This window comes from Cantharellus anzutake (genome assembly GCF_015039405.1).
Source record: "Cantharellus anzutake strain C23 chromosome Unknown EI90scaffold_255, whole genome shotgun sequence".
Classification (NCBI taxonomy): domain Eukaryota; kingdom Fungi; phylum Basidiomycota; class Agaricomycetes; order Cantharellales; family Hydnaceae; genus Cantharellus; species Cantharellus anzutake.
In genome coordinates this window covers 14,089-86,177 of record NW_024067205.1, presented here as the reverse complement: position 1 = coordinate 86,177, position 72,089 = coordinate 14,089, and the positions used below count along the sequence as shown (strand labels likewise).

General features: G+C 49.8%; 2 protein-coding genes across 2 annotated transcripts; both read left to right on the top strand.

The window, feature by feature from the left end:
* Positions 1-41,031: 41,031 nt before the first annotated feature.
* EI90DRAFT_3139167 (uncharacterized protein) lies at positions 41,032-41,588 on the top strand (the record flags this gene model as incomplete). Its single annotated transcript, XM_039064923.1, has 2 exons — positions 41,032-41,104; positions 41,149-41,588. The coding sequence occupies 2 exons, from the start codon at positions 41,032-41,034 to the stop codon at positions 41,586-41,588; spliced, it is 513 nt and encodes a 170-aa protein (XP_038907680.1).
* Positions 41,589-46,096: 4,508 nt separating this feature from the next.
* On the top strand, positions 46,097-46,336 carry EI90DRAFT_3099070 (uncharacterized protein; the record flags this gene model as incomplete). The annotated part of the gene is made up of 1 exon (XM_039062557.1): positions 46,097-46,336. A coding segment is annotated over one exon (240 nt), but the record flags the coding sequence as incomplete, so codon positions are not given.
* Positions 46,337-72,089: the final 25,753 nt, after the last annotated feature.

The window sequence follows — 72,089 nt, the reverse complement described above, 5'->3', positions numbered from 1 at the left end:
GGTCTTGACCTTGTCACGCCCGAAATAGGCGGCGTTGACTGATCGGAGCTCCATCCCGAAGACTGCACTGCTGGGAACGCCCTGGTTGGATGCTTCCCCTGGGGAGTGGAAGACGATTCCGCGGCACTGGACTCGCCCTGGTCGCGAGATGGCCGCTCATGGATAGCGAGAGGCGAAGTCTGTGCTTCCGAACCAGCATTGACATTACCTCTGTCATCAGGATTTTTCCGTTCCTTGTCCGAACTACGTGACGGTCGCGTTTTAGTGGGCGACTGAGCCACTGCCCGTTCACGAGCACGTTGCCTCTGTTCACGTTCCTTCTCCCTCTCCTCTCTACGTCGACGGCGAGCTTCCTTTTTATCATCTTCGGCTCTATCATGGGATGATGGCAATGGGACTGGGTCGTCGGACTGTCCATTATTTCCCCCGCGGGAATGACTCTGGCCCGCCGAACTACTTGCGTCTCCACGTTTTCGCTCCCGTTTGGAAGGTGATGGGGCCGTGCTCCCAGAGATTTCATCGTCGGTAGCAAGGGATTGGTGCTTCGTGGTTGTCTTCTCACTGTCCCCTTTGAGTTTGCCCTCGCCATCGTGTTTGAACAATGATGCAGAAATGCCTTTTGACGATTCGAGCTCCAGGCCCCGAGAGCGACGTTCCGTGTAGCTCCGTCCGTCTGAATCTTTGTCACGACGATTGTCCTGTTCGTGGTCAATGGAACGTTTGTGGTGTGAGCCCTCGGACTCATAACGACTATCACGACTCCTGGAATGCCTTCTTCTGTCGTTTCGTCTGTAATCGCCCTCAGCACGCTCCCTGTCAGGTTCCCCATCAGATTTTAATGGGACCGTGGTTCTAGATACAAATTGGCGATAATGGTGAGGTGTCGGCTCGTGGTGTGGGGCGCTATCTGATGAGCCCCTTGAGGCACGCCAAGTATCTGTCTCCTCATCGCGGATGCGCTCTAAGCGGCCCTTACTGTCGCGGGTGTAGCGAGGGCGTGACACTGCAGGCACGACACCCGAATCTTGTTCGTGGCCGAAGATAGACAAATGGGAGAGCGATGGCTCCGCTTGCGTTGAGTTCAAGTCCTTGGCCTTAGGCACGTCAGGGTTATCGAGGAGCTCGGCAGGTCTTGGCGGAGTTGGCGTCCTTGGAACTAGGATATCTGGATTTGCAACAGTCAGTGCCATCAATGGTAGTGGGGAGCTTGGAGGGGATGGAGGGTCTTCAAGTAAGGTCGAAACGACATTTGGTGTAGGGAGATGATATGGAAGTTCAGATGATGGCGAAGGAGGTGGAGAAGGGAGCATCGATCCAACGTTTTGGTTCATATTTGAAGAGTCCTCTGGTATTGGGGCCACGGGTTGCTTAACCAGAGATGACTGAGATGGTCGGGGGAATTCGAACGATGCACCGCGAGAATCAGTCGATATTCGCTGCATGCCAGGTATCTCTCTACTCTCGGTCAGTGGAGTTGGGGAAGATCTACCCATCATGCTAAATTTCTTCACAAGCCGCCCAAGAAAACTTCCACGTTTTTCCGACTTTTCGCTTGATTGAGGATTTAGCGAATTTTTTGCTACGGGCGGTTTCAGAGGGGTGGGGCCAGATATTGCCGCGGGTGCCTTCGTAGGCGATGTCTCTCGAGGGGGGCCCGATGTTGACGCTCTTCGTGATCGGTGTGAGTTGGGTCTTGCTCGGCTGCTTTGGGACCCGTAAGCGGTCGCCGATACGGATCTCCGCCTGTTAGGTTTCCCAGGCTGTAGTTCCGACCCACCTTGGGCTTTGGAAGACCACTGAGGCGATGTACCAAACATTGCAAACAGCCTGTTTTCGGGACGTTTGACTGAGCCCTTCTTCGACAACTTGGCCGAGTTGGTATTAGGCTCATTCCGCAGCGTCGAAGGTGAAGATCGAGCAGGAGATAAGGTGGGCTCGATCGAATGCTTTAGAGGAGATGATGAACGAGACTTAAAGCCCTGATCAGGAGGTTCTAGCGGCAAGTCAGGATCATCATCATGAAGGCTCGTTGTCGAGGTGCCGATGAGTACAGGGGGATGGTGGGCAGAACTGCTGGGCGGTAGAGTCGAAGGAAGAGAGGATGACGTCCCTCGCTCCATAGATGACCTGCCGAAATTGTCTACCGAAGTGGATTGTGACAACGGGGAAGGTGCAAAGCGAGTGTGTGAAGAGCTCCGGGATCTTGGGTGGACACGGTTGGGAGACAAGGAACTCGAAGAGGATGAAGAGGGTGCATAGAGTGGGTTCTTGGAAATGTAAGGTTAACACCAATCAATCATGGCATGTATCTCGAAGAGCGGCAACGCACAAATTCAACAATCTCACTCCCCTCAATCGCGCCGGCATAAGTGCCAACGCCTGGTCCAATTGCCATGCTTTTTGGCCGCGGAGCAGCCCTACGACCGATGTCATAGGGACTGGTATGGTGCCATCGGGTACCATTGGGATCCGAAACGTCCAGAGAATCCACGTCATCCATATAACCTCTCAGCAGGCTCTGCTGGGACTCAAACCTATGAGATGAAACTTGGCTAGTGGTTTGTGCGGAAGAGGTTCCTAAGGTGGGAGGAAAGGATGTTCGCGGCGCTGCATTAGGAGGAGGTTTGAGGTGGTAATTGATATAATAAGGTGGACCAGTGGGCTCATGTATGTGATATCGTGGATGGGAAATGGCAGCGGAGGCATTCCATTCTCCAACTGCAGGCCTCGGAGACGCCCAAGATGGAACGCGTTGCATGGTGCGGGCTGATTGTGAATCTGAAGATGGCTCCTCAATCCACATCTGAGGGGTCGCTGAAACAGGCGATGATGGCGTCGATGTCGAAAGTTGTGGCGCATGAGGTTCTGTGCGAGGCTCCCTAGGCTCAGCAAGAGCGTCTGCCGAGACAGAAGTTGGGATTCCCATCTTGCGAGGCCCGTTAACGGGCATCGGTCTGGGCCCGCCCTTAGCGAGCTTCCCAGCCGTCGGATGTGATTTGTCCTTCCCTCTGAACCAGCCTAACGGACCTTTGGACACTCGCCGTTGAACATCAGCGCTCATTATATGCCGTAAATTCACAACGTGATGTTGTGTTGATACAGCCTTTGGCAGATTAAATAGAGGGTCAGGTCTTGTTCCTCTCTCTGAGATAGAGCGTGTTACCTATGTGATGATCAAGAAACGAACGTGTTTGTTGGTCGGAAATGCAGAGCAGTGGGGGCGCGAAAAGTGAACGACCACTGTGGTTAATTCAAAGGGGTTTGCCGTGCACTGCCACCCACCAAATCCACAAGCGCCAAAGAAACATCCACCGAAAGGGTAGCTTTATATGAGGTCCCCAATACGTATAGGCGTTAGATGTGAGCACAAGCCCGAGAGCAAGCGTAAACGCAAATGCAACCTTGATGTTGATGATCCTAATGCACCCTGGAGCCGAAGTTTTGGTGGCAGCCCGATGCCCCCAATGCTAGTGGTCAGCGAGCCACTTGGTGCCCCATTGTCGACGTGGTGGGATCAAGGCACACAGGTTTTGGGCTTTGCCAAATATTCTGCGTGGCGCATGTCGCGGATTACCTGTTTGCTAAGATGTGTATGGACGCGGCGCCCTCACTTGCCAAGGGACACGATATCCAATGAACTATTGTGTCCAGTCCTTGTTGTACCGCTGATAGCAAGAGCTTGATGCAATGAATGCGATTCATTCTCTTCGCCACAATTGGTGTTACATAAACAGTGGGATCGCGAGGACACTACTCTGGCGAATCAACATTCAACGAATCATGGAGGCGTCCGTGATTACGAGATCTGAATCGAGGTGTGAATTGGATCATCTTGATATGAGCCGGGTAGACTTCGAAGAAAAACGCGCCACAGTGTGACATTGGAGGAACACTCAGCACTGCTGAGTGCTTCTACGAACAAGGAGAGGGCTAATTGTAGGAACAGGCAATCTCGGGGGTACGATACGAGTGGAAACCTAATACTAACAAGAGCAACGTGGGGAGAAAGCCAAATTCTTGCCAGACTGGCGCAAATATCTCATGCCATGGTTATTTTCCATAGTGGCGCATTTGTATAATAATTTTAGTAAGAACAGCCCTATCATTGTGTTGTACTAAAGAGGGTTTGGTTGGGATTATGGTTGTTTGTCAGGTATAGTGTAAGGCTGGACGCAAACATGAATGACAGCTACAGAATAGCGCAATTGTGGGCGTACTTATAGGGTGGCTGGTCGTCGAACTGTGCTGAATTATGGATATTCTCCCGATGGTGACGGAAGGGGGAACTTCGGCACAGGGTAATCTTCGTTTCCAGTTTCATTGAGGAACTGGACGCAACTAGATTAGTAAGAAGGAAGCGAACCTAGGCTGGACTCACCTCGCGTAGTCGAGAAATCTGACCCGACTTATAAATGTTCAGTGCTGTATTGTCGGATGAGCAAGAAGTCGACTTACTAGATATATGATTATAAGCTGCATTTTTACATCCAAGTTCATCTTGAGAATTTCTCGGCAAGTTTCCAGGGCACAGTCTCGTGTAGCTGAAGCCATCCCTCCAGTGCGGCCAAGAGCTTTAACTTCATCAACGAGCTCGCTGAACTCCGCGCACCAACCCAAAACCCCAAGCTGCAAAGATTGAGTATCCATTCTTGAAGTGTGCTTAGAACAGCTATATTTACCTGCCCAAACTGACAGAACCTCTCATAAAGGACATCGGGAGCTGCTGTCAACGCCTTGATGAGTTCGTCGTTCCTCGCAATGGCGGCAGGACCACCACTGAACGGAATCTTTGGAGATGGTGGCGTCGGCGGAGCAACCTGCACAGGACCAAGTCACTAATATGGAATGTTTTGTTGTGCAACATCAGGTACCTCTCGTGGTGGGGGACGATTCTGGAGCCTGGAGGGGATCATCAGATTGGGTGACCCTAGATGCAGATGATGGCCGTGTTAACGCACCACTGGAATCCCGAGTATTCTAACGCCATTCCTCTCCCACCATCAAGGGTGCTATACTGGGCAACCTCGTTAAGCTCTTCCGACATAATGGCTTCTTCGTCAACTTCAATTATTGTTTCAACCTGCCGACGGTATCTTCGTTTTCTGACAGTCCGATGCGCCGCAGGCCGAGATGGAGTGCTCGCGACGGAATAAACTGGAGGTCGATCTACGCGACGTAGAGCCGCAGAAGTGTACGAGGGCTTGTAATGAGATGATTTCTTCCTGGCTGAAAGATAGATTGGTGGCGCTTGTGGTAAGGGTTCGGGCTCCTTCGCGTGGCTACAAAACAATATCTTGATCCACTTGGTCAAGGCCGTGATCACGTTTTCCCTCTATCCGTCGGTGCAAGAAGAGTAAGCGATGATGGGCGACAACGACGTGACGACATCACTCGGCTAGCATCTCAGCATGTGCAAAGGAAACGTAATTTACCTTCTCAAACGGACTCGCACCAGTTCACGATCCCAAAAGTGAAGAGATATCAGCTTGTCAATCGTTAAATCAGTTGGCGCCCGCCAGCGTTGATTTATGATGGACTAGCTGCGCTTGAGTCAAGGGCCAAATTCCAGGGAAAAGGATGCAAATTAGACTCTGAGTCCTGAATCTCGTTCTGGAAGAACACGTTCCTTCGGCGCCGTATGCATGTGCGGATTGACGACCGTTCGCGAATTTCCGATCCCACATGAATCTGAATGGACATTAATTATTTAGGTACTTTATACAGAACGAAATCTTTCGGCTTGCTCTTACCATGTGCGTGAAGCACTCAGGGTAATGAGAAAGACCGTTAAGCATTCGAATTGCCCTAGGCAACCCGTCAGTTTCGACCCCTTCAACTGCACGTCCCCGAATCGGGACTTGTTGTGTTTTGTTTGTGCTTTCACGTTGTAAACAGAAGACCTCTCGATGCTTGGGGGGCTGGACGAGGAATCGCGCTCCTCCAATGGCTCGGGCTCCAAACCCCCAATTTCTCCTCAGACTTTTTGTGAGGACGATACAATGTATGGTGTTTTTATCGGCCCTTTTACAGAAAACGAGGAGGCTCCACGAAGGTCACTCCATCATGCCCTATCGAGAGACGATGATACCCATGACAGTCAAGAAATGCCACCAAACGCATTAGGACTATTTCCAAACCCAGTCGAAGCAACTGGTGCTAATGATACTCCTACGGATGAGGATGGCGCGGCTTCCGACGCATCCTCACGCGACTTCGATGGACCCGAACCGGGGGAGGACAGCGACAGCGCGATGTACATTATACCTGTCAGATCTCTTAGGCCCCGTAAGCGGGTGACGCTTTCACCCATGAAGAGTCGTAGGATTAGAGTCAAGCTCCCAGCCAGGAGTTCCTTGCCGCACTTCACTGCATGCTCATCGATTCATTCCACGCCTTCGACTCCAGCACGAAGCAATTATACCCACCCCCCAGAAGTCCTCCCTAATTCTGATACCACTTATCCTCAACCCTTGGGGATTGTTTCGAGTGGTCCCATCGTTTCTACTGATGATCCCTTTGGAGAACACGACAGGCGTAGTATCCCACCCTTGATAGAGAAATGCACAATCGAGATTCCCTTAAGTTCCACCCTATTGGATAGTGGCACCGGTGCCGGACTATCGTCAACTTCTGGAGTATCAGGTTCACTGAACCATCAAGGGCAGGGCGGCAGGGTCGTCAGCGAGTCAGCCTCCGCAATGCATCCAATGATGTGCAACAACGGATTGCTAGTGCAGGAGCAATGCGGTGAGGGGATCTTTATTTCGTGGCGACCCAGGGCTAACTGTTGACGCAAGTCACATCCTCATTCCCGGATTGTGAGAATAAGCATACTATTGATTTAGAAGCCACATTAGAGGGCGTTCCTCCGAACAGTGCTCTTTGTGAGGGACTACCCCCAAACGAGGAGGTTGATGGACATGATTTGTCCAATGTAGATGAGGGGACCCTGGATGCCAGTACGTTATCCTACACCCCTTCAGTGGCCGCCATTTCATTTGTTTCCCCCTTCGCTAGGACCCTGCCCATGTAGCTGTTCAGCAATGCGACTAGAAGGACAGCCATTGCAGGGGAAGCCAGACGAAGCGCTGGAACTACCCGCCAGTAAGAAGGCTTGCAAGCCCCAACAAACGTCACCTGCGACAGGATGGTTGTCAACTCCGATGCCCCTTGAAGATGTCTCGATGCCACCTCGCAAGCCTCTTTTCAACCCATTTCTTGTCTCAGTGTCGCCCGTCCGATCGCCTCGTAAACCAAACGTCCCCACCCCCTCTCACCCTCGCCTCAAACTACCGGTCCAGATCTCCAATCCATTCCTTCCAGCTACCCCCGTTTCCCATGGGCCGACGTTGACACGTGGGTCTTCGCTTACGCTGTCTATGGTTCCGCAGCCATCGCCACACATACCTGGAAATTCCATCCCATCGAGGTCGAAAAGGAGGCTAGAAAGCGAGCCCGAGTCGTGCAGTTACAATGGATCTCATGTGTGCAAAAAGTTGAAACCGAATCAAAGTTACGCGTCGTCACAGGCTCCAGACCCATCCCTGGAGCCAACAGTCCATGGTTCCCCTCCCGACACCCTTACACTAGCCCTCATGCAGTTTGATGCCAAGCGGCGTGCGGAAGGAAGCAAAACGCACCGTGCCTCATTATCAGACTCTCCGGTGCGAAGTATGCCGGCTACATCCAATGTACGGGTAGTTTTGAGCAGTCCACGACGTAACTCGGACAAAGCTTCAAGCATCCCAACGCTGGAATCTACCAAGGCCGGACGTAGATTCAAGGGGATTTCCCCTTCTAGATTGGTACGAACTGGAGTGCGGCCCAACCCACTCTACTTTGCTTCACCTGAGATATCAAGGGCCACTGCACCGCCAACCGCGACATCCTCCACACAATCCACTCTTCAATGCGTCAAATCGTCATCGAAAAACCCAACCGCTTGCTTTCCTCCATCTTCTCCCGATCGTGGTTTATCAATTCCGAGTAGCCCGTCACCGAACCGTCGTGCGAAACCCCAGCTCCCGATCATATCCCCTTCCAAACCACTCCGATTCAGTGGGTTGCAAAGCTCATTAACTCGATCAAAGGACACGATGCTACTTTCGAGTGACCCTCGCACGAATGAGAATCATCATGAAGATAGAATGCTCATTAGCATGCCGGAAAATCCACGAAAACCTGTGATATCAAGGCTGGCCAGCCCCCGACGTCAAATTCGTTCTACTGCGCGTCCTTCTGGCATCCCAATGCCGAGATATACCTTCGAGTCTAGGTTGCCCCGGGTCAGGAGCACTTCAAAACTGCATTCTTCTAAGGGCTTCCCCCGCAACACTTCCGAAAGTCGTTCCACCCCAACACCGACCACGAATGTTTTCACGGCACATGCAGTGTCTGCCGCTGAGCATCCCAAGGTTCCCGCTACAGATCTTGATTGCGAGGAATATATTTAATGACTTTTCTTAGGATAATAATGCTGATTCTGAGAAATGGGTATCCGATGAGCCTCGCAGTCCTTTGCGTAGAAAATCCCAGCAAGATCCTTCAATTGGGGAAGCCTCACACTCTATTTATGCAGGGATGGAACAAATGGATGTTGATCCATCCCCAGAACCTATCACCGACCGGTCAAGCTCCGTGGACCCACTCAATATGTCACCAGTTTCAAACAGTCCGCGAAGATTCTCAAGGAGACTATCTGGACAGTCTGCGATGTCCGCTAGTGACGCTGAGGCTGTCAAGCCTTTGCGCAAGTGCAAACCTGGACCCAGCTCTCAAGGAAGAGATCGTCGAAACATCCATACAATCTCACCAGCTGCACTGAGGGATTTGACGACGAGGAACACGCGAAAAAACGATGGTTATAACTTTAGTGTTCTCAACACTAGAGTTTTATTCAAGGAAGGGCCTCGCCCACCCAGCCCTGCCTCTAAAATTAGGACGGTGCAAACAGAGGCAGCAGAACAAGCACGTAATGCTCGAGCGAGAAAACGTGAACTCATTCGTGGCGGAACTATAAACGGAAGCGATTGTTTATTGTCCAACTCGGCTATCACGCCAGAAACTCCTCGACCGGCGAAACATCCCCGAGCACCTGGTGATGATGATGATTATCACACACCGAAGAAATTTAAACTTGCGGTTGGGAATGACGCCATCATGTCCGAGCCTGATGATGGGGATGGACGGAGAGGGACCCCCTGTGAACGGGATGAATCATCTGAGGGTACTGTTCCTGATCATCAAAAGAGGAAGTTCGTTCGCTGGGACACATTGCTTGCGAATGACGCAGAAACCCCACGACCACTCTCGATGGAAAGTAGACGGCCCGAAGGTCAATACCGAGGCGCGTTGAAAACTTCTAGGGTGGGTAGCTGCGACTCTATATTCTGTGGTTTTGCGCTGACTGTCCCGTAGATTCCCGAACTGGACGGTTTCGGGAACAAACTGGATACTGCACAACCTTTGCAGAGTGTGCTCAAGAAAGAGCGGATAACAGTTCTCAAAGTTGTATACGAAAATGATGATGAGCTCCTTGCTCAACCAATCGTTAAGAAGGCCCTGAAGGCGGTTAAGGGCGGTTCCTCCCCTTAACACTCTTCTATCTATATATTGTTTAATCATTGGTTTTGTGTGATCTGAGAATACATGTTCGGCCGGGACGGTTTCGCTCTCGGAAACAATTCGTAGGGCTTATGAGATTAAAACATGATTTATTTATGACGCCGCCTGAAGCAGCAGATCCCGCTACCCTCTCGCCTTGCATGCTTGTTCACCATCAGCGTTACCATTGGCCGAGACCCCGCCTGAGTTTCTCATTCCACAAGCAGTTGTTGTGATTTTTTTTCACATTCCTTGCTCTACGAAGTCATAGAGGCTGGAGTCCTGTCTATCCTTGCTCCACAATCGCACCGCGAACTGTGGACGGGAGGTTTGGAAACTGGTGTATGGTGCGATAATGCCCATGTAATTTTGGAATAGCAAACAGCATTACCTGCACCATCCACACGCTCCGTTATAACTCAATCTGCAGCTGAGGGGATTCGGCTGTGCATTAACGGTTCGTGAACGGTGTGCAATGGATCACGCTGGTGCCTGAGGCGTCGTTCTGATGGGCTGTAAAGGATGAGACACTCAAGTATAAGGGGCAGGTGGGAAGATGACTTTGCATACCACAAAGAGGCACCGTATGCACTCGCCGGCGAGCGAAATAGACTCAACTGTTTCGTGGGCTAGTGACCATAAGGACGTGAAGGGTTTCTCGTTGCAAACATCACACTAAACTTGTGCATGTGCAGAACACTGTTCATATTTGGCTTCCACCCGGTTGAGAATTGGAGCATGCTCGCGCCCTAACCCACTCTGCCCCTCTCGGAACTGTAAGTGGGAGGGGTATTGGTGAAGACAATAATATGAAAAGAGTAAAAGAGTAAAAGAAAACTACGGTACACGGAGTCCCCATGTAGTCCCCTACCATGGTACTAACCAAGCGGCACTCCACTTAACCTTGCAGATCGAACGGGACACAGTACTTTCAGAGCCCTATGACCGTAGATGCGCCAATCTGCGGCGCAAGCACTCAAAAGCAAATAGACTAAGTGCGTCACAGTTGCACACTCTATCTCGCCCACACCAACCCTGTCGAAAGCGTGTTAAACACTAGCGAAATATTGCTGACGCTCTAAGCAACTCGCTGCAACCAATCAGCGTTCATGGTGGATGGAGCGTGCCCGGGCTCTCTATATATAGTCTTGTTTGTCTTCCTTCGGCCCCGAACATCTCCTTCGATGCAGCACGAGAGTGACAATGCCAAGTATGGCATGAGCTATCGTGGTGAGCTCGGAGAAAGGCTCGAAGACACCCGTGCATAACTGAACCCATCCTAATATCAGAAACCGCCAAGGCGATAACTACATTCGGTGTGGTTCTGCCCAACCACACCACATCACTTGGGACTTACGTTGCGTGCCAATGGTTCGGGTACAGTTGAAGTAGCTATACACACGATACTACGTGTGCGCCAAGTATACCCTCCAGATCTGTTTGTTCGAAGACGCAAATATGATGCACCTGTGTACCAGTCACGTCATCCGGCTCTGAACGAGTACATCGCTGGAGCAGTTAAGGCCATTGGTGAAGAAATACTCCTAGTAAGCCAATCGTCCGGGCATTAGTTCTTATTTCGTCCACACCCATTTCAATCAAAGGGCGTGGTGGACAGAATTGTAATCGTGATCAAGGATAAGCAGGAAAGGCCTCTCGAGCGTCTCATCTTTTCGGTGCACAATGTTATCTATGTGGACAACACGGACGTTGATAGGCCGTGCGTCTCTCTTATTCGTTTATTTCCTACGCTGTTGACACTCAAGGACCTCGGGACAGTGTGGTGAACGCTCTCAACTCGGACTCTCTGAACCTTTACTTCCGCTCGTTCCTCATCAAATTGGGCATGCTCGAGTCCCAACTTGGCCCTCTAGATCACCATGGTGAGTCACGCGAATATATCGGTCGCTCTGTCAGATAGATCGGATCATGTTCTCAACTTGATGCAGGAGAAATTACCTTTGCTATCGTGATCGAGTGCAAACCAGGAACAATACCAACCAGTAGCACGGATAATGTATGTGAGGCTCTTTTACGCGATGATATTGAGATCTTATGAGTCGGTAGGAGCCGGTCCCTTGGATGCCAGCACTCAAGCAACAAGTATCAAAAGGCATGTCACCCGAATCAGAACTGATCCCCATACGAGCTGTCGAAACTGGCGTCATCAATGTGCGTTACCATTGACCCAATTTCACTACCAGGATTAATCTATCCCTCAGCTCTCCCTGGCAGTTCAGGAATCAGGCGAAAAGCTTAGGCACAATCTGCTGCAGCAACGTAGTCAAGGGAGCGAACACAGCACAGAAGCGGATGATGACTCGTTCTACTTCAAAGAGAAGAAGGATGGTCGAGACATTTGACCATTCCTCGACCTTACCCTCAGACGTCATGCCTGACCCATCCTCAAATTAAATAGGACGTTCATTACTTTGGGGATGTTCACCATGCTAAACCTGTATAGAACGCTTGTGACTAGCATGTATATGATGACTTATGACACTCGCTAATGGGAATCGTCTTTGCGCCAATCAAGCCTTGTAGAAGTAGCAGCAATGGTTGATGATGTGTGGGAGTAACTCGACCCGTTCGCTAAGTTAATAACACGCGGCGGAGTTTCCGTCCCAATGGGGTTTAGTTCTGGCGCCGCGAATCTTGAGGGATTCATCTCCTCGCATGATCCGCCACGGACTAGCGCCATCATTACGGGTTCGAAATCTATATATTGTGGAGTTGACAGGATCGTCAGTTCACAAGACTCACGCTCATTCCATCCCAAATGGAAGCTCATTAGTCCTGCTTACCTTATGTGTTAGCACGGAGAAATGGACTTGTCAGCGAAACCATATTGCCGGTGAGGCCGATCGGACAGACATGACAGCACATTCATCTCGAAATCCCGCAATGCAAGGGGTTTTCGTTGGTGACAGCTGCGCACCCTCCCAATAACGCCAGGGTCGCTCTGGAGAGGCCAGGGTTTTGTTATCTGTCAGCCAGGCATCACAAGAGCCTGCGCCTGCTGAACCCGTTCATTCATCCTTTGAGGATTCAGAGTCACCAGTATCACACTCTTCCTCGCCAGAGAATGTCGGTATTGCTCCTACAGTTTCCAGAGACAGATCACCTATGATCTGAGTGAAAGCCACTAAAACATGAAGGGATGGACATCGACATGCATCCATTGTCACCGTCTTCGGTTGGCCTAGGCACTTCTCACAAGTCTATGCCTGTGACCTGCTCGTCCATCCCCCGAAGCCTCAGAGCAATCACTATCCCGTCCCTCGGTAGGGGGTGCTGGTATTGCTTCTAGAATGCCCACCACCATGATGGAAGCGGAGGCCTCCGCTCACAACTGAAACATGCAGGCATCGACATGGGCATGCGTCTTTCGTCATTGTCTTCAGTTGGCCCAGTGGAAATGGGAAGCAGGCAATCCTCAGCAACACAAGTCTTCTCCTTCAATATGCATCCTCTGCTCTCCAGTTTTCCCCTGTCTCATATCTCTCCATCATTCCACATCTTAAATTTACGAGGCTAGCGTAGCGTTTTAGTTCGCGGCTGTCGCTCATGTACTTTCATCGTGCAGACTGTTGACAAATGAAAGTGTAAGGGCATAGATAGTGAGGTCCAGAATGCATGCACCATCATCTTGCGGCCACTTCAACGTTTACAGGCCAGATCTCTCCCGAAATGATTTCTTTATTTGAGGGATTCCACTCGTACGTTACGTACTCCCTTAGTAACTCGTCCAATTTCAAGGTCCCTTGACAGCTAGTACCCCGGAAAAGTAGATCAAGGTTATCGAGCTTGCCAACCAAGCGCATATTCAGAGATGTTCTACTGGGGAATGGGTGATGTGGAAACACGTATCAGAAATAAAGCCACAGTTTCATTCTCGGTTTGTTATTTGCCCCCAAATCGTTTGATCGAACAACGCGACAGACGGAAGCGACGATTTTCTACCCCCCTCATTCCGACCGTAACCCCGAGTCTGTACTCGAACCCGTAGCGTCTTTGGTGCTGAACAGGAAAAATGCGCAAGGTTCTGGGCCAGATTCAGGCCACAACTCGGATGAATCCTGGCTGAACGATCCTTTCCAGGGTCTTTCCCCCAGTATCGGCGAGCGGGTTCCTGGGAATGTCTATTCCTCCACAGCAAGGAGAGTCAAAATCATCTCTTTCGGCGGACGCGAAGTGGATGAAAACTGTATGCATAGCTCGTGGTATGTCTATGTCAATGGAGATTCAGGATTTGTCATCCCTCCTCGGTACCGCCCTTCCCACCGTCTCCCCGCCAGAGTCTGGCACTTATGGTGATCGGGTGGTTAAAGGACGCAATGACATCGAGTGTTTTCCTCACACCAGCAAGGATGGAACTCGACTGATCATCCAAGGACGGATGACAGCCCTTATCGTTGTTGATATTAGCCGGGCTGTTTAGTGCTTGAGGGGATTTCTATCTTGTTTTCTGCTTGATAATGATTTTGGTCTTGGGGATCCGGTTGGGAGTATGAACCCTCCAACAATAAACGAGCTACCTGTATTTTATGTACTGATAAAGAGGATGAAAGTAAAGGGCGCTGGAAAAAATACTTACCCCTTGTCAAGTCCGGCGTTGTAGTAGAGGCACCGTAATCTTGGAATCGCCCAAATGGCAATGCGGCGACCCCCCGCATCAAAGTCCACAATAACCATCGATATCCTGACCAATGAGTATACCACCCATTTCTTCATTTTGTCCACATCGGAAGACTGCCCAGTATTGTAACAAGTTCCCATGACAGCCTTGAGATTTTCACAAGACCACAGGAGAGCCTGTAGGGAAGCGACGGAACGGGAAGCGATACACTCCTGAATTTTGCAAGATCAGGTGCAGGAGAGGAATGGACTTTCGTCAGACACGCTCTCGCAAGTGGCATGAGGTGCCCGTCAAAGAATAATAAGTAGTCAGTCAACGGGGAGGTGGTCAGAACGAAGCAGGATTTCGAAAGTTTCAAGACTCAAGCCAAGGAAATCAACCATACAAGTAAACTGTGAAAGCGCTTAGCGAGAGCTCAAGCCCCGAACTTGGGAGAAGAAGGGAAATGGCCATTTCTTTCTATGCTATTGTCTCGTAAAAAATCGAAGGCCACTAGAACTCCAAGGCGGCTGTGAAGAAGTTGAAGTAGAATCATCTTCGAAGGGATATCGTGGATTGCCATCTTAAATGCATTGATGTGAACGATTTGAAGCAATTTTACGGAGCCGGTGTCTAGCACTGCCCAATGCCTCGGCGGAGATTGAAGTGTGGAGGTGGAGCCCGGAGATGAGGCTGAAGGCTTGCCATAGGATCTTACGGCAATGCAACAATGGATCGAGAATTTCCGGAGTAAGCACAGTGGCGGTAGCTCTGCGGATCATCCAAATATGACCACTATTTTGTTGAGCAGGCTCGGGAAAGGACTGCGCCGAATGTATCAGGGGGATTCAGATCCATTAGTTCAAAAATATCAATATCAGTGCGCAGCACTGTGAGCGCTTGTCTGAGAACGGGCGCTCAAGGCACGAAAGACCGATGCGAACTGTGGACGCGAAGCGAGGAAAAAGCACAGGGGCCAGTGCGTGCAGCTGACGCAAGAAAAGGGAGGCACGGAGGCCGAAGCGTCTAGCGGAATGCGAGAGAGAGAAAAATAAGACAGCGTACCGAAACAAGCAGAAGACGATTAGCTAGAAAAGAACATAAGTAAGAGCTGCAAACTGACATACGCAGATGATCAGCATACGCAGCAGGTATGGCGTACGCGAGGTCAGACAGATTTGCAGGCGTGCGTGGGGGAAAGGATATGATTGATATGGGACGATTTCGTGCTCGGCAACGGGCGATTGTTTCGGGACCGAATTTCGTGTGACTTCCTGCAGCACCGTCATGAAGTTCTTCATCGACGACTTGCCAGTACGCTGAACACGCTCCTAGAAGATAACTGATTGTATCAACCGTAACAACAGGTCATTTTCCCCTACGAGTATCTTTATCCTGGTATCGTGCGAATTCATAAACTTGACTGGCGCTTCGGCTCATCGTCGTATCATGTATGTCAGAGCAATATGCTTATATGTGTGATCTCAAGCGCACCCTGGATGCTCAAGGTCACGGAGTGCTGGAGATGCCTTCCGGAACTGGGAAGACCGTCTCTGTACTCTCCTTGATTGTGTCGTATATCAGGGTTTGTGGCTGGTTCTTGTTTGTTGTCGCGGGATAGGTATCTTACTGTGAACGGTTCTGTAGTTTTACCCAACCAAAAGAAAACTCATATATTGTTCCCGTACTGTTCCAGAGATTGAGAAGGCTCTCTCGGAGTTGAAACGGCTGATGGCATACAGGGCTGAACATGCAGAGACGTTAGAAGAGAAAGCTAAGGAACTGGCCTTCATGGGCTTAGGACTCACCTCGAGAAAAAATCTTTGTTTGAACCCGGAAGTAAGCCCCTGTTCTCTAGCCAGGAGTGCTGAGTTGAATGCACGTCTCGGTTAGGTCGCGAGGGAAAAAAAGGGGACGGTTGTTGACGCACGTTGTAGAGATCTTACGTCCGCTACAGCGTGTGAGAAAGGCAGAGCCAATCCTGGATCCGTTCCTCTATGCTCATTTCACGAGGTTGGTCATACGTGAAGTTGATTCCAGGGACCCGTCTACACTGACAAATACCTGTAAAAGGGTCTCAACAACCTTGAGCCTGGGAATCTCATCCCTCCTGGAATATGGACTCTTGCAGACGTACAACAACATGGTGTCAAAAATGGGACTTGTCCATATTTTACTATCCGAAGGATGGAAAGTAGTTCAGGGTTCTTCGGATGGTAGGCGATTATTGAACTTTTCCATACATAGATGCCCTTTGTAGACGTCATTATCTACTCGTTTCATTACCTCCTTGACCCCAAAGTGGCGGAACAAGTATCCAAGGAACTATCGAAGGATGCGATCGTCGTTTTCGATGAGGCTCACAACATTGGTAACACAGTCCATTTACGTCTTCCGAGCCACTCACATTACTGAATTCTTGCAGATAACGTATGTATTGAATCGTTGAGTATTGACCTAACCAGGCCAATGCTGGACTCAGCCGCTCGAAGCGTTGGCAAACTTGGCGACAAAATAGAAGAGTTGGGTTCAATTTTTTGTTTTTGCTCATGTTCATGTAATTTCGAACCAGTTTCTTCGCCTCAGGATTAAGCAAACCGATGCGTCCAAATTGCAGGAAGAATATGCAAAACTTGTTGAGGGATTACAGGACAGTGAGGGGTTGTCCCCAGAGGATGATATTACGGGAAATCCAGGTACGCAGATTTTCTACCGATACGACTAGTGCAGCTCACGATATGTAGTATTGCCCGAGGATCTGTTGAAGGAGGCCATTCCAGGGAATATTAGGAAAGCTGAACACTTTGTGGCGTTCCTCAAGCGTCTCGTAGAATACTTGAAGGTACGACATGTACCCTAAGTCGGCTGTTTTATATCGTCAAGTTTTTCTGCCCAAGACGCGGATGCGAGTGCTGCACGTTGTTGCAGAGACACCGCTTTCATTCCTCCAGCACCTCAAAGATATCACCTTTATCGAGAGGAGGCCCTTACGGTAGACTTTTTTTTTTTGTCCACCGTTGTTGCAATTATGACCGAAAGCACAACAGGTTTTGTGCCGAGCGATTACAATCACTCGTGCGCACATTGGAGCTGACGCACCTCGATGAATATTCAGCATTGCAGAAGATCGCAAACTTTGCGACGTTAGTTGCCACGTACGAAAAAGGTAACCCAATGAGATTCCGCGGCCGAGTCTTGAAGCATGCTCACGATAGTATTTTATAGGCTTTATCCTCATTCTGGAACCCTTCGAAACAGATAATGCAACAATACCAAACCCGGTATTCCATCTCACGTAATGTATCTCCTACTTAGCAAGCAAATCTCGTAATCAAACTATATCTCCAACCTCGTAGGTGCCTTGACCCAGCGCTAGCCATTCAACCGGTGTTCGAGAGGTTCAGCAGCGTGGTTATCACCTCTGGGACCATCTCGCCATTGGACATGTATCCAAAGATGCTGCGGTTTACGCCGGTGGTTCAGGAAAGCTATTCCATGTCGCTAGATCGGAACTCGTTCGTACCACTTGTGTGTATGTTTTTCTTCCTCGTCCGCACGTACTGAATCAAGTTAACAGGTGATCACTCGTGGAAGCGATCAAGTTGCAATCAGCAGCCGATTCGAGGTTCGAAACGATCCAGCGGTCGTTCGAAACTTTGGCAATATTCTCGTCGAATACAGCAAGATTGTGCCTGATGGGATAGTTTGCTTCTTTCCGAGTTATCTTTATATGGAATCCATCGTTGCAGCATGGAACGAGATGGTAAGTCAAGAGTGTTTTACAATCTCACGAGTTATCTTGTTCAAGTGCGCCCATAGGATATCCTCACTGAAGTGTGGAAACACAAATTAATTTTTGTTGAAACACCGGACGCAAACGAGACTAGTATCGCACTGGAAAATTATCGACGAGCTTGCGATAATGGGCGAGGCGCTGTTCTACTTTCTGTCGCACGGGGAAAAGTTTCGGAAGGTATCGATTTTGATCATAATTACGGACGGGCTGTCATCATGTTTGGGTGAGGTGGTTTCCATTGTAACCCAAACACTGAGGGCAGTATTGTGCTAACGAAAAATGCACGGGCGCGTTTTGCATTCAAGGATCCCGTACCAGTATACTGAAAGTCGAATACTTCGGGTGAGTCACTATTGAATGTATCAGATCGGGGAAAGAGACCCTTCATCCCTGACAATGCTCATTCACTAGGCACGACTCGAATATCTTCGGGATACATACCGGATACGGGAGTCAGAGTTCTTAGGGTTCGACGCGATGCGAACTGCAGCGCAGTGTGTCGGACGCGTGCTGAGAGGTAAAACGGACTGGGGAATGATGATATTTGCCGACAAAGTAAGTGATGCCAAAGATAAACTTCCCAAACCCAAGTTAATTTTTGTGGCATGATTCACTTTCCCCCCCAGCGATTTGCTCGAATGGACAAGCGTTCTAAGCTTCCACGGTGGATCAACCAGTATATTACTGAGCAGGCTTCGAATCTCTCAACGGACATGGGTCTCGTTCTTTCAAAGCACTTCTTACGTACAATCTCACAAGCGCAGAACGAGGGGGCGACCAACCTGTCGTTGTGGTCATTGGAAGATGTCGAAAAGGCGCAGGCGAAGGCGAGAGAGCAGGCAGCAGCTGAGGCCGAGGCCGAGAGGGAGGCTGCTGCTGCACTGGAGTTACAAAAGAACGGGGCTCCTCCGGCTGGTATGGAGGTGGTGGATGAGTCGGATGATGAATTTGGGGATTTTGGCGTCAGCGACGAGATGCTCGTGGGGATGGATTTGGATTTATAGTACATATATGTGTATGTACAAGCTCTTCTTTTTTCCACCGATTATTGGTGTTTAAGGAGCCGGCACGCTCGCGGTGTTGTCGCTGATCCGTAACTTGAGCTACGTGCATGACAAGTATCTATCTGCTCACCCCTTGGCTACTTTGATCGACTACTACCAATGCGCTAAGCGCATTCCCATGTGGCCAAGAATCATCATGAGGCAGGTCACTAGCTGTATAGTTGAGCATTTACTAGATTTTTCGAGTCTCGTATTGAAACTAATTATCGTTCATGATGTGGGGGGATTATATATATATTTCGCAGGGTTGCAACTTGATCGACCTCTGGATGCTATTGCATAGTGAGCGAGATGAGCCAAACATCACTTGCATCGAATTTGCTTTAGGCGATGAAAAGAAGGTGGGACGGATCGAGCAATGTAGCTCCCAGTCAACGTCTTCACCTTCCCCTCTCTCCCATCAATGCTCCTCGGAGTTATCGCAAAAACAACCCTATAAGGGCAGTACACAACGCTTTCTCATCTGGAGCAACAACAAAGTTAAAGGTGGGTTTGACATACGTAATATACATCGGGATGCCATGAGAGACGGTCATATAGGAGCTGTCAAAAATGCCGGGAAAATGCGGTAGGGAAACCATTGCATTGGGGGAGTTGAAGGGTGGAATAGCGGTAATTGGAGTTAAAGCACGATTATACGCGAGGGGGCGACTGAGAAGGTGAATGAATGCCGAGTTCTAGGCGTACGCACAAGTCGGTATTGGGAACAATGGGATTCTTCACTGTTTTGAATGACACACGAATGATGTTGGCAACGCTGTTGAACAAGTAGTCCTAAAACTGATCGAACATCGCTGCATACTTTGCAAGCTCGTCGAGAATGCTACGCGGCCTGGCTCTTGGCACCGCAATCACACTATAACCGAGTGAGCTGAAGCATCAGGGGGGGGAAGCAAAATTTTTAACACTCAACCTTGCTTCTAGCATTCGCATACCACTCTCCGCTTTCGAACTGCATGATTCCCATTCGCTCGCTGCGCGATGTTGATCTGCTCTTCGACACATGTCAAGAGCCACCTTTGCATTATTGATAGCTGCTTCCCAACCGCCCAAGTTGGCCCGATTCGGTCCCGATTTTGAGCGCTCCTTTGAAATATTGTAGTGCTGTGTCAAACATCCGATATATGACTTGAGGAAGAGATCAAAGATGACTTCGCAAATGGGGCGGAGGACCCTCATGAAGCCCATGGAGCTAAACATTCCATCAAATCTCGGCAATGACATTCGGAATTCCCGCCCAGTCGGGGTGTTGATTGAGCCATAGAAGAATGAAGGTCGATCGGAAGATTCGGTGTTGGGAGAGAGCATGAAGAATTCGAATGTTTCCCCATCACACAAGATGCCATAGATAGGGACCTGTAAGTCGTTACGCTGATTAGCAAAATCGCCAGCTGCAAGCAAGGAAGGAAGACGATCAGATGGGGCTTTTCCGTCGAAGTTCGGAGAATGATTCACCGTCACATTCGGCAATCAACTGCGCGATCGCGTTGAAGCGCTCAACGGCACTTCCCGTGTCTGGCTTGAACTGGACGAAAACGATGGAAACGATGCCAAGGACAACAAATTGGTATTCGGCTCTCCCTTTGGTCGTCCATCTTCCTCCTAGCAGCGTTCCCGGTGTGTTACGTATGTGTGATCCGAAACATGGCACAAGGCAATTGAAGATCTATAGTATCGTGAGCACCCGTTCAGGTACGGGGACTACTGTTCATCGCACCGGTGAAAGAAACCGTGATCTCGCCTCCAGGGTGTCATGAAAATCCATAGGGCCATATTCAAGCAACATTTTGTAAATGTCGGGAATAATGTCCCGAAAGAGAGTTGTAGGGATCCGCGATCGGTAAAGTTCGAAGTGCGGTGCGTCGAGCAGCCCCTGGGAAGGGTCCAGATTGACGAGAGGTGCCATCTGACGGTAATTCATATTCGAGAAGCTAAGATTGACCGTTCGTTCTGAGAGTTTATTGTGAGCACTTGAGTCTATATCTTACAACAAAGCAGCCAGGTCGAGATCGAATTTTTTCGCCAAACCAAGGATGACTGCTTCGGCGGACTGTTTGTTGGAAATGGCATGGAGGGCTTGTTCCATCAAAGCATCCTCTGATGCGCCATCATCGAGTCCAGGTCGTTTTGGCATCGGGGAACGATAGAACGATAGATTCGGTGGTGGTGGTGGTAGTAGTTCTGTCTTGTTTAAGTGCGTTCGGAGTCAGATTTCAAGTTTCCATTGGGAATGCTGAGCCTGTTCTTAACCTTAGCGACCGGCATGACGAAAGCAGCTGGAGGGAGAGAGGAGACAGGGAATTAAGTACGGGAAGGCGGTAAAAGCTCGTGAACGCGCGCGCGCGCGCAACTTACAACTTGGAATTTAAGGAATTGAAGTCTGGATGTAAGTAAATTGCCACACTCATTCTATTCCGGGTACTCCTTTCACCCATCTCTTCGAATCGAATTGATTTATGTATTGTGTTACATAAGGAGTTTGTCGTCGTTCCGTAATTCATAACTTCAAATTGACGCCACTTGTCCCTGGCCTGGAGGCTTACCGGAAGATCAAGGGGCTCCGCGCCGTCGGCAACCACGCGCTCAGTGAGGTCTGGGAAGACAACTTTGGCTTTCCAAGCTCCACGGCCTTCTGGACACAATGAAGGTGAAGTACTGGACCAGTATCAATGTTGTTCGCATTGGCAATGCCGAAGAGTTCTTCCATCCCCGTCGTCCCGTGGATTGGCATAATACCTGCATCTCTCTCTAGTGACGATGGCGTCCTCGTGGCTTCTCAGTGCCAAAACGATATTATGTCGAGATCCGAGAGTCGGTCGTTACCCGCTCAACTGGTTCCTCACGCGCACCTTCTTTTCCGCCCCCACCATCGAGCCTCTTACCGCTACGCTTGGTCTCTCCATAAGAGCAATAACAAGCTGTTCGAACATAAGAACGATAAATTGCCAGCCTCATCATAATGTGACCCTGTTCGGCGATGCAGCGTTCAAAAGCTACCTTGAATCCATCCAGGGATGAGATCGGAGATGACCGCCAGCGCTGCATTATCGAACTTTCTGGGGGAAGGACGGTTGAGTCCCGCAGCAAACATGGGGGCGCAAAGACCGCGCAAGCCAAGTGACATGCATAAGGCAAACAACGACAATAGAAACGCTCAACACGCTCTTAAGTTAACCCAGGACGTTTCGACTCACTGGGCCCGCGCTCCGGAGAGGCTGCATTCTTAGGCCACCGTCATTCCTCCTCTCCAAGATCAACAGCGCAAGTCCGATGGCAATGCTATCGACCTCGGTGCTCGAGTGGAATCCGAACAGTTCACTCGTTGGACGTTCCCCAATCTCCAGTACTACGTTCTTTTTCTTTTCAAAGTATCCGAGCAACTGTCTTCTCAAGTTGCAGGGGCACCGAAGAGATGCATGTGCATTTGAACCACAACAGTTGAAACCGCGTCTTCTGGTTACCAAGCGCGGTAACACCAACTGGCCTGATGCCAACAACATCCGCTCCTTTATGTCCGCATCTGTAACTACTAAATTGGACGGTGGCAATGGCAAGGCCTCAAAAGAGTGGGCCATCCTCGTCCCGCGAGACCTCAAACCTCGAAATGTCTCGGCCGACGGTGACTCAGGTTCTGTCATCGTCGATCGACGACCTCGAACGCCTTGGACGCCTCGCGGTGTTGGCACCACTCTCCTTGGACATTGTGCCCATCACCTTCCTCCTCAAGTGCATAGCAGAAAAAGAACTCCACAAGTCGCGCGTCAACCCGGTCCTTACCGCCTGGACGCATCCTTTATCATGGGCTGGTGGTCATCAGCTGGACTGTCGAACACTTCCTTCATGCAGCCTTCGGTCGACTTTGCTCATCCGATCTCGACTTGTTGTTCCGTGACTTCGTTCCAAGGACATATCGTTCTTAAATCTTCCCCCTTGTGACTTGACCAATACTTATGAGCCCCGCCCCTACCGCTTCGCTCATACAGCTTCGGCACTCTAAGCAAGAGTCGCAAAACAAAGAATACTACCTGGTAGATTACGAGCCCAGGTCTACTTCCACTTGCGGAGGATTTCTTGCATCACCCGGAATAACAGAAGGTGCCAGCACCAAACGCCAAAACCGATCGCTATGAATGGTGGCCTGTCGTCCGAAAATGATCATGCGGCAGCCAAGCTACTTTTCTCCCAAGGTGATTAATTTGCGTACGCAAATAGGGCGGGCGAGGTCCCTTGGCTACCGGACAACCATTCTGAGCGCTTACCTGCGCTTCGGGATCCGTGAGCTTCCGCTTCTGCCCAGTACGTTTCAAGTCACCTACATCCATATGGCTTCGGCATGGACATAAAGTTTAGTATGAACCGCAAAGGTGACAGGGTAAGATGAAGATGGAGCCAAGATCAGGGGGCCAGCAATCAAACCTGGGATAGCTGAAGAAGGGAAAAGGACTGGAGTAAATCGTCTCGAGAGTGCATATACTCACGCAGCGTTGGACAAGTTCAGATCTCACTTGCCCTGACCAGTGAAATCCGTAATCTTGACCTTGGACCTGTCTTGCCTTTATTTTGCGTGTGGAACCAAATGATCGATCGGTGGATGGTTCCCTCCTTCGTAAGCAGAGCAGTGCTTCACTCGGAAGTAATATTCGCACAAGGGGCTGTGGCAGGGGCAGTTCCATCTGTTCCACTGTTCACGAACGAATGTGCATGTGGTTGAGCAGAGAATCAGTGTACTACTTACATCCATTTCCCCCCCACCCTCGTATTCCCTAAGGCGCGGTCAGCGCCGGAGCGACGAGGTACTCAGCGGTAAAGGTCTGCGTCTTTCGTGACATTTCCGCAGGCACCTAGGCTTCTTTGGTAAGCCCAGCAGTGAAATCGTGCTTCTCGACACCAACACCGCACGCCTCCGGATTGAGGGGGGGCTGGCGATGGCGACAGAGGCTATAGTAAGGGCGAAGGGAGCAAGAATCGAAATCAAGTGGATCATCATCAAAGTCGATACGAAGAGTACTGAGACGCAGTGGTACTGAGTGAAGGGGGTTAGCATTTATATACTCGAATCCGAATTGAAAGGGGTGCAGGGTTCAAAACTGACCCGTTCATAATTACGTTTACGACGTTCGAACATTCGAGCTTGAATTCGTAATTCATTATTTTAGCTACTCAGACATAAACGAACACCGTGATGCGAATGCTTAGCCCCCTTCCTGTCCCATTATTGTATTGTTACCAGTCTTACAGATAACGTTGCATGGATCTTGGCAGAATGTAATATGAGTCTAGACATCCTCCATCGGACTGAAGGTGAGCATGGACGCAACCCAAACACGTGGATATTTGGATTCTAGTGGGGCTGTTGCGCTTGAAACCCTTCCAGCCGTAAATATTCTCGATCTGTTCACCTGGGGGGCTTCAAATCGCTTCCTTGGATGAATCTCATTTCTCGTCCTGAATTCTTCGGTTGCAGGAACATCACAAGTGGCGTCAATTTAAAGCTGTCGGCCTTCGATGAAACCCCTCAATACAGTAAACAAATTCGTAATCGATGAGGTGACAAAGCAAATTAATTGCGTAATTTATGTTCCCTCTTGGCACCTTTATCCAATGAACGCATTTCGGATTATATGGCCATCTCTCAGATCATTAAGCGCAGTCCCCTACGAGCTGCTTGACTCCTCTCAAGGCGAGATGCACATACAGCCCGAAAACGATCATGGACGCAAACCTGAGTGAATGGTGTTGGCGAAAGTCAAGTTTGCCAGCCCCCGTTGACGTTCTTGACGGCATTGTGACATGTGTGGCTCTCTTTCTAAAGAGAGGGGACATTCTGTCATGTTCTCGGCTTTAAGCAACAATATTAATTGTCCGGTGCAACCTTCCGTGGGACCATGACCGGCCTGGCATCTTGGACGAAAGCACGTAAATGTGTAAAACACACACACCATACCGAGGGTTTTGCGTGAGACCTTAATTACAGGAGACGATCAGTTTTGATGGTGTTTATTTGGATCTTAGGGAAATAGTAGTAGGCATAGTGGGCGGCCAGACTCGCAAAGTGAGCATACCAGGATTTTCGAGTACGCTGAGAAAGCCTAACGTCAACTCGCCAGAGGGGATTCAGGAACGTGCTGTAACCAAAAAACAACTCATCTACGATGTTCTACTGAACCTTGATCAATCAAAAAACGGAGTGAGCACAGCAGCAGGAGGAGGAGGTCAGTGGTTCTTCTGGATAAGTGGCAGGGATGCAAGTGAGCACGAGGACATCCACAAGAAGGATACGGGGACCCTTCATCAGAACACTTTAGGAACAGTGAACCAAGCTGCCTATGGAGAGGGGTCGACCCGAAGTCGAAACGATCAAAGCCGTTGTTCGGGATCGGAGGAATAACTATAAACGGGTTGGTTCCGTGCCCGATGGGGATAATTTTTGCTTTTCCAGGATTTGGTGTGTGCGTGGAATTGATCATGGGTTGCGGCGTGGAAGGGCGTGGAAGGGCGTGGAAGGACGTGGTAAATAAGAGTAATTCGTATATTCTCCCTATAACCTATTGCAAGAGTCCGTATTTAGTAGGGTATTCTCACGGAAGCGCGGAAAGACAAAAATAAATACCATATGGTTTTTTCGTTGACGCAAACTCGAGAAGGACCATATAATCAAGCTGGAGAAAATTATCGACGAGCTTGCGTGATGCCCGCTCTAATCTTCTGTCTAGGGGAAGGTTTGAGAGGGTCTGGGTTGGACCATAGATTGTGATAGACAATGGGTCATTAATATTCCGCAATTGGGTGGGAAAGCTCTCTCATGATGTGACCTATTTGTTGGGGGGGGGGGGGATGTGACAATCACGCGCTACCAAAATACGCCATATACCAAAGTTGTCGAAGCAGTCGTGGGTCGGTCAATGGCATGACTCGAACGAGGACGTATACGGAGCACGAGAGCTAATGCAGAATTACAATTCGATGGGTGGAGGCGCGGAATTTTTTTTTTTGGCTCAATGGGGTAAAAACTAAGTGTGGAACGATGAATCGTTAGTAGTCAGTTGCCGATGGAAGTCGACGTACGCTAAGATATACCGCTCGAGTTCAAAGCGAGTGCATTCATGTTTTATACTGTCAATTTCGTGATCCCGGCCAGCGATTCTGTACCGAGCGTCTACGCCTCGATCGAATCAGTACGTCCAGTATATTCGGCCGACAGAAAACTTTTGAGAATCCCGGGCTCTCACTAAGAGGGCGGCGAGTCGATTCTTGTTCTTTTTGCAGCCATTTAATGTGAGATGCTGAAATGGCGCAGGTGCAAAAATGGCAGCAAGCAGCCTAGCGCTTGCGGCGACGTTCAAGAACGTCGAAGAAAGAGAAAAACGGGGGGGGGGGGGGGGGGGAGGATTTCATCTGGCATGGAGATGATGAATAGGTCAGATCGGGGGTCCTAGCGTACGACGAGATGCAGTGCAGCAATGGACCTGGCTTTGCACCGATTGCTTTGAAGGGCAGGTTACCGTTGACACCTGATGGCTACGGGCTGCTAAATGGTAATTGCCATCGCCTTCTGGCCGTACCAAGGCTTCCAGAATTGCCGTAATTAATGCGAGACTAGGTACTTGCTAACTCGCCGGGTATGCCCGATCGGATGATCTGCGCAAGATCCAGGAGCCAATCGGGCTGCAACCTTTGAACCCACATTCCCTAGCTCGGAGGCCACGTTGCATGTGTGGGTGATGATGCTGCAAGGGTGTTTTCCCGGAGGGCTTTACCGATACAACGAACCTAGCCCCATTAGGCTGCGGTGACGACCACGCACAGCCACCAATCTACTCCTAATGTCCCAACCACCAAAACGGCGTTTCTGCAATAACTCATGTTAGCAAAAATTAAGGGTCGTATGTGGAAATGAAAGAAAAAGGGTGTACCTGCAGCCCTTAGTGTACCCACGTCCCGGGCAAATTCTGACGCAATCGTATGACCGTTTTCGCCATTCTCGGTGTGGGTGAGCCATTTTGTGGACAATTAATGGTGCCCCCATGATCCCTTTGGGTGAGGGGCTATATAAAGGCCCGGCGCGATTTGTAAGGTCTCTGTAAATATCCCCCCTGTGAGCTCTTCGTTCTGCTTAGAGATGGCGACACTCTCCGGTGAGCCTCTTTTTTTTTTTAACTTTGATTTTCTTGAATGCCAACTGAGGTAACCGACCATCGTGTTGCGCAAGTTCCATCCATTCATTGCGAGTCATGCGAAAATCGTATCAAAACGCTCTTATCCTCTCTTCCACTCGGATCGCTCGACGTGAATCACATCAAACGAACGTTATCCTTTTCCGTTGCTGAGGGCATCGACGCCACTTGCCTCGATTCGCTTCTGCTCACTGTTTGCCGCAGGCTTTATGAAGCTGGGTATGAGGCCACTGGTATTCATAACTTCCTGGCTGCTCGTAACCTGAGCCAGCGTGTGTATGATTTCTTTCTTGGTGGACGCCGGACGAGGCGAAGACGTCACCTGCGTCATTGTTACGCATGCCAGCAGGAGAGCCCTCACGGCGGTGCGGCTCTATCTGCACCTCAATTATTAGACGTAAAGGTCGATGATCCCTCCAAGGCTCAAGTCCAGGAGACTCGCCTTTCAATTGAGGGCATGACCTGCTCGTGAGTTTCTTTTTCTCGACAGTTGCGAATGAACGCTGTATCCTGATGACTACTGGTTGGCAGCTCATGTGCGGCCACGGTATCTCGGATTCTCAATGATCTCCCTGGAGTATCAAAAGCTGTCGTGGACTTGGTCACTAATTCCGCCATTGTGATTCATCACCCCTCAGGTATTCCCACCAGGTCTCTGATAAGTGAAATCGAAAGCACTGGGTATGGTGCCACCATTATCGAGACTCGCCTGTTAAATGTGCCTACAACACGTCGGACCCGATTCAGTATTGAAGGCATGACTTGCAGGTAGGTAACGCATTCTTGTAGTGGTCTGCGCTCACCCTGTTCTTGTATCTGATAAACCATTTTTAGCTCGTGCACAGGGGCCATCCAAAACGTCGTGTCTCAGCTGCCCGGTGTTAAGAATCTAACGATCTCGTTGCTTACGAACTCGATGGACATCACATATGACCCTTCTACACTCACCCCTCTAATAATTTCAAATACGATCGGCGAAATAGGATATGAAGTAATAAAGTGGGATCATCTTGAAACGGAACAGTCTTCTCAGGCCACTAAAGATGGGCGGATTGTCGAGCTGAAAGTACAGGGTATGATGTGTGGGTGAGCAATATCTTCATCTTTCCTTTCCCCCAGTCCACATCATTAATAATTAATTTTCCATAGCGACTGTCCGGCTCGCGCTAATGCATATCTCGAATCCCTGAACCTCATTTCGTTCACACCCTTATCTATCGACTTTGACAAAACCAAGATTCACTACAAACCTTCTCCAACCCTCACGATCCGAGAAATCCTCGCGTTTCCCGAGCCATTCAAACCTGCTCTATACATCCCTCCTTCTCTCATGGCCCGTTCCCGCAAGATACAACAAAAGGAGGCCGAACACTTGGCGCGTTTGTTCCTGATGAGCTTCGCTTTTTCGATACCCGTGTTCGTCGTTGGCGTGTTGGCCATGATCCTTCTGCCAGAACGTAACTCGTTCAGGATGTGGTGGGAGACGCCCCTTTGGGGAGGAGCGACAAGGGCGACCATTTCACTTTGGATCATGGCTACATTGGTACAGTTTGGAGTCGGCTGGTACGGATCATCTTGTTCATGATCTCATCATCCCCCCCTCCCCTACCCCCTCCACTAAATCAGATTCTGATTATTCTTTAAATACAGGGTTTTCTATAAGCGTGCGTACAAGGGCACCTTTATGCGGAGAAAAGGTCCGTGGACATGGTCTCGGTTGGTCCACTTTGGAAATATGGACCTATTGGTCGCGCTATCGACCAGTGTAGCCTATTTGGCCAGTGTTGGCATCATGGCTCGCGACATTGGTCAGGGTGCAGAGATGACGAAGAGAGTGGGGTCGGAAAATACGTACTTTGACTCCAGCGTCTTCATCATCTTCTTTATCCTGATGGGCAGAGTGTTGGAAGGACGTGCTAAAGTCAGGGTAAGCATTTCCAATCAAGACTTGTGTCCTCTGGTTAACGCCTGTTCCCCCCGCTTACAGACTGGTGACGCGATCGCACTTCTCGGAAGTATGCGTCCGCAACATGCTTTACTCGTGTCCGGTATGATGGAGGATGAAGTGCGTGGGATAGAAGTGGAAGAAGAATCACTCCGTCATCGACCCACGACTTCCATCCCAGTCGAGGGTCTCGAAATAGGAGATTACATTCTAATTCAACCTGGAGATGTTCCACCAGCGGATGGCATTATCGTGTCGGGAGCGACTTCTGTCGATGAATCCTCCTTAACTGGCGAATCGCTCCCAGTGTTCAAAGGCAAAGGGGATCCACTCATGACCGGGACCACAAACCTCACATCCCCGGTCATCGTTCGCGTGAACGAGGTCGGTGATCAGACGATGCTTCAGAAAATCGTACAATTGGTCGCTGAAGGACAGAGTCGTAAAGCGCCCATCGAACGCTTAGCGGATTCCATAACAGCTATTTTCGTCCCTCTAGTCGTTTGGTTCTCCGCTCTCATCCTGCTCATCTGGTTGTCACTCTCCCTTTCGAAGGTCATCCCTGATTCATATCTCCCCCACGGTCGTACCAGCATCGGTGATCGTATATTCTTCGCTTTCGGGTTTGCCATTAGTTGCCTTGTGATTGCCTGTCCTTGCGGGATCGGCTTGGCTGCACCGACGGCTCAAGCTGTGGGGTCGGGACTCGCGGCCAAGGCCGGAATTCTAGCGCAAGGGGGAGGTGAAGCGTTCCAGATGGCGGCGAAAGCTGACACGGTCGTCTTCGATAAGACCGGGACGCTCACCACGGGAAATACAATAGTCACTCATCTCAACAGAGTGGCGGACGTCCCAGTCTGGTTGTTTCATGCTGTCCGTCTTATGGAAGCTGGGTCGAGTCATCCGCTCGCTTTGGCCATCACCAAGTTCTGTTCCCAAAATTTTGGAGAAGAAGAAAGCGATGTCCGTATCGAATTGATCGAAGAAGTCCCCGGTAAGGGACTCAAAGCAACCATCCTTTTGGCTGACGATACCACGTACTCTGTCCTTATCGGCAACGAGAGATTCGTTATCATAGAGAACAATGTCAGGCTCGAGTACGGCGGGCATCTCGATGCTGTGCGCTCTCAGCAGGCTTCGGGACAGACAGTCGTGTTCGTTGCCTCCATGAAACAAGGCAACGAGAAAGATGAAGCAGCAGAAGACACCACCCTTCCCACCCTTATGGCTTCCTTTTCCATCTCTGATACGATTAGACCCCACGCGCGCACCACAGTAGAGCAACTTCGCGCTTCAGGTCGCGAAGTCTTCATGCTCACCGGAGACAACGAAATCACGGCCCGAGCTGTTGCCGTGGAAGTAGGAATCGAAGCGGATAACGTCGTGGCCGGGGTGCTGCCGCAGGGGAAGGCGGAATTCATTAACAAACTGAAAGAACGAAAGCGGTTAGTGAAACCTTGGCATTCGTTGCGGGCGAAGGAGAAGCGGTCTATTGTCGCCTTTTGTGGTGATGGTCTCAACGATACTGCTGCACTCACCGCTGCTGACGTAGGGCAAGTCAACAGAACTTTCCCCTTGTAACTTATTTGAAACTTATTCTCGTTTTCCAGAGTGGCCCTCGCGCAAGGATCTCAAATCACGATTTCAGCAGCCTCTTTCGTTCTCTTGTCTCAAAAGTCCATCCTGACTTCCGTGTACACCCTGTTAAAGCTCTCCCGCAGGGTTTACAACAGGCAAAAGTTAAATTTTGGATGGGCGATGGTGTATAACGTGATTTTGCTGCCCGTTGCGGCTGGCGCCTTGTTTGCACATAAGCACACCCGACTTCCGCCTGTTTGGGCAGCATTGGCGATGGCTCTCAGCTCTGTGAGTGTCGTCATGAGTAGTCTGGCTTTGCAATGGGGGTGGTAAATGGTTCTATTCGTCGTTTGTGCTCATCGAGCCGAAGTTCCATACGATGGCAATTGGAAATATTTCGGGCCAAAGGGGGGCGGCAAGAGAATAATCAGATGGGTATCACGCACCGGGATTAGGCTAATAATCCTCACCATTTGGCACTGACTCCGACCTATCTCATTCCCAAAAAACTACATGAAATTTAAATCTCAGTTGATGCTCCTTTGGTGACTTGACCAATCTCAAGGCACCTTGACAGTGTCCGGCCGGTACCCTAGAAGAGGAGATGAAGGATATCGAGCTAGCTTGCCAACTCCCAAGGGCATATTTAGAGATGTTCTGTCCAAGATGTGAAAAGATCAATTTCATTCTCGGCCCGTTATTTACCCCCAGCCTAAATCGTTTGATTTTTGCGATCGACAGTTGGAAACAACGATTTTCTACCTCTCCCTGAACCCGTAGCGCCTTTGGTCCTGGACAGGAACAACGCACAAGGTTCTGAGCCACAATCCTGGCTGAACGATCCTTTCTATGGTCCTTTTCCCCAGTATCGGCGAGCGGGTTTCCAGTGGGAATGTCTATTCCTCCGTAGCAAGAATAGTCAAAATCATCTCTTTCGATGGACGCGAAATGGAATGAAAACTGCCCTTTCCACCGCCTCTCCGGCAGATTTCTGGTACGGTGATCGGGTGGTTAAAGGACGCAATGACATCGAGCATTTTCTAAGGATGGAACTTGACTGATCATCCCCAAGGGGACGCTCTTATCGTTGTTGGTATTAGCGGGTTGTTTAGTGCCCGAGGGGACTTCTATCCTTTTTTCTGCTCAGTGATGGTTTTGGTGTTGGCCCATAGGGAGGATCCGGTTGGGAGTGCATATGAATCCCTCAATAATAAATGAGCCAACTGTATTCCTAAAGAGGATGAAAGTAAAGAATGCTGGAAAAGAATACTCACCCCTTGCCATGTCCGGCGTTGTGGTAGGGGCACCGTAATCTATGCACTCATAGAATGACCCAAATGGTAATGTGGAGACTGCGCGCATCAAAGTCGACAATACCCGGGTGATCAAAACGTTTGGCATTATGAACAAATTTACATGAGAGCCTTGGGACTTCCACAAAACTACAGGAGCACCTGCGGGGAAGCAACAGAACGGGATGTAATACACCCGAGTTTCACAAGATCCGGTGTAGAAGAGGGATGGACTCAGGCGCCCCCTCGCGAGTGGTATGGAGGCATTTTAAGTGCACCTTACTTATGTCAAAGAGGAACAAGTAGTCAGTCAACGGGGAAGTGGTTAAAACGAAGCGACGATACCAGGATTTCGGAAGTTTCAAGTCAAGGGAGGAGCCACTCAAGCCAAGGAAATCAACTATATAAGTAAACTGTGAAGCATTTAGCGAGAGCTCAAGCCCCGAACTCTTTTCACCTAGCGTCATCTCAAGAGGGTCACGTCTGAGAAGGGGCGCGGAACATTCCTCAAACCTCCGGAGAAGAAGGGAAATGTGGGGTCACTTCCTTCTACGTTGTCGCCTCGTAAATTCCGAAGGCCACTCGAATTCGAATACGACTGTGGGGAAGTTGAATGAAGTGGAATCATCTTCGAAGGGACATCGTGGTTTAAATCAATGCATTGATGTAGACGATTTGAAGCGAATTATTTACGGAGCCAGTGTCTAGCACTACCCAATACCTCGGTGGGGACTGGAGTGTAGAGTGTGGAGCCTGTAGATGAGGCTGAAGGCTTGTCATAGGATCTTGGTGCGGGATTATTTGCTAGTAATGTAACAATAGGTCGAGAATTTCCGGAATAAACACAGTGGCAGCAGCTCCGCGAATCATCCAAATATGACCACTATTTTATTGAGCAGGTGAAGGCAAGGACTGCGCTGAATGCAACAGGGGGGGAGTGTTAGACCCATTATTTCAAAGAAAAAAATTCAATGCGCAAGCACCGCGAGCGCTTGTCCGAGAATGAGCGTTCAAACATTGCGCAGAAGCAAGGTCCATGATAACTCACGAGAAGAGGGACACATAAGTTTGTTCCTGAATCATCAAGACAAGCGTTGTCACCAATGAAAGTTTCGGACACAAGATGTGGCTGGCAGCTGTGGCCAGATGTCGAGCGAACATGGATTGTTTAACGTTTCCGCGGGGAAAAAATTTCAGCATCGCTTAAGATCACACAGGAGCTAGTACTGCCAAATGCGAAAATGCAAGGATGCCCCGCACGTGCTTTGATTACATCATGGCAGTCAGCCCTGGCCAGAGTCATCAACCGACAGCTGCAGGAAGATGCCTCTCACAATCTAAGCACATCCTGTCTTCAAGCTGTGGCTTTGGAAATGCCTACGCGAGGCCTCGTAAAACCCCTGACTATCGTACTTGATACTGAATGGGGTATCTGACTGCGTATTCGGTGGCGTCTACTGCCAGCAGCGGTGTGGTGGCCCAATTGACCAGCACGGCAACATCAATATATGTCGCAAAAAGTTGAGGATCCTAGCTCAATCAGATGGGGGACACACACTAAGTATCTCGAACCCTCGTTCTGTCTGTGACTCCAGAATTAAGGGTGGTCTCTCAGGCATGCAAAACAACATCTATCAACAATGCTGTATGATTGCGTACTTATCATCAGACCCATAGATGGGAGCCTCCATAATTCATTTACAAGTACGGGTGCGTTGCATGACGGAAACACAATGAGTTGTACAACTTAACAAGCATCAGAAGGTTATCACTTCAGCGTGCGCTGCATGATCCAGCCCCAGATCCTGCCCTCATGTGACTTCCAGGTATCCCCAGAAGTTTTTGCCATATTGGGGCCACTGTGGGAAAGTGAGAAGTTAACCTTCTTCTCACTTTCTTACCCACAGTAGAGTTGTGCCCTGGACAGGGCTGTTCACAGGTTAGACTGTGGGCCATAGAGAGGGGTCATGGGGACCCAGGGTCTGTCCCCTGACAAACACTACCCCCAGGTCCCTACTCTCTTGCCTGGGCAGCCTTCTTGCCCAGTTACAGTGCTGTGCCTAGTAACACATCCATGCCCTAATTTACTGACTGAGGAGAAACTCCAGAAGAGGGGGAAACTCTAGTTGATTTTATCACTGAGGTATAACATATCTACAAGTTATGTATATATAGTTACATAGAAGGTGGGCCCCTAAATGGCAAGGGTCAGGCGGAGCGGAGCTAACAGAGTTGCAGGTTAGCTGACTGAATATTACCAACAAATTGGGTTATGGGGTTTAGCGAGGTGATGGGCCATAACCCAGAAGCAGAAAGGAGGGATCAGCCTGAAGGTAGACTTGCAGGGAAGGTGACTGAGTTGCCTGGCAGGAGTGGGGGTGCACTTGCAGATGTCGGAGCTGTCTGGAGACCTTCAGGGTTCCATACTTAGGGAGGTGTAGGTAATATATTGAAATGAGGGGTGGTGACCATTGGGGGAGTTGGAGGGGATTGTGGAATTTGGAGGCTCTGAGGCTAGTGACAAAGGAGCAGAGGCAATCCAGAAGGCTGGAGGTGGTGGAGGGTAATGGCCATGGATGGATATGACACTGGAACTGTCAGAACCGTGTGAATCTTTGCCGATGGTAGCCGTAGGCGACTGAACATTGCCCGCTAGTGGTACAGGCATCCTACACATGACTGAGCTTTAGCGAGGGATAAACCCCACTGATCTCGAGGCCGAGGCTACTTAGGCGAGTGAGCTGGGATTTCGGCTTCAACGACTTGAGGAGGAGCGTTGTGCCTCGTTCTTGACACAGTCCCGATACTTCAGAAGGTCGGAGGTCTTACAGGGAACAGAGGTAAGCTTAGGGGTGAATTTCTAGTTGATTTCGAACTACAGTACAAGCATTAGTTACAAGCTGTATATATGTCAGAGACCAGATTCAAGACGAAAGAGAGTCTCTGTGGCAGAGGGCTTTGGCCTCAGCGACTTATGCCAAGAGCACTGTGCCTAGTGACATGTCTGTGCCCTAACTTACTGACTGGCAATCAGAACTGAAGGGGGGTAACTCTAGTCGATTTTATTACTGGAGTGTAACCTATGTACAAGTTGAATATATATATGGTTACAGCGAAGACGGGTCCGCAAATGGTGGAGCTGAATGGAGCGGAGCTAACGGGGTTAAACATTAGCCGACTGAATGTTACCGACGAGTCGGGTCGTGGCATTAGCGGAAAGGCAGGCAATAACCCAGAAACGGAAAGGAGGGATAGGCCCAAAGGTGGGCTCTGCAGGGCAGGCGAGTGTATTGCCCAGCGGAGGCGGGAGTGCGCTAGCGGACGTCGGAGCTGTCCGGAAGTCTTCGGGGCTCTGTACTTAGGGAGGCGTAGGTAATAAATTGAAAGGAGGGGGTGGTGACCATCGAGGGGTACCGAGAGGATTGCGGAATATGGGAGCTCCGAGGTTAGTGAGGAAGGAGCGGAGTTAGACCAGAGGGATTGGAGGGACCGGAAGTCGATGGCCGGTGAAGGAGAGAACGAAGGAAGGTCAGTTGGGAGGTTCAAACGAGACCACCACCAAGCTGTTCCCTGGTTCTTTAGTTAGGATGGGGAAGTGTACTAGTGTTATTTATTGTAAATAAAGTACCAATCCGAGTGTTTTGGCTAATTCTATTTTTATGGGTTAGTTTTAAAGTTCCTGGGAATTGACTTACAGATAAACCGAGCCCTGCGGAGCTGTTTCTTTATTGAAATTTATTAATTTGTCTAGGTGTAATTCTGTGTAGCGTTGTTTAATTTGGATTTAAACTTGAATTTAATCTTCTACTTGGTGAAGTTTCAAAGATTCTATTCAGTTAATGAATTTGGATGGTGTCTGGAGTGTCCCTTGAGTTCGTTTTATTTTTGTCTTTATTTTATCGCTTGTTTTAACAGTAGCAAAATAACTGTTTTGTGTTTACACTTTGAAATCTGGAGTGTTAACCAGCTCTCTTGTTGAAATATCTACTTAATATTTCTCTCCTTAATTGCTGCCTTTTACTACAGTGGCAATCTTAACTGTATATCACTTTTTCGCACTGGAGTGACAACCAGAAATGCTTGAGAAAAATAATACTCTATTTTCTTACTTCTCTAAGGGGGGCGAAAAGTCGCAGAAAGGGTCTCCCTTTTATACTCCTTGGGTCGCCTTCCTTTTTCACGCTCTACCTTCTATTTACAGGATTTATTTACAGTGTATTTTTCTCAAACTGAATAAAAAGTGAAATTTTTCACGCTATAGTTCCACTGCGCTTTGCTGCGCTGAACTGCGGCTCTACTGCGGTCAGACTGCGCCTGGAATCCTTATTGTCCTTCCTCGCCTAAGCTATTTTAATGGTTAATTAGAATTTGTCTGCACCGCATTTGCTGCAGTTCCCTATTTCAAATTCCCCATATTTCCCATTAAGTTCGCTATGACTCGGTCATACTGAATTCAAACCTCGCATTACTATGCGTGCGACTGTGCTGAGACCTTCAGCTGATTTATTCCAATTTTGTTTGGTGGCGTTTGGTTAAAATGAGACTGAAATGATAAATGAGTGAATTATTCAGGTTTAAAACTGAAAGAAAAAGTTGCTAGTAATCAAGAATTACTCAAACGAATGTGTTATAGCTCTCTACTTCATTAGAACATCGTTCCCTAAAATTCCCGCCATGGTCCGTCGTAGTTTAGTAGTTTTCGTGAATTTCGTTCATATTCCCTGATTCCCCTTTGTATTATCACATCCTAATCCTCCATATGTATTGTTCGTTGTTATAGTAGGTCGTCCTCGAAGATATCATATTTTTATGTATTTTATTTAGGGCTCTAGACCTCTTGAAGCTGTCTTCCCGCGTGTTTTCAGGTTTCTAACTTCATGTCCTTGTATCTCATTCATTTCTGGATGTTTTCTCACGTTCTTGGTATCATAAATTTTCATTTATTCCCACCTTTCCAATGGTACTAAGGTTGTGTCCTATTTCCCTGTATTCGTTGAGTTAGCAAAGTTTCGCGCGCACATTCGGTAATCACGTGCGTCGTTCCCATAGTTGTTCGTATGCGGGAGCCGTTTTCATTTAGTTGTTCGGGATTTATGATATGCGCGGGTGTTTATTTCTTTCATATGGGCTTCTGTGATTTATTTCAGATTTTTCCCTCATGATCTAAGGTTGTTTTGCACTTTTCGTGCTTTGTTTTGACCGGGCTCTTCCTTATTTGGACGGAAATTGGTCTTCGCGATCTGCTGAAGTGCGGATCTCGGTTCCGACGGCCGGTTCCCTGCGCATCGCCACCCTCACATGTCATTACACATGATGCGGATTCTTATATTCCCATCATGGGTATAACTTCACAACGGCTGGACCGTTTGGGCTGAGAATTTGCATAGCTATAGTTTCCTATTTTTCATAATTTCCGTGTAAATTTCGTTGTATGTTTTAATTATGGATCCTACGCAATCATCGTCTTGTCCCTGAGCTCGGACTTTCGATGTCGCTATTCCCGTTATTGGATTTCTCATTAACGCATGATCCTTTTATTATGGAAATTTGGGAGGATTAAGAGTAGATCCCTTCCTTTCTAATGGGCTATCAAGCTTGTCTCGGTCGTTACTAGTTAATCTTCGCGCTTGCTTTTTAGACATTGTCCTCGTTTTGCAGGAGTTTTAGTCATATCTCCGTCGTTTATGGGTAGTTTCCCCTGTAATTACTCTCATTGGTTCCGTTTGGGTGACATCTACATTTCCTATTATAAACACGACTTTGACTTTTGCATTAGTTCCTGAGGAATCTTTGTTCCGTGGTACTTCCATCCTTGCTACGTGTGCGGACGTAGGAAAGTAGTTTCCATGGAGGTTCTCTGATTATTTTTATAGTCAAATCTTGGTCGATTGTCCTAATTCTTGGTTTAATATTTGCTATAAATTCCCCCGAGAATTCCGTCTCGTTGATGGTAAGCTTGAAGTATTTTTGTTATTTTTCTTTCTTTCGATTTATCGTGTATAGTCATAATAATTCGTAAAAATTCGTAAAATTCGTTAAAATTCAGGTCCTTCCATGTTCTCATATCTACTTGTCGTATGAGGTTTTGTGATTTATCTGGCATATTTCCATAATGGGTTTCCATAGTGTGGCCGTTATTTCTCCTACACCGGGGATGGATATGACAGCTTCAATAAACGATCCACGACAACCAGCATGGAAGTGAAACCGGAGGAGGATCCGGTAACATCACCCAGACAAGTTTCTATGTCACCTCGTTGGATGGTACTTGTTCCATGGTTCTAGGACACAACTGGCTCACCTGCCACAATCTGTTGATTGACTGGGTAAAGAGCAGTATCTCGTTCCGAACCTCCGAACATACCAGTCCTACCTCCATGCTGAAGGAGAGAACAAAGGAAGGTCAGTTGGGAGGTTCAAACGAGACCACCACCAAGCTGTTCCCTGGTTCGTTAATTAGGATGGGGAAGTGTACTAGTAATATTTGTTGTAATTATAGTACCAATCCAAGTGTTTTGGCTAATTCTATTTTTATGGGTTAGTCTAAAAGTTTCTGGGAATTGACTTACAGATAAATCGAGCCCTGTGGAGCTGTTCTTTTATTGAAATTTCTTAATTTGTCTAGGTGTAATTCTGTGTAGTGTTGTTTAATTTGGAATTTAACTTGAATTAAATCTTCTACTTGGTGAAGTTTCAAAGATTCTACTCAGTTAATAGATTTGGATTGTGTCTGGACTGTCCCTTGAGTTTGTTTTATTTTTGTCTTATTTTATTGCTTTTTTTAACAGTAGCAAAATAACTGTTTTGTGTTTACACTTTGAAATCTGGAGTGTTAACCAGCTCTCCTGTTGAAATATCTACTTAATATTTCCCTCCTTAATTGCTGCCTTTTACTACAGTGGCAATCTTAACTGTATATCACTTTTTCACGCTGGAGTGACAACCAGAAATGCTTGAGAAAAATAATACTCTATTTTCTTACTTCTCTGAGGGGGGCAAAAAGTCGCAGAAAGGGTCTCCCTTTTATACTCCTTGGGTCGCCTTCCTTTTTCATGCTCTACCTCGTATTTACAGGATTTATTTACAGTGTATTTTCTCAAACTGAATAAAAAATGAAAATTTCATGCTATAGTTCTACTGCGCTCTGCTGTGCTGAACTGCGGCTCTACTGCAGTCAGACTGTGCCTAGAATCCTTATTGTCCTTCCTCACCTAAACTATTTTAATGGTTAATTAGAATTTGACTGCACTGCATTTGTCGCAGTTTCCTATTTCAAATTCCTCATATTTACCATTAAATTCACTATGACTCGGTGATTCTGAATTCAAACTTCGCATTACTATGTGTACAGCTGCGCTGAGACCTTCAGCTGATTTATTCCATTTTTATCCAGCGACATTTAGTTAAAATGAGACTTGAAATATTCAGGTTTAGAACTGAAAGAAAAAGTTGCTAGTAGTCAAGAATTACTCAAACAAATGTATTATAGCTCTCCACTTCATTAGAATATCATTCCCTAAAATTCCCACCATGGTCCGTCGTAGTTTAGTGGTTTTTGTGGATTTCGTTCATCTCCCCTTTTTCCCCTTTGTATTATCACATCCTAATCCTCCATATGTATTGTTCGTTGTTATAGTAGGTCGTCCTCGAAGATATCATATTTTTATGTATTTTATTTAGGGCTCTGGACCTCTTGAAGCTGTCTTCCCGCGCATTTTTCAGGTTTCTAACTTCATGTCCTTGTATCTCATTCATTTCTGGATGGTTTTTCACGTTCTTGGTATCATAAATTTTCATTTATTCCCACCTTTCCAATGGTACTAAAGTTTTGTTCTATTTCCTGGTATTCGTCGAGTTAGCAAAAGTTTGCATGCACATTCGGTAATCACATGCGTCGTTCCCGTAGTCGTTCATATGTGGGCACCGTTTCTGTTTAATTGTTCAGGGTTTATGGCATGCGCGGGTGTTTGTATCCTTCATATGGGCTTCCATGATTTATTTCAGATTTTTCCCTCATGATCTAAGGTTGTTTTGCACTTTCCATGCTTTGTTTTGGCCAGGCTCTTCCTTATTTGGACGGAAATTGGTCTTTGCAATCTGCTGAAGTGCAGATCTTGGTTCCGACAGCTGGTTCCCTTCGCATTGCCACCCTCACGTGTCATTAAACATGATGTGGATTTCTATATTCCCGTCGTTGGTATAACTTCACAATGGCTGGACCGTTTGGGCTGAAAGTTTGCTTAACTATAGTTCCGTATTTTTTATATTTTCCGTGCAAATTTCGTTGTATGTTTTAATTGTGGATCCTTCGTAAACATCGTCTTTTCCCTGAGCCCAGACTTTTGATGTCGCTATTCCCGTTATTGGATACCTCATTAATGTGTGATCCTTTTATTATTAAAATTTGGGTGGATTAAGATTAGATCCCTTCCTTTCTAATGGGCTATCAAGCTCGTCTCGGTTGTTACTGGTTGTTCTTCGCACTTGCTTTTTAAACGTTGTCCTTGTTTTCCGGGAGTTTTAGTCATATCTCCGTCGTTTATGAATAGTTTTCCCTGTAATTACTTTCATTGGGTCCGTTTGGGGGACATCTACATTTCCTATTATAAACACGACTTTGAATTTTGCATTATTTCCTGAGGAATCCTTGTTCCATGGTACTTCCATCCTCAGCTACGTGTGTGGACATGGGAAAGTAGTTTCCGTGGAGGTTCTCTGGCTGTTTTCATAGTCAAATCTTGGTCGATTGTCCTAATTCTTGGTTTAATATTTGCTATAAATTTCCCTGAGAATTCCGTCTCGTTGATGCTAAACTTGAAGTATTTTTGCTAATTTTCTTTCTTCCATTTTATCGTATGTAGTCATAATAATTCGTAAAATCTCGCTAAAATTCAGGTTCTTCTATTTTCTCATATCTACTTGTTGTATGGGGTTTTGTGATTTATCTGGCATATTTCCATAATGGGTTTCCATAGTGTGACCGTTATTTCTCCTACAGCAGAAGGAATCCTTCCGCAGATGACTTCAACAAGAGGTATGGGTACGTCCAAAGGACTCCCAAAATTCTCAATGAGGCAGGGATGAAGTACATCCTGCTGTCATTGTGGAGGCATCATCCCTCCAACGAGGCAAGGGCCTGTAGGGCAGCCAATACAACTGCCTTCAAATTCTCGAAACTGCATGTGGGCAACTACCCCATGCCACCTCCCACTCCATCATGGTCAGGGCACTTCATGCCTGAACCAGCTCCACCTGCACCTCTGCAAAAGATGCAGGTTTCTCTCTCTCAATTAATGGATGGTAACTATGGCCATCTACCCACCACCATGCGACCTCCCACCCCACCACCTATCCCCAATGAGGACGAGGATATGAAGAGTGATGGCAAGGTGACAACAGGGTCAGTCAATGAGGCAGCTCCTCTTCCTGAACGTCATTTCCCTGCTGTGATTCAGTCTGAAACCGAGGACACTGTCGCTGGCCCTTCCTCCAAGAAGGGTAAAGCAAAGAAGGTTTAATCACCTCCTCTTCATCGAAGTATATGTGCCTCATTTAACATGGAGGGGTTAATCACCCCCCCCCCCCCCCCATTCTATCATCCACTCTGGTGCGTCGAACATACCCCTGAGGCCTATTTGCCTCAATCATCGTCTCTTCTAGGACCATCACTCAACGGTTCTGTAAAGGCCCAACGGCCTTTACATCATTACTCTTCTCCAATCTGTCAAAACAATGGGTCTGTGGAGGCTTAACAGCCTCTACCTTAACTTCTTTTCTTGGCCTGTCAAAACAACAGACCCGTGGAGGCTTAGCAGCCTCTACCTTACTAATGTTCTAGATCCATCAAAACAATGGATCCATGGAGGCTTAGCAGCCTCCACCTTATAATTCTTCCTGGACCCATCGAAACAATGGATCTGTGGAGGCCTAGTGGCTTCTACCTTCGTTTTTGCTTTATTCTTAGCCTGTCAAACAACAGGTTCATCAAGGCCTAACAGCTATTGTTTCTCTGAAAAAAATTTTTTTTTTCTTGAATATTTCCTGAAAAATTTTGAGGGGAATGGCTTAATCGCCATTCCCCACCTTATATTAATTTCTTGACAACTTTCTTGTTATACCTGCCTGTGCGATATTAATATCGCAAGGGAGGAGAGTGTAAGGGAGATAGGCTGCATACTTGTGGCCTACCCTATTCATTCTTTATTTATCGCGTCAGGTTTGTACCTGATGTGACACTTCTATTCCTGAACCCTTCATTCTACCATGCAGTCCCAAGCTGCAAATATCACATGTACATACAATGATGTATTTGTCAGGGCACACCCGCCTGACCCGGCTCCACCCGGCCCAACCTGACCCGGTACCCCGCTGTCCACCCTTCCTCACTTCCCTTTTATCTTACTTGTTCTTTATTCTCTCTTTATTCTACACAGACGACCTTCTTTATATCAATGTACCATTGACCCATCTGCTACGCACCCACCATGTACCCGGCCCGGGCACCTCGGGCAACTTCCCGCTGTGCCCAGCATGCGTGCATGCACTGGATGGCTTCGGGATCTCCCACGGAGACACCCAGGTGGCTACGGCTGTGTGCGAGGGTGACGTGGCACCTGTCATGTGACCTAAGCCACATGTATATAAACGAACCTGAAGTGGGAACCGAAGAAGTAGCCTTCTTCTCAACTTTCCACTTCAGTCTAAGTGGCCAGGGACCACTGTCCCGCATCAGGCCTGTCAGTATGCACGCCCAATCTGCCCCCTGCCAGGCTCTCAGCCCCAGACGCTACACCTGGGCTCTCCCAACCCCGGACGAGTCCCTGACAGTATTTAACCTGCATGTGAGGGGGTAAAGGCTTCCCAGCCTTTTACCCCCCATTGATAAATACAGCTTCATATAGCATACTTTAATGGACTGGGAGTGTGAGGCAACAACTGACTATCACAAGATCACTCATGAACTCAACAACCTTAACAACCTTACAGGTACTCTAGTTGATTTCAGACTGAGGTCCCCAAAAGTATTTACAAGATATAAATAGGCAAGAGGAAATATAGAAGGGCCAGTCAGTCCAGCACAGTCCAGTGCAGCAATAAGCAGGGATTGTCAAACTAAATAAAGGACAAGAACCCAGGAACTGGAAGTGAGGAATGGATCAGTAAACAATAAGTGGCAAGGGTTATTGATGGGAAGAACAATAACTGAATGAGATCAATAACCTAGTGCCAATAGAGAGTAGATCAAATCCTGATATTGGCAAGTTAAGCAAATGAATAAAAGGCACTCAGCAAGGGATGAATGGTAAATTGCCAAGTGACAAAATGGTCAGAGGAAGAGTGGAGGTCAGCACACAGCGCTGATACAAGTCTGCAAATCAGAAGCGGGGTCAGTGCAGCACCAACACAAGTCCGCAAAACAGAGGTTGATCTGTCAGTGCTGTCAAGGACAGCATGATGACCAGCAGAGGTGGGAGTGTTGACCTGACCACAGGGTGTGGAGGGCAACCACGTCACGAAAACCGGCAGACGCTCCTATCAGCTCTTGAGTGCTCCTGAGCAATTAGAGCTATTAGAGCCCAGGAGAAAGGTACCCCCCTCTGGAGTGCTCCCGAGCATTGGTTTGCTCCCGAAGTGCTCTGGAGTGCTCCGGAGTGCTCTGGAGTACATATTATACTGGATCTCACCCACTCAGTTTATGCATTAAATATTCACGTTGCAGAAAGAAGAAATTGTAAATTCTTTAACTACATACAGGAAATGTAACTAATTGTCATATCTAAGTATCCAATGAACCACCTTCCTCCACCTCACACACTTCTGGCAGCTCCGCGTTGGTACCTACAATGAACTTCCTGTCAGATGATAAATATTGAATTACTGGAAAAACTCACAAAGCCGAGCAATGAGACGTTGGACCACTCCTTGCAGAATGGTAACAGTACTGAGTTATAGCTAAGCACAACCCATGAGACTGGGATCTCACAAGAATTTGAGCACTTGATGATTCAAGGAGCCAACGTGACAAACAGACCAGGAGAACAATGTGGAGAGCACAGAGTAACTTAAGTGCCAGGCTTTCACATACAACCCAGACATGACTAAAATCTGACGCCACAACCCAGAGGACACTGTCACCCCAACCATACCAACTAGACAATCTTACCCTGTTGTTGTTGATATCAAATTTGTTACCCCGCGGTCGCGACATGACAGAGCAGCATATCCCACTACATTACAACAGTACATGAGGGGACTTTTACAGCGTGGAGTGTCATCGGGTCAATCTTACCCTGTATTGATGAATCATCCACTCAGATGGAACACACAGGAAAGCTGCACTGCCATGTACAAACATGGCTATGAGATCCAGTCAACACATAAGGTGAGCTCAATAGAGGTGGAGGGATCTATCCCTGCTGTGAAATCCGAGTTTTGAGTTCTATGTTCAAGAGACAACACCTGTGTGCAGAGTGATGATGTGGTTGCAAAAGCCAGCCATGGCAGAGGAAGTGCAGTGCACCAAGTGTGCTATAGTTTTCCCAGACGCAGCCATGTGGCATAGAGACTAATGGTGGTGGTGTTATGAAAACATTTGAGGTTGGGAACGGCAGGATGGGGTAAAGTGCTGAAAAATTTCCTGACACGTGATTATACTTTTGTATCCGAGCCCATTGTAGCGGAGTTGGCCGAATCTATTTGTCTATTTGTCCATTGTAGCCGACAGTGGGTTTGCAGTCCACATTGTAAGAACTAGCGATGTTCCAAATGCCTCTTGGCTGGTGCTTGACAGCCGACTTTCAACTTGGGAAAGGGAGCCATGAAAGTCTTCAATGATACACCAGTGGCGAAATTAACGCCCCTGGACACCAGCAGTCAAAAATGAGGTGAAGAACTAGCATTAAACACTACAAATGCCTCTAGTGATTGACAGCCAAGTCTCAAAGTGTTTGAAGACCACAATACACCAGCGACGCACTTAATGCCTCTGGACATTAGCAGTCAAAGATGAGATAGGTAAGGTTGGATGTCACATGATGTGAAAAATCGCGTCCGGAATTACTTGGGATCACTCAGGAGCTGTGGGAGCTTTTGAGAGCTTGGGAGTATGCAACCAATCTCCAGAGCACTCCTGAGTGCTCTAGAGCCATACCGGTTTTCGTGACGCAGAAGCATCAGAGGTGGGCGGAGGTACAGATGTGGGTGGAGGTCTGGATGCAGTGCATGGCTGCGACCACATAGCAGAGTGATGGGTGTGGTTCAGATGGAGACGAGGCAAGAGGAACTAGAGAAACTGGATGCTGGGAGCGCCAAGGGCTCGGGAACTGGAGGTGAGGTCGGAATGCCAGCAAGGTCCAGGGTCGGATTGTTCACCAAGTCTCACTTGATAGGACAGGGGGCCAGACATCAGGTTGGGGGCTGGTTAGGATGGGTTTCAGGTCAGCAGATTTGCCTATTGGCATTGATTCACCGCTGACGGAGCCCCGGGATTTGTCGGTCATGACAGTGCCATTTTCCCTATATCTCTGTCAGTTCTCCACCAATATGGACATATTTGGTATTGTTAAAAAGTTCTTATCAGGGCCTTTCTAACAAAATATAATTTTGGAACGTATTATCTATAATCCGCGGTTGATCCACATATCCGCGGATTTCTAACCACCGGATACAGTTTTTGTTTCAAACCTCTAAAAATCTGCGGATTCTGATCCAGATCTGGACCAATCCAATCCACTAGGAGCCCTATCTCTTACACAACTCCTATCTGAATTACAATGAGGCATGAGGGATAATATTACAATGAATGTGGCCCAGGGTGAATGGCAGCAATATCTCATACAATATAGCACTCATATAACAAGTCCCATCAATGTAGTGGACATATCACCGTTTTTTATCAATATCTTCTGCTTAGGCAGATCAATGCCCTTTGGGCAGGTTGTGCCCTTCCCGTTCCTATTTAAGACCATCCTTGAGAGCCACCTAGTAGCAATCCTTACCGAACACCCCCAGGAAGAAACTTAACAGGATGTTCACATTGCTGACCAAACTTCCCATCCTCCTATTCTTTTTGGCTGCATTTGGGGCGTCTTTCTCGATGGCTCTCCCGACGGATCATGGGGTCAGAGCGCCCGAACCTACTCTGGATGCATCCACCAAACGTTTGGAGCTGCTCAAGGGTCCGCTTGCCGCTAAGGACTCAAGTAAGTTCCAAATACCAATTAGTGTTCACATTGTAGCTCACTATCTGACTAGGCCCCAAAAGATGGTTCTCCATCATAGTACGTGTCGTTGGTGATGTTACCATATTTCCATCTCACGTCATTATTACCTAGGGTGTCGAAGAAGTATCTACCCGTAAATAGAGCCGGACAGTATGTGTTATATGCCATAGCTATTCTAGTTAGGGTACTCATGGCAGCTTGGAAGTCACCGTGGCTGATCACGGTTGTGATTCTTTTAAGTGCGGGATGGAGTGACCGTCGCCGACACCTTTTCTTTACTTCTGCTTGACTATTTGACCAACACTTTGCTCCGGCCACATATACATGTGAGCTGAGCGTACTGTAACCTTTTTCTTTCCCTCAGTTCTCGTCCACGAGTGAGCATGTGGTGCAGGAATGTGCACAGGAAGCATAGTGGGTCCGGACGCGGGTCCAGGTCTGGGCTAGTCAGGGTATGTGCCCTGACAGTGTTATGGAAATGGGATTTTCCCATTTTTAGCCTCTTATGGGCTCTATGCAGTACAATATCACATGACATGTATATATTAAGAACCTAACCATCAATTACTACCCAAAAACACTCCTGTCCATGTTATTGTAAACACCACTGTTATAACTTCTGTTACATTAACTGTCACACTCTTTCAATGTCATGGCCCTCTCCTGCACCTGAACACTATAAAAATGGGCCAATTAGGCCCCATTTTTATAACAGGTAGTGTCTGAGTCAGGTCAGAAAGGGGGAAAGGAAGTGTAGGGTCGGTTGAGGTTCTGACCTTAGTTGTGACTCCTGCTATCCTCAAGCTGTCAGAAATTAGGCAGTATAGAGCTTTATTTTGACAGGGGAGGAGAAGAGTGAAAACCTGTTTCACCCTTCCCCACAATTTATATACATTGTTTACATCAAGAAATAAAGAGTAATAAACAATGAATAAAGAAAGCGTGCACAGCATGCATCACCACACATCCATTCCCTACAGGAAGGTTGGTGGTGACAGTGCCAATACTGTGCCATGGTCCGGGTGCTAGAAAACAATCAACAAAATCTCACAAAATAAGTACTCACTCCTGGTCCTTCTTGGACAGTCATCAGGAGTCAGAGACACTGTATAATCTTGTTTCTCCCCCTCTGGCATCACTAAACTTATCAAACAACTTGTTACTTGGTGGGGATGTCCCTTCTCATCGGGGGAGTCTGTCAGGGCATACACCCTGACTAGCCTGGACCTGCATGTGCACTTACGCCCCACACACTCCACACGCTGCATGCTCCAGGCCCGGTTCCTATTCTTCATGTGACTTCCGGGTATCCCCAGAAGTTTTTGCCATATTGGGGCCACTGTGGGAAAGTGAGAAGTTAACCTTCTTCTGTCAGAGACCAGACTTGAGATGAAAGAATGTCTCCGTAACGGAGGGCTTCGGCCTCAGCGACTTCTGCCAGGAGCGCTGTGCCTAGTGACACGTCCGTGCCCTAACTTACTGACTGGCAATTAGAACCTAGGGGGGAACTCTAGTTGATTTTTCTACTGGGGCTTAACCTATGTACAAGTGGGATATATATATGGTTACAGCGGAGACGGTTCCGCAATTGGCAGAGCCGAACGGAGTGGAGCTAACGGGGTTTAACCATTAGCCGACTGAATATTACCGACGAGTCGGTTCACGGGGTTAGCGGAAAGGCAGGCGATAACCCAGAAACGGAAAGGAGGGATAAGCCCGAAGGTGGACTCTGCAGGGCAGGCGAGTGTATTGCTCAGTGGAGGCGGGGGTGCACTAGCGGACGTCGGAGCTGTCTGGAAGTCTTCGGGGCTCCGTACTTAGGGAGGCGTAGGTAATAAATTGGAATGGGGGGTGGTGACCATCGAGGGGTACCGAGAGGATTGCGGAATAACGGGGGCTCCGAGGTTAGTGAGGGAGGAGCGGAGTTGGAACGGAGGAATCGGAGGGACCGGAAGTCGATGGCCGGGAATGGATATGACAGTATCCCCTTCTTAGGCCTGAACCCTTGAAGGCCCAGAATTAGTAAGACGAGGGGAGCTGCACTTACAGGAAGAAAAGCGAAAATGAGGAAATAAAAGTGAAAACGGAAGTGAGGAGAGGAGGGGAAAGGAGGAATGGGAGAGGAGTCGGGGTTCCTAAGGAGCTTCGGGTCCAGGCTTCGCTGGATACCGAGAGTGGAACGCTTCGACGAGGTCGGAGGCGTGATCGAGTTCACCGGCAAGGAGCCATTGTGTCTCCTCGTCGGTCCCTTCATAGCCTAGCCACTTGACCAAGTAGAGCAGCTTGTTGCGTCTACGTCAGTCGATCTTGGAGTCGAGTATTTCCTCGATCTCGAACTCCATCTCGCCTTCGATTTCTACGGGAGGCGGAGGTGGCTGGTGGCGGTTCGGAATGGTGTTCGGGACGGATGGTTCGATCTGCGAGACATGGAATACTGGGTGAATGGCTCGCATGTTTTCCAGCAGGCAGAGAGTGAGGGAGTGGGTTCCAACGCGGGCGATGATCTCGAATGGGCCGAGGTTTTTCTCGGAGAGCTTTTTGGAAGGTCGAGTGGAACGGAAGTACTTGGCCTTTACGTAGACCGAGGTTCCTACTTCGAAAGCTGGGGCAGGGCTCCGACGAGAGTCTGCCGGGCCCTGATAACGGATCTGAGCGAGATGCATTTCCTCGCGAAGGAAGTGGTGGAGGGAGTCGAGATCGACGGAGTACTCTTGGGTGCGTACCGATGTCAGGTCTCGCTCTGGGTGAACGGTGATGTTCGGATGGTAGCCTTTGTTGGCAAAGAACGGGGAGACGCCCGTGGTGGCATTCGGAGCGTTGTTGTATGCGAACTCTGCGAGAGGCAAGAGTTCGGACCAATTGTCCTGCTGGTAGTTACTGTAAATACGCAGGTACTGCTCGAGCGTCTGGTTCATCCGTTCGGTCTGACCGTCTCCTTCCGGGTGATAACCGGAGGTGAAGTGGAGGCGGATGTCGAGGGCCTTACCAAGTGAACGGAAGAAATGAGAGACGAACTCCGGACCCCTGTCGGAGGTGACGTGGGATGGAACCCCGTGCTTGGAGAACACGTGGAGGAGGAAAAGCTTGGCCAGTTCCGGAGAGGTGATGGTATCGTGGGTAGGGATAAAAATGCACTGTTTGGACAGGCGGTCCACGACGACCAAGATGGAAGTGAATCCGGAAGAGGAGGGTAGCTGTTCGATAAAATCCATGGAGATGGAGTTCCAAGGACGTTCGGGGATGGGGAGTTGTTTGAGTAAGCCGTAAGGCTTATGACGGGGGACCTTGGCGCGGGCACAAGAAGTGCAGGAGGATACGTAACTCTTGACGAAGTTACGGATGCCCGGCCAGGTATACTCACGACGCACTAGATCCAGAGTCCGGTTTTGCCCGAAGTGTCCGGAAAGTTGGTGGTCGTGTTTGTCTCGCAAAACGCGAAGATGGAGATCGTTAGAATCCGGCACGTAAATGCGATTGTCCAGCCTTAAGAGGCCTTCGGCATCAACGGACCAGCGGGAGTTGGGGAGGTTGGGGGAAGCGAGATGAGAAGAGATTGAGGTGTCGGAGGAGAGGGAGGTTAGGATGTCTCGATGAAGAGCCTCTGTGTCAACGAGTACGGCTGCTCGGATTACTGTGGCAGCTAGGAACGTGGCTCGTAAGGACGCAGTGAGCTGCTCCGAAGTGAAGACCGGTCGGAAGTTCTGCAGATTGACGCGAGCGTAGTCCATATCCCCTTCTTTGGGATAGACGTCCCAGCGTCTTGTCAGCGCATCTGGTTTAACTCCGAGTCTTCCAGGACGGAATCGGACTGTCATGTGGAATTGGGAGAGGAACTCTGACCAGCGGGCTTGCCGCCGGGTCAAGAGTTTGGTGGTGGAGAAATACTCGAGGTTCTTGTGGTCGGTGACAACGTCGATTGGGGTTCCTGAACCTTCGAGGTAATGACGCCATGATCGGAACGCATCATGAATGGCAAGCAGTTCCTTGTCATGGGTATCGTAATTGAGCTCCGGCGCCGAGAGTGTTCTTGAGTGGAAAGCGACGGGGCGAATCTCTCCGTCATCACAGCGAATGGAAAGGATTCCGGAGATCGTGTAATCGGAGGCGTCGGTTTCTACGATGAGGGGGGCGTCAGGTAGCCAATGTGTGAGGATAGGAGCGGAGGTGAAGGCTTCTTTCAAGGTGTTGAAAGCAGCACGACAATCGTCGGAGAATAGCCAGGGGGCTCCTTTACGCGTGAGGCGCGTCAAGGGGACCACAATGTCGGAGTATTGGTGAATGAAACGCCGATAGAAGTTAGCGAAGCCAAGGAAGGATTGGACATCCTTGACTTTACGGGGCTCGGGCCAATCTTGGACGGCTTTGACTTTCTCGATGGACATGGTGAGTCCGGAAGGAGAGAGGCAGTAACCGAGATATTCCGTAGTGTCCGTATGGAACTCGCATTTCTTCGGATTGGCATATAGGCCGTGTTTGCGGAGTCTCCTAAGAACTTCTCGGACATGCTCCTGATGCGAAGCCATGTCTTTCGAGTAGGTAAGGATGTCGTCTAGGTAGACTACCACAGAAACGTCCAGGAGGTCGGCAAAGATCGTGTTGACGAATCGCTGGAAAGCCGCAGGTGCATTCGTGAGACCGAATGGCATGACAAGCCACTCATAGGAACCATAGTGCGTGCGGAAGGAAGTCTTCCATTCGTCGCCTGCTGCAATGCGAACCAGGTGGTAAGCATGCCGGAGGTCAAGTCTGGTATAGACCGTGGCACGGCTAGGTGCGTCAAGGAGGTCGGAGATGCGGGGAAGTGGGTAGCGATCCTTTTTGGTGATCTTGTTCAGCCCTCGGAAGTCGATGCAGAGACGGAGGGATCCGTCCTTCTTGCGGACGAAGAGGACCGGTGCCGCGTGAGCGGAAGTAGCGGGGCGAATGAAACCGGAGGCCAGGTGTTCATCTAAGAACGCCCGGAGGGCCTCGAGTTCCGAAGGAGAGAGAGAGTACATGGTACCCAAGGGTGGGGAGGTGCCTTCCTCAAGGTCGATCTTTAGGTCGTGCTCACGGTGCGGTGCCAGCATCGAGGCTTTGCTCTTACTGAACACATCCGCGAACTCGTGATACTCCTTTGGAACGGCCGAGAGGTCGACGGAATCGGTGTGGGATGAGGCAGCCCTCAAGCGGCTTTCCTCGGAAGGGATGGTTAGGCTGAAGGATACCGATCCTTCAAGTCGGCAAGCCTTCGCGAATGCGGAACGGCTGACGAACTCGATAGATGGTAATGGAGGGGTAACAGCCTGCGACTGAGGTGCTGGCGAAACATCAGATGGTTGGATGTCGGACGACGGCAGTGTTGCCGGAGACGACGGGGGAGAGCTCGGAGTGACTGTCTTGGTAGGTTCGGAAGTTCGGAACGTAATACTGCTTGAGACCCAATCAATCAATGGATTGTAGCGGGTAAGCCAGTTGTGTCCTAGGACTAGGGAACATGATCCATCCAGCGATGTGACAAAGAAAGTCGTGGGGGTGATGTTTCCGGAAGCGAAGCGGAGGGGAATATCAACGGCACGGGTTATGATTGAGTTGGTGCTACCGTCGAATAGGTGTAGTTGTAGGGGTTTGATCTGGTATGTCTTCAAGGCCAGCTTTTTTACGAAGGTGTCGTCGATGAAGCAGTCCGAAGACCCAGAATCTACGAGTGCGGGTACGTTCTCATAGGAGCGGAAAAGTTTATTTTGTGTCCTACTATTGGACGGAGGAGAAACAGGAAGAGAAGAAGAAGAAGAGAAGCGGAGAGAGGTGGATCGATCTACGGAAGTAGTCGGAGGGGGCGGAGGAGAGAGTGGTACATCAGCAACACTATCTACAACGGGTAGAACATTGCCCGAAGGGTCAACATTGAAAGGAGAAAATAGACCATTTGAAAGAGAGAAGGAAACAGGAATGTGGAGGGAGGATAAGTCGGAAATGGAAGATGCGTTTAAACGCACTTCTTTGAGCGCATGGAAGGAAGGATTGCAACCCCCGGTCCGTGCGGAGTCCACGGGGGTGCGGACTAATTTTTTGCTTCTGCGGAAGCGGATCCTTGCTCCTCGGTCTGGGCCGAACGGGCCTTAGAGGCGCGAGAAGAAGACTTGGGACAATCCTTGACCATATGGCCAGACTGACCGCAGAACATACATAGTTTCTCGTCGAGACGACGCTTACGCTCTTGTGGTGTGAGCTTACCGTTGTCTCCGAGTTTAGACGAGAGGTCCGGTTTAGCGGAGCTGGCCTCGGACTTCTTATTGTCCTTCGGAGGCCTACTACCGGAAGCGGAGTTGAAAGAGGAGGAGGAAGGGACGGGGTCGGAACGAGAAGCGGCGGTGGACTTGTCGAAAACGTTAGAGGAAGAGGGTTTTGCGTGACGTGTAACTTCCGATTTACGCTCCCAATAGCGTGCATCGAGAGTTTGGGAAAGGGTGCGAAGCTCAGAGAGAGTAGAGGGTTTACCTACTCTGGCAATATCATCCTTGATACGTTCCGGCAATCCGTTATAGAAGAAACGACGAAGCGCGGCTTCTCCGTAACCGTGAAGTTGGGAGGCGTGTCGATTGAACTCGACGACGTATTTGTTGATGTGGTGCCCGTCCTTCATGTCCAGTGTCATCAGTTGAACCTCGGCGTCGCCCACAGGATCGTGAGGGCCGAAGTTAGTTTGAAGTTCATTAACGAACTCTTGATAGTCGTTCATCCATCGCGGACGAAGCATGGAATTCTGGTCGAATAACAGGTCCGGCTCGAACCAATCGAGGGCCATTCCCTTGAGGTAGGACTGCGCAAATATGACTTTAGCGCGGTCGCTAGCGAAAGCGAGGGGATGGTCCTGGAAGTTGAGCTCGCATTGGACCAAGAATACTCGGAGTTCTCGGGGATCCTTTCCGTCGAACTGTTCGGGTTCGCGGACCTTGGTCCGGAGAGCAGAAGATGGTCGTCGTCGTCGTCGTCCGGTGTGACGAGCCAGACTGGCAATGGCTTGGGCCAATTGTGTAATGGCCACGTTGGAGGTGGGTTCGGGATCGTCGGTGGTTGGGACAGTGGGAATGGGAGGATCAGCAGGAGGAGGGTCGACGAAGTCGGGGACCTCGGAACCGAGTCCAAAGAAGTGGGCGGGGTCTATGGGTTGTTCCATGGTGTCTCCGAAGTCGGAGTCTGCGACTGGTGATCGATTCCTAACGGGGCGCATGATCGGAGTCGATGGGAGAGGGGTTTCAAGGTTAGAAAAGCTTCGAAACTCAACTGGGTTTCTCGCCAATCGACTAGGACCAGGCTGAGAGGGTTCTGGGGAAGGTGAAGCGGAGTTGGGGACTAATGTGCATAGTTGCGAACGAGTGCGAAGGACTTTTGGTGCCATACAAGACGTGTACTAGTCAGGGAGTAGAAAAATACTGTCAGAGACCAGACTTGAGACGAAAGAATGTCTCTGTAATGGAGGGCTTCGGCCTCAGCGACTTCTGCCAGGAGCGCTGTGCCTAGTGACACGTCTGTGCCCTAACTTACTGACTGGCAATTAGAACCTAGGGGGGAACTCTAGTTGATTTTTCTACTGGGGCGTAACCTATGTACAAGTGGGATATATATATGGTTACAGCGGAGACGGTTCCGCAATTGGCGGAGCCGAACGGAGCGGAGCTAATGGGGTTTAACCATTAGCCGACTGAATATTACCGACGAGTCGGTTCACGGGGTTAGCGGAAAGGCAGGCGATAACCCAGAAACGGAAAGGAGGGATAAGCCCGAAGGTGGACTCTGCAGGGCAGGCGAGTGTATTGCTCAGCGGAGGCGGGGGTGCGCTAGCGGACGTCGGAGCTGTCCGGAAGTCTTCGGGGCTCCGTACTTAGGGAGGCGTAGGTAATAAATTGGAATGGGGGGGTGGTGACCATCGAGGGGTACCGAGAGGATTGCGGAATAACGGGGGCTCCGAGGTTAGTGAGGGAGGAGCGGAGTTGGAACGGAGGAATCGGAGGGACCGGAAGTCGATGGCCGGGAATGGATATGACAATGTTCTCAGAAAAAATCAAAGCCATCCAGGACTGGCCCGAGCCACATAAAGTAAAGGATATCCAATCCTTTCTGGGATTTGCTAACTTCTATTGCCGCTTCATTCACGAGTATTCCAACATTGTGATCCCTCTCACCTGCCTCACTTGTAAGGGAGTACCCTGGGTATTCTTTGACGACTGTCGCTCCGCCTTCCAATGCCTCAAGGATGCTTTCACCTCTGCTCCTATATTGGCGCATTGGGTTCCCAACATGCCACTAATCATTGAAACTGATGCTTCGGACTATGCAATATCAGGTATTATTTCTATTCGTTGTACTGATGAAGAGATACAACCTGTCGCTTTCCACTCATGGATGTTGACGGTGCTGGAACTCACTACGACACTGTCAGGGATCAGCAATGACCCTGGACCCTATGCCGGCTGCGCATATGCGTGTGGGAAGTATGCCGGCAATTCCCATCTACTCCGCTTACCTAAGCCCCGGTGGCCCGGATCATCTCCGGCATTGTTCTGGAACATTCTATGATCATGTGATTCTATCGGCAATCCGTTTGGTTTCCTTATTGCCGGACTCTACATGTATATAGCTGACCCTAAGATGGGGACACTCCTTTCCCCTGGCTTTAATCACAACTAGGTTATCGGAGCAACCTGTGCGAGCATGCACGACAAGGAGCTCCTAGCCATTTATGAAGCTTTCCATTCCTGGCATCACTATCTTGAAGGTTCCACCAACCCCATCGATATTGTCACAGATCACAAGAATCTGGAATACTTCTCTACCACGAAACTCCTCACTCGCCAGCAAGCCTGCTGGTCTAAGTTCCTTTCCCAATTCAACATGATTGTCTGTTTTCATCCTGGTAGACTCGGTGCCAAGCCTGATGCGTTGACTAGACACTGGGATGTCTATCCCAAAGAGGGGGATAGGGACTACGCCTGCATCAATCCGCAAAACTTCTGCCCAGTCTTCACCCAGGAACAGCTCGCATCGTCCCTTCGAGCCACTTACCTTGCCACTTCTGTTCTCCATGCAGGCACACTAGTTGACGTTGAGACCATCCATCAGGACATCATCGCCGCCCTTCCTGCTGACCCTGCCATTGCCCAACACCTTACTTCTCCGATTCCCACAGATTCATGCTGGTCACTAGATAATAATGGTTTGCTTAGGTTAGACAACCGCATCTATGTGCCGGACGCTAACAATCTCTGTCTATGGATTCTGAGGTATAAGCACGATCACCCCCTGTCTGGACACTTTGGGCAAAGCCATACCCTCAACCTGATCTGTTGAGAGTACACTTGGCCAGGCATCCGCATGTTTGTCAAAGATTACGTCTCTTCCTGTACCGCCTGCACCTGTGCAAAGGTCCTGCGCCACAAGCCCTATGGGCTGTTAAAACAACTCCACATCCCTGAACGCCCTTGGAACTCCATCTCCATGGACTTCATCGAACAACTTCCATCTTCCACCGGTTTCACTGCCATACTAGTAGTCATGGATCACCTCTCCAAACAATGCATCTTTATCCTGACCCATGATACTATCACGGCACCCGAACTAGCTAAGTTGTTCCTCCTTCATGTTTTCTCTAAACATGGGTTCCGGCACATGTCACTTCCAATAGAGGGTTGGGTTGGGGGTCCGAGTTCATCTCTCACTTCTTTCATTCTTTGGGTAAGGCCCTTGACCTGCGACTCCACTTCACCTCTGGCTATCACCCTGAAGGTGATGGTCAGACAGAATGCATGAATCAGACATTGGAGCAGTACTTACACGTTTATTGTAACTATCAACAGGACAACTGGTCTGAGTTGCTCCCTCTCACCGAGTTCGCCTACAATAATGCACCAAGTGTGTCATATCCATCCCCGGCCATCGACTTCCACTCACTCTGATCCCTCCGGTCTACCTCCGCTCCTTCTTCACTAACCTCGGAGCTCCCGTATTCCGCAATCACCTCGGTACCCCTTGATGGTCACCACCCCCTCTTTTCAATTTATTACCTATGCCTCCCTAAGTACGGAGCCCCAAAGGCTTCCAGACAGCTCCGATGTCCACTAGTGCACTCCTGCCTCCGCTGGGCAATACACTCGCTTGCCCTGCAAAGCCCACCTTCAGGCCTATCCCTCCTTTCCGTTTCTGGGTTATTGCCTACCTTTCTGTTAACCCCATAACCCGACTCGTCGGTAATATTCAATCGGCTAATGTCTAACCCCGTTAGCTCCACTCCACTCGGCTCCGCCATTTGCAGACCCACCCTCATTGTAACTATATATATACTCAACTTGTACATAGGTTACACCCCAGTAATAAAATCGACTAGAGTTTACCCCCCTTTGGTTCTGGTTGCCAGTTTAGTAAGTTAGGGCACGGACATGTTACTTGGCACAGCGCTCCTGGCATAAGTCGCTGAGGCCAAAGCCCTCTTCCATGGAGACACTCCTTCATCTCAACCTGGTCTCTGACAAAGTGCTACTACCGGTGTCTTGCCGTTCTTTGCCAACAAGGGTTATCACCCAACCATCTCTGTCCACCCCGAACGAGACCTCTCCTCTGCCTGTGCCCAGGAGTACTCCGTGGATCTTGATTCCCTGCACCAGTTCCTTCGTGAGGAAATGCGTCAGGCTCAAGAATGTTACCAAGGTCCTGCCAATGCTCGCCGAATGACCACCCCGCTATTGGAGGTCAGTAGTTCAGTTTATGTCAAAGCTAAGTACTCTACTCAACCTTTGAAAAAGCTTTCAGAAAAGAACCTTGGGCCTTTTGAGATCATCACGCAACCTGGTACACACTCCCACACCCTCCGACTTCCTGATACCCTGAAATCTGTCCACCCCATCTTCCATGTCTCTCAGCTCGAACTGTCTGTCCCCAACACCATCCCCAACCATGTACAGACTCCGCCACCGCCAATCAAGGTTGATGGAGAACCTGAGTATGAGATCTCTGAGATTCTAGACTCCAAGGTCGACTGGCACTGCCGCAACTGTAAGCTGCTCTATCTGGTACATTGGTTAGGTTATGAAGGGACAGGCGATGAGACTTCCTGGTTACTGGCTACTGAGCTGGGACATGCCTCAGAGTTGGTTACTGATTTTCACTCACACTACCCAGGCAAGCTGGGTTCTGATCACGCTTAGTTCATGGGGTGGGCGGGGAATTAATACAAAAAAAATAGGAAGAAGGGTTTAGATTACAACGAGGGCGAGCCAACGGTGACATCCATGGCCTCATTCTCAGCGCCATTATCGCCGCCATTATCATCTGCTACTCCCTCTGACTCTTCCTCTGTCCTCTGTTCATCCTTGCCCTCGTCCTCTTCACTCGAATTCTCCCCACTATCTGCCTCACTCTCGACCACACCCTTCCTCTTCATGTTGCCATGTGGCTCCTCACCAACTGTCAGGGGACGACTCCCGGGTCCCCATGACCCTCCCCTATGGTCCACAGTCCCAGGTGTAACCAGCCCTGTCCAGGGCACAACCTACTGTGGGTCAGAGATGGTATATAAAAGAGAGGCAAGTATATACAACTTGCCTACTGTGGGTCAGAGATGAGAAGGAAGTTAACTTCTCATCTTCCCACAGTGGCCACAATACATCGAAAACTTCCGGAGATATGCGGAAGTCACATGAGACCCGAGACCCGAGGTCCGGGCCATCCGGCCGCACTGAGCATCCGGCACAGGGCGCGCGCGGGGAGTGCAACAGCCGGGTGCAGTCACGGGTGCGGGTGCGAGTGTGGGTGTGGATGCGGTATGGGCTAGGTCAGGGTGTATGCCCTGACACCAACCCATCCTGTGATCCTTTCCTGGATATCACCAACTTGCTCGATTGTGACCCTGATGGTCCTGATATCGTCCCTCAGCCCCCAAACTCTCATATAGGGTCTGACGACCCAACCTGGCGGCACTTGGGTGCCGTTTCCGTGCCATGCTCGACCAGCTCGCACCTCTGCCTTACCCAGGAGCACTCCTGACAGGCCTTACCAGGCCCACGTATGCAGTGGACTCTGCGTTTGAGGCACCTCAAACAAGAGGACCTCTCTTGTCTGGGTATCTCAACCTCGATGACTTGGCACTGCTAGGGGAGTCATCAGTAATGTCCAGGTAACGAAATTTTTCGAAAAGGACAAGCCTACTCACCTTGTTAGGCACCGAGTCTTCACCCGCCTCTTCTGCATGCCTCCTCTCTCGTCTCGCCTGTGCTGTCATATCCGTGCATACCCGACCCCGACCCGACTTCCGGACCTCCACCCTCTTCACCTCCGGAGTCATAACCTACCGCTGCCTTTCCGATACTCACCTTCGGTCTCGGCAACACACCCCTCCTCTTACCTCTCCGACCCCTTCTCCGTCCGTTCCGATACTCATCTCGGACCGAACATCTCCCTACTCGCCACCCTTCCTACAACTCCGCTCCCCCCTCACCACACCTCCACCCTCCCGTCATCCCCTACGCTATCTCCGTCCGTTCCGATATCCACCTTCGGACCTGACTACTCTTCCTTACCTTCCCCTCTCTCATTCCTCTGCCACCCTTCCGCCAAGTTACGACCATCCACCGCTGTTCCGTACTTCACACTCGGACACCGTTCGTACCTTACTCCGAGCCTCCGTCATAGTCCATACCTCGGACTTTGACTCCACCTCGGTCTTAGTCCATTGCATTGGTGACCTCATACTACGTGAACACCATTGCCAATATTCCTCGGACTTCCAACCCCGCCTCCGTAACCTCCGTAAGCTCCGCAACCCCCGAGCTTCGCGGACCGCCTCCGGCACTCTCGCCGTTTGTAATGTATTTCTCGCAATTCCCCCTCATCCCTATTTGGACTACTGCTTCTTTCTATTCTAGCCAGTTAGTCATCACCCCCACTTCCCCTCATCCTCCTGCCCCTCTGGGCCTCGCCCACTCTACCTCCTTTCGGATGTATCACAGGTCTTGCCCTATGACCTTCGGTACCGCTCCGCTCCCTCTAACCCTTTGTTCCCGTTCGGACGTCTTCGTTCCGATTCGGTCACCCTTTGTTTCTCCTTGTGCTTTTGCCCCTTCCTTATATATCGGCGCTTGTACATACTCGTCTGTTTTCAGTCCGAAATCGACCTGAAATGCCCCCAAGAGACTTCCTGCTCACCTACTGTGAAATTAAGGACCAAATGGACAAACAGCAATGGCACAGCGCTCCGCTTGAGTCGCTGAGGCCAAGGTCCCTCCACGCTAAGTCTCCGATTCCACTCCGGAGTCGTCCGTTTCCGCCCATCTCTAACATGTGCCAGCTCTTTCTGGGCCCTGGCCCACTGTTTTTGTTTCTCCCACTCAGCCCTCCTCCTCTCTCGTTCTTCTTCTGTCAGGAACGTGCCAGACGCGTATCCGGGTGACCCACAAGGCGCACGAGGTCGTCCGGGCTTGTAAGGTCGGAGGGGTGGGACTTTAGCTTCAGCAACTCAGGTGGAGCACTGCGCTTTCTTATGTTGGTGTCCCAATTTCAGACAGAAGCCTTACGATGAGGATAAGAGTTTAGAGGGGGAATCCAAGTCGATATACGAACTGAGGTACATCCGGTGTAACCTACACGCATTATAAACACAAGTAACTAAATGAGACCGGCCTGGAAGGAGTGGCAGATCAAGCACGATATTAATGAATGAAGAAAGGAACAAATAGTTAATATCGGCAAACTTGGTCAACAAAAGGCAAGCAAGGAACAAAAGGAAGAACAATAGTCCGCAAGCAGACAAAAGAGAAGAGACCATCCGGCCGTCTAGCAAGCCATCCAGCTGGCGAGCGGACAACAATGAAGCAGGCAACCTAGGTTGGAAGGTATGTGCGTGAGGGAGGAAGTGCAGATGAGGGTGATGGGTGGACGGATGGGTGGACGGATGATGATGATAGCAGGCAGGACGGGACAAGTGCACTAGGATGCGTTGATGGGAGTGATGGATATGTCGGGTGGTGACATCTTCCTCACATGCCTTGCGCTCCTCCTCCTCCTCCTGGGCCTGTATTTGATGCAGACGTCGTTCACAAGCCTTGTGTAAGGGATTAACCTTACTTCACTATAATTCTGATTATAGTGATATTTATATTATGTTGCATCGCTATAATTCCCATTATAGTGATGTGGTTATTTCTTTATTTATTTGTGCCGAGATATGTAACTTACATATATATACCTCGGAGTAGTTGTAAAGGCCTGGTAGCCTTTTACCTCTACCCCATTGAATATACAGCACATTTAAGCTTATATTTAGACAGACTAACTGAGGCCTGAGGCAAACAGGGGAACAGAACGTTACCATCCCCAAATAAGTAAGCAACCTTTCACCTTGGCTATCGCCAATGCTTCAGAATCCGACAGGCAATCTTCTAGTGCTGAATCCTCCCAGTAAGCCAAGTCAGGAGTTGAAGTAGCGTGTGCCAAGGGCATTGTGGGAAGGACAAGTTACTAATGTAGAACGAGTTGAACAAGAATTTGATTCTAGCCAGCAGAAACAAAATCCCCGGAAGTTGCCGGGAAACTCTCACGCCGTGGAACTTAGGCCTTCAGGGGTTCAGGCCTAAGAGGGGGATACTGTCACGGCCCCACAAAGTCCCTGCCCCTTTTACCACTTCTATCATCTGCACCCCCATTCTTGTGCCTGTTATTTGCATCTGTTAATTGCACCATTGCCCATCACTTAGCGGCACCAATAGTGGTTCCCATCTATGGCCCTGTAGCGGTGCCTCCTTCTTTTTCCCCGCCACCACTTGAGTTCCTCAGCCATTTGGCCAACACTGTTTTATTCTTATTCATTTGCTTAACTTACTAGTGGTCAATATTGTTGCTGCTGATCTGCTCCTTACTGACATTTGGTTTATTCCTTTATTGACATTTGATTTATTCGTATATTGACATTTTGATCTGCCACTATATTGGCACTGTCATATCCATCCCCGGCCATTGACTTCCACTCCCTCTGATCCCTCCAGTCTACCTCCGCTCCTTCACTAACCTCGGAGCTCCCGTATTCCGCAATCACCTCAGTACCCCTCGATGGTCACCACCCCCTCTTTTCAATTTATTACCTACGCCTCCCTAAGTACAGAGCCCTGAAGGCTTCCAGACAGCTCCGATGTCCACTAGCACACTCCCGCCTCCACTGGGCAATACACTCGCTTGCCCTGCAAGCCCACCTTCGGGCCTATCCCTCCTTTCCGTTTCTGGGTTATTGCCTACCATTCCATTAACCCCATAACCTGACTTGTCGGTAATATTCAATCGGCTAATGTCTAACCCCATTAGCTCTACTCCGCTTGGCTCCGCCATTTGCGGGCCTGCCCTTGTTGTAACTATATATATACTCAACTTGTACATAGGTTACACCTCAGTAATAAAATCGACTAGAGTTTACCCCCCTTCAGTTCTGGTTGCCAGTTAGTAAGTTAGGGCACGGATGTGTTACTTGGCACAGTGCTCCTGGCATAAGTCACTGAGGCTGAAGCCCTCTGCCACAGAGACATTCCTTCGTCTCGACCTGGTCTCTGACAGGCGCCTAGATTGTTGGCCTATTGTCAGGGACAGCTCTGAAAGCGGCGAGGTCCCGGTGCAAGGGACTCGATGGGACAGGTGTCGGCTATGCGTAGCGGCAGTCCCATCGCAGGGTGAGCGTCCCCGACCACTTAGGCTGAAGTGCATCAGCAAACTTGGTAGGGAGCTCTCAGAGCTCACAGAGCTCTGTGAGCAAATTGAGTCTTTTTGCTGTGCACCCTCTACACATTGGGTGGAGAAAATTGAATGTTTGAATGATTTTGTTCTCCTAAGGATGCAGAAGTGCAAAGATAATATGTATATACATTTTTGGAAATGCATATTAAATGGCCAGCATCAAGCTCTATGAGCTCATAGAGCTTTTTGTTTTTAAATAATGGATGGTCTTCATATCTCCATGAAATCTGCTTAGTTATTTTGGCACCAGTAGTGCAAAGATAATATGGATATATGTGTGTGTAAAATGGCCATTGTCATTGCTCTGAAAGCTCATATACCTTTTGTGTTTACTAAAATCAGCACCTTATTTGTTTATTGCTATTTACAAAATATGAGGAAAACTCTGAAATTCAAAAATTTGCACTTTATCTTTCATCTCATTTCTTGCTCAAAACTCAACCAATTTTGATGATTCTATGTGAATTGGAAAGCACCAAAGTGTGGCAATGTAACCATGCATGTTATGTAGGGTATAAATCAGTTTTAAAAAAGTGTTCCAAATGAAGTAAATTAAAAATACCACCCAATAAAGCAAACAAAAAGCTGATGTATTCTTCAGATATCATCCAAGCCTTTGACACCAAATTTCCCATGGTCAAAAAGCCATGGTTATTTGGCTCACCAAAACATGGTGGGAGACTTTTCTAACACTGAAACATACATTGCTACATTGCCCCACTTTGGCACTTTCCAATACACATTGAATTATCAAAAAAGTGATTTAATTTCTTTTCCAATTATTCCTAATTTCCTGAAATATCTCTCCCTAACTTATCCCAAATTTTCTGATTTTCCCCCTAATTTCCCATTTTTTGGACATTCTCCATTTTTAGAAAGTCCCCCATTTTCTGAATTTTCCTTAATTTTCCCTGACTTTTTAGAAACCCCCCAGTTCCCCCTCATTTTCCTCCCATTTTCCCCTTCATCCCCCCCCTTAATTTCCCCCCCAATTCCCTCCGCAATTTCCCCCCCATCCCCCCCTTCAATTTTCCCCTCATTCCCCCCCATTTCCCCCCTCAATTTTTCCCTCATTCCCCCCCCCAATTCCCACCTCAATTCCCCCCCCCACGTCTCCCCCATTCCCCCCTCCAAATTTCCCCTCATTCCCCCCCCATTCCTTCCCAATTTCCCCCTCATTTCCCCCCATTCCCCCCCCAATTTCCCCTCAATTCCCTCCTCAATTTTCCCCCATTTTCCCCCCATTCCCCCCATTCTCCCCTCCAAATTTCCCCCTTCAATTTTCCCCTCATTTCCCCCCATTCCCCCTTCAATCTTCCCCTCATTTCCCCCCCCCCATTCCCCCTCCAAATTTCCCTTCATTCCCCCCCTCATTCCCCCCTTCAAATTTCCCTTCATTCCCCTCCTCATTCCCTCCTCATTCCCCCCTCATTCCCCCCCCCCCCAATTCCCTCCTCAATTTCCCCTCATTTTCCCCCCCATTTCTCCACTCATTTTCCCGCATTTTCCTTGAGTAATTTCAGATTAACTGTATATGTATATCCCTAAATTTGGTCTATATATTAATTTGGCTATATACCCTTGGTGTGTAGCCCCGCATTGGGGGCTGAAAGTTAAGCTCAGTTTGTTCAGTTTCCTGCATGGTAGGGACTTGGCTGTGACTCATCACATGATGCCAGAGTCAATGCTCTTAAAATTTTAATTTTGATATCGGATAAATTAAACACTCAGGGAGCTCATATAGATAATAGTCCCCTGTGTGCAAATATAGCTCTATGAGCTTTGACTACTTTGGGGAGCTCTGAGAGAAGGGGACCTGCAATTTCAAAGTACTGAAACTCTGAGAGCTCTGAGAGCTCTGAGCACTCTATGAGCTCTATGAGCTCTCAGGCCTCCGCATCCAGGTTTGCTGATGTGGGAAGTTGAGAAGAAGGCTGCTTCTTCTGTTCCCACCCCAGGCACTATTATATACATGCAGTTAGGGTCACGTGGGAGAAGCCATGTCATCTCCGCACACAGCTGCACCTCCCCAGGTGTCTCCGCAGGAGATCCCGGAGGTGGCCACTCAGTAGGCAGGAGTGTGCACGGCGCGTGCGGCGATCAGGGGAGCGGGGTTAGGTACATAGTGGTACATGGAGAAAAGGGAAATCGACCGTAGAATAGAAATAGAGAGAAAAGGGGAAAGTGAGGAAGGAGGGATGGGGGTGATAGTGGGGAAGGCAGAGTAGGGCAGTACGGTGCGGGGTGCGGCGCAGGGTCAGGCGGGTGTGCCCTGACATCACCCCCCCCTTAAGCTGCTTCGCCTCGAAGTGGCTGGGCGGTTCTCCTTCTCTCTCCCTGGGGCGTGGGGGTGCGTTCGATGGAACTCCTCAACTAGGTCGGAGGCGTGGGTCAGGTGGTCGCACGTGAGCCATTGGTTTTCCGAGTGTGGCCAGCCTGTATCCAGGTACCGGAGTTTTCGGCGTAGCCACTTGGAGTCCAGGATTTTCTCAACCTCATACTCCTCTTCTCCATCTACGAGGTCTGGGCCCGGGTGGGGGTCAGCGGGGCGTTCCGCGATTTCATCAGGGCGGTGCGGTCTGATGTTCGTCACGGATACAACTGGGTGGATCCCTCTTTGTCAGGTGGTGAGCCGGAGTTTGACGGCGGCGGGGGAGACGACTTTAACAATCGTGAAGGGGCCAGTCCATTTATGGTCTAGCTTCTTGGTTGGGCGATCAGTTGTGTAATTCTGGGTGCTGAGCCAGACCCGGTCGCCTTCTTGGTACGTAGGGGCCGCCTCATGGTTCCAGTCATAGTAGCGGGCCATCTCGTCCACCGCATGCTCTAGCGCTGCCTTCACCTCTTCCTGCATCTTCATCATCCTCGATGAGAAGGCGTCAGCGGCTTCTACCTCGGATGTGCGTGTGGGCTCTGTCCCCATCCTGGGGTGTTGGCCAGTATCGAGCTCAAAAGGGGTACGGCGAGTGGAGGAGTGGACGCGGTTGTTATAGGCAAACTCCGCTAGCAGGAGCCAGTCCGCCCAATCATCTTGGCGGTGGTTGACAAATACCCGAAGGTAGGCTTCCACTTCTTGGTTTACTCATTCCGTCTGCCCATCTGTTTGGGGGTGATAGGGGGTTGAAGGGGTGAGCTTGACGCCGAGGAGGTCCGCAAGTTCTTTCGAGAAGCGTGAGACGAAGGCGCTCCCTCTGCCACTGAGGATTTCTTCCGGGAGGCCGTGGTGCTTCCAGACGTGTTTGAGGAAAAGCCGCGCGATTCCCGCTGAGTCCACTGTCGTCACTGTTGGGATTGTGTGGATGCGTTTGGATAGGTGATCCACTACAACCAGCACGGCATTGTAACCTTTTGACTCAGGGAGTTCTCCAATCATGTCCACCAAGATCACTTGCCAGCGGCGAGCGGGGATCTTGTTCGGGATGAGCTTCCCCACTTTACGGGAGGGGAAGGATTTGACACGGTTGCAGGTGTTGCATCCACGTACGTACGTACCGCCCGACATACTCCGCCATCCGTGGCCACCAGTAGTCGTGGGAGACGAGTTCCAGGGTTTTCCACCGCCCTGGGTGCCCCGTCACCCACGTGTCGTGGTGGAACTGCACCAAGTCATGGCGGAGTTGCGGGTCTTTCGGCATGTATACCTTTCCTCTGTACAGAACCAGCTCTCCTTGCCTCTCCCACTCATCTGACCTCAGTGTGCCTTCCCCAAGTTCTCGCATCGCCTTCACCACTTTCTCATCTAGGTCTTTTACCCTGCTGATCCTCTCAAGGATAGTCATCTCTTTGCCTTCCACTAAGACTGCCTCCGCCGCGCAGGCCTCGAACCAGGCGGGTTGGAGGAGAGTCAGCCCTTCGTTGTCGTCTTTACCCTTTGGGTGGTCAGCGCGGCGTGAGAGCGCGTCAGGTTTTCCCATGAGTTTCCCGGGGCGGTGGATGAGGGTGAAGTGGAACTGGGAGAGGAAGAGTGACCACCACGCTTGGCGCTGATTCAGCCGTTGCGCGGTGCGGAAATACCCTAGGTTGTGGTGGTCGGTGTAGACATCCACTTTCTCCTCTGCTCCTTGTAGGAAGTGCCGCCACTCCTCGAGGGCGCGCACTATTGCGAGCATCTCCTTGTCATACACCTCGTAGTTGCGCTCTACATCCATGAAACTCTTGGACATGAAAGCTACAGGGTGGAACTCCCTGTCTGTTTGGAGCTGGGATAGGACCGCGCCAGTTGCAAAGTTAGAGGCGTCGCACTCAAGCTTGAAGCGGCCTGTATCAGTGGGGAAGGCAAGGACCGGGGCGGAGGTGATGGCGTCTTTAAGGGTGCAGAAAGCACGGTCCTTGTCTGGTCCCCAGGCCCACGCTTTGGTTTTGCGGGTCAGCGCATGGAGGGGGCAGGCTGTCTTGGAGAAGTCCTTGATAAACCAGCGATAGAAGTTGACGAATCCCAGGAAGGATTGTACTTCTTTGACCTTGGTCGGGGTTGGCCAGTCAAGAACTCTGCGGACTTTCACGGGATCCATTGCGACGTTTCCCTCGGAGATGATAAGGCTGAGATACTCGATCCGCTTCTGCTCAAACTTACACTTCTCCGGCTTTAAGAAGAGTCTCCGCTTCCACAGCGTCTCTAGGACCTCTTGGACGACCCTCCGGTGCTCCTCTAGGGTGGCTGTGAAGATCAAGATGTCGTCCATGTAGCAGATGACGACCTCCCGATCGATGAAGTCTCGGAGGATGTCGTTCATCATTGTCTGGAATGTCGCTGGGGAGTTACACAGGCCGAAGAACATGACGGTAGGCTCGAACAATCCCTGTTGGTCGAAAACGCCGCTTTCCACTCATCGCCATCCTTGATGCGGACATTGTTAAATCCCCAGCGCAGATCTAGCGCTGAGAAGTATTTGGCATTTCGGAGGCACGCGAGGACATCCGAAATGAGTGGGAGGGGATATGAGTTTTTGACCGTGATCTCGTTGAGCTTTCAGTAATCTTGGACTAGGCGCAACGATCCATCCTTCTTCTTGACGAAGAAGACTGGCGCTCCCATCGGGGATTTGGACACCCGTATGCGCCTGTTCTGCAGGTTCTCATGCAGGAACTCGTCTAGTTCCTTCTGCTCTGGCCATGACAGGGGAAGGTCCTCCCTCTTGGGAGCTTGGCATCTGGCACTAGGTCTATTGCATGGTCCCAGGGCTTCCGTGGAGGTAGCTGGTCGAAGGCCTCTTTAGAGAATACGTCTTTGAAGTCCTGGTACTGTTCTGGGACTAGCGCTTCGAACGGTGCCAGCTCCGCTCCTGGCTCACGGGCCTCCTGGGCCATCCACTGGGATGGCATCATGGTCGCTCTTAGCTCATGTCCCCACCCTGGAGGGATGATAGCGGCGTAAATCCCGTCCCCAGGTTCCACCACAGGGTCTGGGTCAGCCTGTCCTCGTGCCGACTGGCAGGAGGATGGGCACTGGGACATACTGACCTTTTGCCGCGTCCAGTCTACCTCTGGGTTGTGGTGCAGCAACCACGAGTGTCCTATGATGAGGGACTGCCACCCAAGGTTCGCGACGGCGAAGCGGGCCCGCTCCGTGTGCCACCTGAATGTCAAGAGGGCCTCTAGTTCCTCAGTTATGGCTCCGTTCTCATTTGGGGTTCCGTCGACGTTGTGAATGGGGATGGGTTGGGGGAGCGGGGTTGTCTCGAGCTTATGCTTCCTAATGAACTCGGGGCTTACAAAGTTCCCAGTGGCTCCCGAGTCTAGGAGTGCTGACATGGAGACGGTGGCAAGGGAGGTTAGGGTGGTCAGCTTTACAACCATGTTGAGGGATCTGGGGGGTTGCTTGGACAGCACGTAGATGGCAGGTGGTGGGACCGCTACCTTCGGTGCTGTACTTGGGGCTTCTTTGCCCTTACTACTCGAGGACGCGATTTTCCTCTTTTTCTTGGCGATGACTCAGTGGAATTTGGATGTCGGCACTGGCTTAGGTGCCTCACGGTATCTACACGAGCTACTACTATCGCCTACAGGCAGCTGGGGCGCGTCCCTCACCGGTCGCCTTCCTGAAAATCCTCTTGGGGCTCTGTCTCTTGCCTATCTCCTCCATCCGCTTCTGGTTCGTCTACCAACTGCCTTCTCAGCCCTTCCATGAGTGCCCTAAGGTCCTCTGGGCGCATTCACCTGGCTCAGCGGATTTTTGGTTGTGGGCAGTCTCGTGCGACGTGCCCCGGTGCGTTGCAGTTATAGCACAGCCCGTTCCGTCTTTGGTCTATCCTCAAGCGGTCGAGGTCCATGGGCTGCGGTCCCCCTCCCGCCGCAGGGCGCGCTGCGGGAGGCGGCGGTGCAGCGGTGGCTGGGGGGTGTAGGGGTGGGGGAGCTGGGCACACTTGCGGGAAGGTAGTAGGGAGCGAGGATCTCATGGGTGGGAGTTGGGGTCTGACTGGGGGCAAGTGGGGCTGTGTTGCCTGGAAGCACCGCCACTGGTTGTCAAGGAGGGTGGCCTCGCGTTTCCACTCGGCCCAGGTAGTCGGCATGGGGTGGAGGCGGTAGATGCTCTCTCGGAGCCGGGAGTTGATCGCCTGCTCGAAGCGGTCCACTAGCCCTACGTCTCCTAGCCGCGAGGCGGGGCCGAGGATCTCGAACTCTTGGATGACCTTGTCCACAGAGTCGGTGCCTTGTCGCAAGGTGGCCAGCTTCTGCCTGGCCATGGCTTCGTGGTTCGGGTCTTGAAACATGGCGTCGAGCTCCGTGTTGAACTCGTCCATGGTAAGCCCAGGGGAGCCCATCATCAGCAGCGCGATGGTATGCTGTGTCGCCCATGCTCCTGCAGTCCCTCCCTTCATGTAAGACAGGACAAAGAGGATCTGGGAGAGGGCATCAGGAAACTCCACCACCCAAACATGGAAGTAGATGCCGCATTCAGCCTTGAAGCGGTCAAGGTCTTCGGTTGCTCCAGAGAGGGGGGTAGGAGGGGCAACTTTGGGCGGTTTGGGTCTGGGGGCAGGTGTGGGCACCGGTGCAGGCGCAGCTGGGGGTTGGCTCTGGAGTTGGCTCTCTACGATGGCCTGGAGCTCCTGGAATCGGGACAGCAGCTCGTCATACTGCTCTTCGGTCACCATAGTGGGGGAGATGGGGGAGGCGGGGGAAATGAGGTTAAAGCCTTCTTCTGCTGTCAGGGACAGCTCCGAAAGCGGCGAGGTCCCGGCGCGAGGGACTCAATGGGACAGGTGTCGGCTATGCGTAGCGGCAGTCCCGTCGTGGGGTGAGCATCCCCGACCACTTAGGCTGAAGTGGGAAGTTGTGTTATCATTAAAAGGGAAAAGCTATGGTACTTACCTGAAGTGGGAAGTTGAGAAGAAGGCTGCTTCTTCTGTTCCCACCCCAGGCGCTATTATATACATGCGGTTAGGGTCACATGGGAGAAGCCACGTCATCTCCGCACACAGCCGCACCTCCCCAGGTGTCTCCACGGGAGATCCTGGAGGTGGCTGCTCAGTAGGCAGGAGTGTGCACGGCGCGTGTGGCGATCAGGGGAGCGGGGTTAGGTACATAGTGGTACATGGAGAAAAGGGAAATCGACCATAGAATAGAAATAGAGAGAAAAGGGGAAAGTGAGGAAGGAGGGATGGGGGGTGATAGTGGAGAAGGCAGAGTAGGGCAGTACGGCGCGGGGTGCGGCGCAGGGTCAGGTGGGTGTGCCCTGACACCTATTCATTCTGCCTCCCAACTTCGCCATCCTCTGTTCCATTCACTCTTCACCCCCATTCATTTCTTCTGTTCCATTTCCCTGGTCCTCATCACTCTTTTAGTTTTGTCACACTTACCATTCCGCTCCCATCCCACGCTGGACCGACTGGCCCCTTCTCTGTTCTCCTTTCGTACTTATACTTGTAGTTTACTGTTGATGTACCTTAGTTCAAATATCGACTAGAAATCCCCCCCAAGTCTTCTCGCCTCTAAGTTCATCCCTAAGTTCTATCTTCGTCTGAGTAAACATCACTGCAAGGTCCTCCTGCTACCCTGAAATATGGGACAGCCTAGAACACGTGGCGCAATGCTCCAGCTGAGTCGTTGAAGCCGAAGTCCCACCTCCCAAGATGCCTTGCAACAGAGTTGCACATTAGCTAAGTGACCACTCATGCCGCCGCACTCTGCTCCGCTTCTCACAAATACCTCGAATACAGTTTCTGACACCAAAGCCCCTCACACTTGTTCACAACTATGCACATTGGTTCCTGACTCCACCTCACCATCTCCCAAACCCTCGCAGCCTGGTCCTAGTCATCTGGCAAGAAACCCAGTTGAGTTTTGCAGCTTCTCTAATTTAGAAACCCCTCTCCCATCAACTCCGATCATGTGCCCCATTAGAAATTGATCACCAGTTGCAGATTCTGACTTCGGAGATGCCACTGAACAGCCCATAGGTCCAGTCCACTTCTTTGGACTCGGCTCCGAGGTCCCCAACTTCGTTGACCCTCCTCCTGCTGACCCTCCTATCCCCACTGTCCCAGCCACCGACGATGCCGAGCCCATTCCCAACCCCTCCACCATCTTCCACTCTCCAGACCAAGGTCCATGAGCCCAAACAGTTCGACAGAAAAGATCCCTGTGAACTCCGAGTATTCTTGGTCCAGTGCAAACTGAATTTCCAAGACTGCCCCATTGCTTTTGCTAGTGACCGTGCCAAGATCATCTTTGCACAGTCCTACCTCAAGGGGATGGCTCTTGATTGGTTTGAGCTGGACCTGCTGTTCGACCAAAATTCCTTACTTCATCCTTGTTGGATGAATAATTACCAGGAGTTCATCAATGAACTTCAGACCAACTTCAGTCCTCATGATCCTGTGGGTGACGCCGAAGTCCAACTTATGACCCTGGATATGAAGGATGGGCACCATATCAACAAGTATGTTGTCGTTCAATCGACATGTGTTAGATCGGGTGGATTCGGACAACTCCGGAGTGGAATCGGAGACTTAGCATGGAAGGACCTTGGCCTCAGTGACTCAAGCAGAGCGCTGTGCCATTGCTGGTTGTCCTAGGGGTCCCTAATTTCGGATCTAGCAGAGGGGAAGTCTCTTGGGGGGAAATCAAGTCGATTTCGGACTGAGGTTACAAGTTACTATGTACATTGTATATAAGGAGGGGTCCGGAATCAAAAGGAGCAAGGGTACTCCCAAAGGGAGCTGGAATGAGGAACAACACTGAGGGTCAAGGGTTTGACTCAATGGTGTTTCCCAAAGGAGGAGTGAAGGGCCAAGGCCCAAGGAGGAAGGAAGGAGGATGGGAGTGGGGAATGGCCAGCTGACTGAATAGAAAGGAAGCAGCAGCCCAAATAGGAATGAGGGAGAATAGCAGAATTGAATAGGACAATGCAATAGTTGCAAGGTCCGAGGTAAGTCTGGAAAGTCCGAACTCGGAAGTTAAACTCCGGAATATTGGCAAACATAATTAAATGGAATGAGCTAACCAATACAATGGGTATAAGCGGAGGTGGGTTCAAAGTCCGAGGTCGGAGCTAAGACCGGAGGTTCCGGAGACAGAGATGCAAATGGGATCCTGGAGCAGAGGTCCGGAGTCGGGAGCATAGGTGTTGCATGCTCGTCTGGGAGGTGTCGAGGTTGAGGTCGGACCTGGAATGTTCCAGAGTCGGACCGAAGGTGGTGTCAGAGCCAGAGGTGGGATAACCTCTTGGGAGTTGGCAAGGAGAAGGTGATGGAAGGGAAGTAGGGCTCCGGAGTCGGTTTCAGAGTTCTGGGAGCCCGGAGTGGAGGTTGGGATTGTATGGATATGACAGCATTGTCACGACCAACAAATCCTGGGGCTCCATCAGCGGCGAACCAATGCCGATAGGCGAATCCGCCGACCCGAAACCCATCCTAACCAGCCCCCAACCCCATGTCTGGCCCCCTGCCTTACTGCATGAGACTTGGCCAATAATCAGAACCTAGACCCTGCCGGTATTCCGACCTTACCTCCAGTTCCTGAGCCCTTGGTGCTCCTGGCATTCAGTCATGCCTGCCTTGTCTCCATCTGAACCACATTCATTGCTTCCTGCTATGTGGTCACAGCCAT